We start from the raw sequence: 70,997 nt of genomic DNA, 5'->3' as shown, positions 1-70,997 counted from the left end.
AGAGACACTGATGTATAGAACAGTCTTATGGACTCTGTCAGAGAGGGAGAGGGTGGGAAGATTTGGGAGAATGGCATTGAAACCTGTATAATATCATATATGAAATGAGTCGCCAGTCCAGGTTAGATGCACGATACTGGATGCTTGGGGCTGGTGCACTGGGACGACCCAGAGGGGTGGTATGGGGAGGGAGGAGGGAGGAGGGTTCAGGATGGGGAACACATGTATACCTGTGGCAGATTCATTTTGATATTTGGCAAAACTAATACAATTATGTAAAGTTTAAAAATAAAATGTAAAAAAAAAAGATTAAAATAGAACAAATTTGGACAATACAAATATATATATATAATGTTAGATTACCAATGCCCCACTGTTTTTGTAAGTTCAGACATTTGGTCTTAATTTTCTGTGAATAAAAGTGTTTAGTTAAAAAAAATAAAAAAATTTAAAAAATAAAGGTAGGCATAGAAGTCTAAAAATCAAACACATAGAATAATGACTATAGTTAATAATACTGTGGATTAATAATATAATAATATGAAATGCTGGATATTTGCTAAGAGGGGAGATTTCAGGTGCTGTCATCAAGAAAATATATGGTAACTATGTGAGAGGAAGATATTTTAATTAGCTTCACTGCAGTAATCATTTCACTATATATCTCAAATCCTCATCTTGTACACCTTAAATATGTACAATTTTTATTTTTTTAAATATCCAAAAATAAATAAAAACAAAGCTGTCCTGAACATTTGCTAACACTTTTTTTCTTATATTTCGAATTGTACAGCCATGAATTCTAAAGCAATAAATAGTCATAGTTGTCATTGACAATTGCAAGGAAAAGTCTAAATATAGTCAGTGATAGAATAATACAAACACAACTCCAAGGCTTAGAAGAAATTTTGTTTCAATCCAAATAACATGACGGGAGACAGAAGACTGATTTGACCAAAGACAAAAAGATCAATGTAACAATTATTTTAGTATTTCTCTTCCCATTCCAATAAGAGATATACAGGGGATATGAAATTCATTCAGAAACGAATTAAGAATCGAGACAGTGTGAGATAAATTACTTTTTCCATCCTTCACAGTCTTTCCCAGCGTCTTTCCCAGAGTGTTACTTTAGGAACTAACAATGTCTGCAAAATGTGTTCCTGCCTGGTTAGTCTTAAAGGGCATTCCCCTCCTGTGCTTTCTGTCAAATTGCTCATGCCGCTTGCCTTTGAAATAGATGGCATTCACCAGGATGAGCTTAATCAGAGGACAGACTGTCTCAGCCCCAGTATCTCTGATATCTTACCTGTAAAGAGTATGAGAGAAAGTTACTGCTATTGGGGGAGAACAAACTTTTCCTTCACAAAACTTCTCTCAATATCAAGCAAAGGCTGGAATCCTGCCTTTCTGGCCACCTGAGCACTCAGGGGGATGATGTTTCACGCTAGGCACACACGCAGTGTGGTGCTTGTCCTCAAACAACAATCTTGAAGCAGAGACCAACACTGGGTTTAAGCATTTTTCAGAAATCACCATTTCATAAGTCCAAAAAAAATATCAGATTGGCACTGGGCTTCCCTGATGGCTCAGACAGTAAAGAGTCTGCCTGCAATGCAGGAGATCCAGGTTCGATCCCTGGGTTGGGAAGATGCCCTGGAGAAGGAAATGGCAACCCACCCCAGTGTTCTTGCCTAGAGAATCCCATGGACAGAGAACTGGCCTGAAAACCCAGCAAGCACATCCACACAGGCCACTGGAAGCACCGTGGGATCACATGCGGGCAGTCTCGGCTGTCTCCCTCACAATGGCACCGCCCCCGAAAAGACAAGCTCTCACCTTCCATCTTCTCCATCATCCAGTCGTCTACGTGTTTCCTGCATTCTTCGGTGCCTTCAGCAAAGGACCTCCAGGTCAGCCTAATGGAACCTCTGGCGGGATTCCTTAAAAGCAAACAAACGAATTCCAAGCGTAGCCATGTTCTACTTGGCATGGTTTCCTCAAAGTGTGAAAACATTCTTTTCTTAACATGTTTCTGGCATAAATGCTTGCACGGGCAATCTATACTTTAAGACTCATTTGTGCAATTCATAAAAATGTGTAGACCACTGGCACTGTGCCACATGCGGACACCAGGGTGAAGATACGACATTGGACCTGAGGTGACTCCCAGTCTGCTGAGAAACACACACACAGGGAGAAGCTGCAGGCTGTTCTGAGAACATGGGCAGCAGCAGCTATGCATGAAACAGCCCATAAACGTTCCTGCTAAACATGGAACTCCATGTTGACCTTCTGTTTGATTTTACCTCCTCCACTAGGTGGCCAAATCATGTTTTACTCATTTCTGTACCACCAACACCGACCAGAGGGTCTGAAACATCCTCATGGAATGACTGGGAGACTTGAACTAGGCTATCAAAGTCTTGTAGGTCTTCCAGGAGTAGAATCTGTGTGTGTGTGTGTGTGTGTGTGTGTCTGTGTGTGAGCGCGTGTACGTGTGTCCATGTGTGCGTGTGTGCATGCGTGCACACGCGCGGGGCGTGTGGGAGGCGTGTGTGCATGTGTGTGTGCATGTCTGTGTCTGTGTGCATGTGTGTGTGTGTAGGGAATTAGGGGGAAAAGTAACAAGGGATGAGTCATGAAATGTAAGTTGGAGTCAAATCAGGAAGGGCATTATATGTAACACATTAAAATTCACACATAACTCACCTCATGAAAACTTGTTTTCTGATATCATGTGCCTGGCAATTGGCTCCCATCCTTTGCCCATCTCCTGTCCTCAAACATTTTAGCTTCTACAGAGGAAAGAAGATGTAGAGAGAAGAACCCAAGCGACCGTGAAAAGTGGAGAATGATCCCCTGTGTCCTCAATATTCCCCAATTACAATATTCAAAGATATGGCTCATATTGAAAAATGAGCATCCATTAACCAGAAGATTCCTGGAATCACAAGTGCTTATCCTAGAAAACCTAAGTAGCTGAAGGACTCAGAATCATCTCCAAGGACACTGAAGCCCAGAGCAGGCAATCTGCAGTGGGCAGCACCCAACAGCAGCCAGGACAAGGTTATAGTTGCATCTTACAGAATAATCCTTGGAGCTGCCAACTGGTAAGATGGCCAGACTTAGCCTGATCATTTCATTCATCTTAAAACAGCATCCCGCTGCTTATCATTTGGCACAGTTGTTTGATTCTCACTTATTGAATAATGGCAGGCTTCTACTGGACTAGGGAACTTCGGAATCACACGCTGCAGTAAATAGGAAATACTCAGATACAAAATCTTATCTTTTAGGGACAGATTTTAGTTTTAGAAGGACTATCCTATCAGTAGTATAGAAGGACCAGGTTGGACTTGGAGAGATCAGTTAGAAAACAATTAAGATAACAGTGCAGAAGGTGTGAGAACCCAGACACCAGCAATGACAATGGTGATTCAGAAGAGGGGACAAATTTAAGAGATCTCGAAAAGTCAGCTCCACAGAAGTGCCCAGCAGAGATGAGACAGGGGTTAGGGGTTGTGGTCACTGAGATGGGGATGGGGGAAGGCAGATGTGGGTGTAGGAGGATGGAGAAGTTGAAACTGACATCTGGGAGCATGAGATATCAGAAACAATCATTTTTAAAGGACACAATTCAGAGGCAATCACAAAATTCTCAATTTACAGAAGTATAATTCTAAGCACATTTTTAAGGCAGTACAGCTATTCTTTATTTCTGCTCTTCCGTAATTTCTGTTTTATTTTCAGTTTCTTTTTCATCAATGTGGGAGCACTACTTACTGGCAGGAAATCACACGTCTTTTCCCAAACAGTCTGTTGGCAGTTGTGAGCAGGCTTTGTGGGCCGGGCGTGCTCACTTCCCTGAGGAGTGACTGCAAACCTCGGTGGACATCTCCACCTTCATTCAGACTAAGTGCCTGGTGATAGAAGACAAGAACACCGACTTATAACACGCCATCTTCTCCCTCAAAGAGCTCTTCCCAAACAAATGTCTGTGCTGAAAATCACAAAGGATCCTATTTTAAAAGAAGTTTGGTTTGACCATCTAGCACAGTTACTCAACCTGGAAATACAGACGTTTGGGGCCACAAAGCTGGTGTTTCAGCGGAAAAGAATCCGCCTGCCAATGCAGGAGACATAGGAGACGCAGGTTTGATCCCCAGGTCAGGAAGATCGCCTGGAGGAGGAAATGGCAACCCACTCCTGTATTCTTGCCTGGGAAATCCCATGGACAGAAATCCCAAGGTAGGGTACAGTCCATGGGATCTCAAGAGTTGGACACGACTCAGGGACTGTGCTCTGAGGCGGTCCTGCACGCAACAGAATATTAAGCTGCATTTCTGGCCTCTGTCCACTAGATGTCAGCAGCACCTCTCGGGTATGACAACCAACTGTCCGGAGCTTGTCAACTGTCCAAGGGGGTGCAAAATTGCCCCCAGGTGGACCGACATCCCTGTTCCAGCAGTTGTATCTATTCCAGGAAGGCAGCACGCAATCACTCAGGAGGGAGACTAAACAGAACAAACAGATATATGGAATAACCTCTACATACAGGAATGAGCAGAAATAGACATGGAAATGTTTCATTTCTGACTCATTAGAAAAGACCCTGATGCTGGGAAAGATTGAAGGCGGAAGGAGAAGGGGACGACAGAGGATGAGATGGCTGGATGGCATCACCAACGCGATGGACATGAGTTTGAGTAGGCTCCAGGAGTTGGTGATGGACAGGGAAGCCTGGTGTGCTGCAGTCCACGGGGTCGCAAAGAGTTGGACACGACTGAGCAACTGAATTGAACTGATATATGTGGCTGACCTATAGTGTGTATATATATCTATATAGAGAGATGTAGAGATTATATCTAAAAAATTCCAAAAGGCATACGTCCCCATTTGTGTTGCACTTTTCCCACTTACGCATAACCTTATACTAGAAAGAACACATTAAACAAAAAGTTCATTTACATGGCTGCATTTTCATTTGAAATATAACATTAGCAAAAGTTTAAAATAGAACAAAATTGAAATATCAAGAACCTCAGATATGCAGATGACAGCACCCTCATGGCAGAAATCGAAGAGGAACTAAACAGCCTCTTGATAAAAGTGAAAGACGAGAGTGAAAAAGTTGGCTTAAAGCTCAACATCCAGAAAACTAAGATCATGGCATCTGGTCCCATCACTTCACAGCAAATAGATGGGGAGACAGTGGAAATAGTGACAGACTTCATTTTGGGGGGCTCCAAAATCACTGCAGATGGTGAATGCAGCCATGAAATTGAAAGATGCTTACTCCTTGGAAGAAAAGTTATGACCAACCTAGACAGCATATTAAAAAGCAGAGACATTACTTTGCCAACAAAGGTCCATCTAGTCAAAGCTATGGTTTTTCCAGTAGTCACACGTGGATGTGAGAGTTGGACTATAAAGAAAGCTGAGTGCCGAAGAACTGATGCTTTTGAACTGTGGTGTTGGAGAAGACTCTTGAGAGTTCCTCGAACTGCAAGGAGATCCAATCAGTCCATCCTAAAGGAAATCAGTCCTGAATATTCATTGGAAGGACTGATGCTAAAGCTGAAACTCCAATCCTTTGGCCACCTGATGTGAAGAACTGCCTCATTTGAAAAGACCCTGATGCTGGGAAAGGTTGAGGGCAGGAGGAGAAGGGAATGACAGAGGATGAGATGGTTGGATGGCATCACCAATTCAATGGACATGAGTTTGAGTAAACTCCAACATTTGGTGATGGACAGGGAGGCCTGGAGTGCTGCAGTCCATGGGGTCACAAAGAGTCGGACGTGACTGAGTGACTGAACTGAACTGGCCAAGAAAATAAACATTTTGTCCAGGCCTGTTTGCCAGGTTCTTTTATGAATCAGAGATGGTGAGAAGGTGAGGAAACAAAGTAAAAAGACTATCCAATCCTTGCGAATGTCCCCTAGACGGGCAAGCCTCAGGCAGGGGAATGTGTTGGTTTCACTTCCTTATAGTCCTTTATGAGTGGGCAGCTCACGTTATCTCCCTGAAGTAGGCCATTTTGTATGTTCATTATAACAAAAAAAGGTTAAAGTCACAGAAGCAGATCCAGTGTAAGTTTAAAATTAACCCTTCCTGGTTACAATTCCCCCCTCTCAATGTCCATCCCATAATCTTGTGGGAGAAGAGGAGACGTTTTTCTTGTCAGACGGATCTTCCTGGGAGCGCCTGCCATCAGTGCCACTATTTTTAAATGCTGAGACTTGTCTTCCCTTATTCCCTTTGGAAAAGTACCTACTTCACACCTGAAGACTTAGAAATTCTTCAAATGTAAGAGGCAGCACCTCAATTTAAGAAATTTAGTGCTTTTCTATGCATGGGAAGATGCCAGAGTCAGGGTTCATTGAATCTATTTTATGTATCTTAGCTATCGGGGGCCTGTAATCCTGCATTCTCAGAGCTCCCTCAAGTTTCACCACAGGGAGTGGCTGGAGTGGCTGCAGTCTAACGACTGCCAGGTGGCAGGCATTCCCCTTTCTCAGGGCACACTGGCTCACACTGAGGAGCTGCAATGCTGATTCCATTTCTCAGGTCTTCCCCTCTCGGTCATGAATGACATTGTTGGGAAACATTTCAAGATCAATGTTTGTCCCATGCCAATGGGAGGTTCATCCCAGTTCAGTCAAAAAATTCTTGATATATCACTCCAGGTGTTAAGTTTTGGACCAGGCCCCATCAATAATTAAAATTCTCTGGATTCTAACTGTAATCCAGGAGACATTTTCCCTTGTTGTTTCTTCTCATATCTAGAATCACATTATTACAATTATTTCTTCAAATATTTTTAGTCATATTAACTTTGTGGGAGCTCTGATTAACACACTGGTTACTCTAAGAGACACCAATCTAACAAATTAGACAGGATATAAGTACTGCAGCATGGAGTGGCTGACATAATGCATCACAGAGGCACAAAGCACACTCTGAAAACAAAGAACAAATTTAACCAATGATTAGTATAACTAGTTATAGTCCAGTATAATAATACAGTGACCAAAGGAGCCATAACTGATTTGATGAGTGACCTGCGGTTTCATGGTACTGGCCGTGCACACTTATGCGTGGATTAATCTTTGAGAGAAGCACATGTTACTAGTAGAGACCAGGTAGAGAAAAAAAGATAAATGTTCCAAAAAGCATAGTCTACCAAACTATTTAATGCAAGTCATAATTAATTGAAGGCAAAGTTTTTTTCTTACACATAGAAAACACAGATTTAAACCAGTAATCCTTTGAGATAGAGACCATAAAAATTACAACCATATTTACCAGTTTAATCAGTTCTCTGTAACTAATCCCTTTTGTTAGCAGCTTTATGAAGACATCAGGTTTCTCAGTAGAATCCTTCAATTTTTTTTTACTCAATTCAGTATTATTTTCTGAAAATCAGAAACTTGTATTTATCTGAAAATCCTGTAATAAATTTTCTTAAAGAGGATTCATTATTCCATGTTTTTAAGGCTGAGTAGGCCTCCAGTGTAGAGGTGTACGATTCTATCTTTACTTTTCTGCTGCTGCAGGTTTTGGTCAATCCAGTGTCTTGGCTATTATACACTGTGCTGCCCTGCAAGCCGGGGTGCCTGTCGTCGGGCCCACAAGGGCCTCACAGCGGACAGTGTAAAGCGCCCACTGTGGTGACCTGACAAACAGGGCATGAAGTCACAGTGGCCACATCGCCCTGGTGAGCATCCTGTTCTTTCTTTAAGGCTGATATCCTGTTTTTCCCTGCTGGTACCAGACATGACCACCCGCCCGTGAGACCCATGATCACAATACCCCAGCTGAAGATAAACTAAGCAGGGCTGGCTGTAAAGGCTGAGCACTGGTTTCTCTCTAAAGCCAGTCACTTTCTTTCTTCCTATAATAAATCTTTCTCGGCCTGACTGCCTGGCTCGCTCTCTTCTTCTCCACGCTCACCTTACACACGTGTCATTTTGAATTCTGACATTCTCTGGATCTAAACCCAGCAGTGGGATTGCCAGATAATATGGTACCTCAGTTTTTAGTTTTTTAAGAAAACTCCATGCTATTTTCCAGAGTTCCTGCACCCATTCATACGCCTACCCAGAGAAAAGGAGGATTCCTCTTATCCTATGCCCTCTGTGAAGGAGTCTTTGGGCCTAAAAAAGAAAACAACAGTCTCAAAGGCCCTTGCTGAATCATCTAACTTCGGAGAAAACAAAACAGAACTTTAGGTCCCTCCCTGGTGCTCCAGGCCAGTTGTATCTATCTGGGACTTATCACTCCCTGTCCAGAAACCTTCCACCCCCTACACCTGCTCAGAAGACTTATCATCCCCTGCCCAACTACAAATGCCATCTCAACTAAAGAATACCCAAAACATGCTGCTTGATTAACATTTCCCTTACCGCTTCCACAAACCTCCCTATAAATATGAAGCCTCCCTGATCCCTCTCGGCACTCAGCCTGGTCATTAGGCCGACTGTCGCCCCTCCTTGCCTGAATAAAGGTAACCTACTTCCGTTGAGGCCGTCTGTCCTTTTCTGCCTTGGCCCGAACTATACCTTACACTCTGCAGGATTTATTCTTTGTAGATCTTTTTGGTGCTGGCCAATGTGATCAGTGTGAGCTGATTCTTCATGATGGTTTTGGTTTGCATTGATTTAATAGTGAATGAGGTAGAGTATTTTTCCAGATACTTTCGAAAATTACCCATCATGAATACCATTTACCTGTTGAAACTGGCCTCCTGGAAGTTGCCCTGTTTTGAATTATTTTCCAATGCTTTACCCTGGGACATTACTTGAGAGCAAGTGTCACTGACAGTCCTGGAGGGCTTCAGAGTAATAAGAGCCCATCGGCACTGATGTTTAAGTTTTTGTTATACGAAGTGGCCACAGGGCAGCAGCATTTCTTCACGCCCGATTCTGTTTCCTTGGGCAAGTAGAATTTAGGGAAAATCCTGTTCCTAGATTGCCAATTAGAGAGGAATAGTCCAGAAGAAACACTCAAGGCTTGTGTCACATTACTTCACCCCCCTTACCTTGATCCCTGAGACACATTCCAATTCCTGCAACACTATCCTATGGAGGATGCTAGCATCTGTAGGTTCGGTTAAGTTCAGTCACTCAGTTGTGGAGGACAATGTGACCCCATGGACTGCAGCATGCCAGGCTTCCCCATCCATCACCAACTCCCAGAGCTTGCTCAAACTCATGTCCATCAAGTCAGAGATACCATCCAATCATCTCATCCTCTGCCATCCCCTTCTCCTCCTGCCTTCAATCTTCCCCAGCATCAGAGTCTTTTCCAATAAGTCAGTTCTTCACATCAGGTGGCCAAAGGATTGGAACTTCAGCTTCAGCATCAGTCCTTCCAATGAATATTCAGGTCTGATTTCCTTTAGGATGGACTGGTTGGATCTCCTTGCAATCCAAAGTATTCTCAAGAGTCTTCTCCAACACCACAGTTCAAAAGCATCAGTTCTTCAGTGCTTTGCTTTCTTTATGGTCCAACTCTCACATCCATACATGACTACTGTAAAAACCATAGCTTTAACTAGACAGACTTTTGTCACCAAAGTAATGTCTCTGCTTTTTAATATGCTGCCTAGGTTGGTCACAGCTTTTCTTCCAAGGAAGGAAGTCACCATCTGCATTGATTTTGGAGCCCAAGAGAATAAAGTATGTCACTGTTTGCATTGTGTCCCCATTTATTTGCCATGAAGTGATGGGACTAGATGCCATGATTTTACTCTTCTGAATGTTGAGTTTTAAGCTAGCTTTTCACTCTCCTCTTTCACTTTCATCAAGAGGCTCCTCAGTTCTTCGCTTTCTGCCATAAGGGTGGTGTCATCTGCATATCTGAGGTTATTGATATTTCTCCCGGAAATCTTGATTCCAGCTTGTGCTTCATCCAGCCCAGCATTTCCCATGATGTACTCTGCATATAAGTTAAATAAGCAGGGTGACAATATACAGCCTTCATGTACTCCTTTTCCTCTTCGGAACCAGTCTGTTGTTCCATGTCCAGTTCTAACTGTTGCTTCCTGACCTGCATACAGATTTCTCAGGAGGCAGATCAGGTGGTCTGGTATTTCCATCTCTGAAGAATTTTTCAGTTTGTTGTGTTCCACACAGTCAAAGGCTTTGGCATAATCAATAAAGCAGAAGTCGATGTTTTTCTGGAACTCTCTTGCTTTTGCTAAGATCCAGCAGATGTTGACAATTTGATCTCTGGTTTCTCTGCCTTTTCTAAATCCAGCTTGAACATTTGGAAGTTCTCAGTTCACATACTGTTGAAGCCTCACTTGGAGAATTTTGAGCATTACTTTGCTAGCATGTGAGATGAGTGCAATTGTGTGATCGTTTGAACATTCTTTGGTATTGTCTTTCTTTTGGATTGGAATGAAAACTGACCTTTTCCAGTCCTGTGGCCACCGTTGAGTTTTCCAAATTTGCTGGCATATTGAATGCAGCACTTTAACAGCATCATCTTTTAGGATTAGAAATAGCTGAGCTGGAATTCCATCTCTTCCACTCACTGTGTTCCTAGCGATGCTTCCTAAGGCCCACTTGACTTCAGACTCCAGGATTTCTGGCTCTAGGTGAGTGACCACACCATCATGATTATCTAGGTCATGAAAATCTTTTTTGTATAGTTCTTCTGTGTATTCTTGTCACCTTCTTAATATCTTCTGCTTCTGTTAGGTCCCTACCATTTCCGTCCTTTATTGAGCCCATCTTTGCATGAAATGTCAGATGGCTGGATGGCATCACTGACTTGATGGATGTGAGTCTCAGTGAACTCCGGGAGTTGGTGATGGACAGGGAGGCCTGGCATGCTGCGATTCATGGGGTCACAAAGAGTCGGACATGACTGAGCGACTGATCTGATCTGATCTGATCCCCTTGGTATATCTAATTTTCTTAAAGAGATCTCTAGTCTTTCCCATTCTATTGTTTTCCTCTATTTCTTTGCATTGATCCCTGAGGAAGGCTTTCTTATCTCTCCTTGCTATTCTTTGGAACTCTGCATTCAGATGGGTATATCTTCTCTATTCTTTGCCTTTTGCTTCTCTTCTCAGCTATTTGTAAAGCCTCTCAGATGACCACTTTTTCCTTTTGCATTTCTTTTTCTTGGAGATGGTCTTGATCACTGCCTCCTGTACAATGTCAGGAACCTCTGTCCACAGTTATTCCGGCACTCTATCAGATCTAATCCTTTGAATCTATTTGTCACTTCCACTGTATAATCCTAAGGGATCTGATTGAGCTGATAACTGAATGGTCTAGTGGTTTTCCCTACTTTCTTCAATTTAAGTCTGAATTTTGCAATAAGGAGGGGGTGAGTTTTAGAAAAGGCAGAGGAACCAGAGATCAAATTGCCAACATCCGCTGGATCATGGAAAAAGCTAGAGATCCAGAAAAACATCTATTTCTGCTTTATTGACTATGCCAAAGCCTTTGACTGTGTGGATCACAATAAACTGTGAAAAATTCTTCAAGAGATGGGAATACCAGACCACCTGACCTGCCTCTTGAGAAATCTGGATGCAGGTCAGGAAGCAACAATTAGAACTGGACATGGAACAACAGACTGGTTCCAAATAGGAAGAGGAGTACGTCAATCCTGTATATTGTCACCCTGCTTATTTAACTTCTATGCAGAGTACATCATGAGAAACGCTGGACTGGAAGAAACACAAGCTGGAATCAAGATTGCCGGGAGAAAATCAATAACCTCAAATATGCAGATGACACCACTCTTATGGCAGAAAATGAAGAGGAACTAAAAAGCCTCTTGATGAAAGTCAAAGTGGAGAGTGAAAAAGTTGGCTTAAAGCTCAACATTCAGAAAACGAAGATCATGGCATCCGGTCCCATCACTTTATGGGAAATAGATGGGGAAACAGTGGAAACAGTGTCAGACTTTATTTTTTGGGCTCCAAAATCACTGTAGATGGTGACTGCAGCCATGAAATTAAAAGACGCTTACTCCTTGGAAGGGAAGTTATGACCAACCTAGATAGCATATTCAAAAGCAGAGACATTACTTTGCCAACAAAGGTCCGTCTAGTCAAGGCTATGGTTTTTCCTGTGGTCATGTATGGATGTGAGAGTTGGACTGTGAAGAAGGCTGAGTGCCGAATAATTGATGCTTTTGAACTGTGGTGTTGGAGAAGACTCTTGAGAGTCCCTTGGACTGCAAGGAGATCCAACCAGTCCATTCTGAAGGAGATCAGCCCTGGGATCTTTTTGAAGGAATGATGCTAAAGCTCAAACTCCAGTACTTTGGCCACCTCATGCAAAGAGTTGACTCATTGGAAAAGACTCTGATGCTGGGAGGGATTGGGGGCAGGAGGAGAAGGGGACGACAGAAAATGAGATGGCTGGATGGCATCACTGACTCGATGGACGTGAGTCTGAGTGAACTCCGGGAGTTGGTGATGGACAGGGAGGCCTGGCATGCTGCGATTCATGGGGTGGCAAAGAGTCGGACACGACTGAGCGACTGAACTGAACTGAACTGGGGGACAATTTACGGCCTCCCTCCAGAAAACCACGCAGAGTCCTTGGGTAAACCGCCAACCTCTCAACATGTGCAGAGACTCTGCTCCCCACCACCAGGTTCAGGTGCCCTCCTCGCAAGGTGGGTGACGCCACTTGGGACAGTCCCTCGTGAGACCTCTGTCATTAGCAGGTCGCCGGCTCCTCAACTAGCCAATCGCCAGCCTGGAAGACCCGTGCGCGCCCCACACCTGCTCTGCACGGAATCTGTTCCGGGTGGACTCAAGCGTGCGCACCGGAGCTTGCCCAACCGCCACCCTAGCTGCCGCCTGGAAGAAGGGTACGGCGCAGGGGTGCACTGCGCAGGCGTGCTGAGGACGCCCCGCCCCTGGCGCGGGTTCCGTCCAATCCCAGAGGAGGCGCTCAGCCGGTGAACTGAGAGGACATGGCTGGGCGGCCGGGATCGTCGAATGCTGAAGCGGCGGGAGCCGTGGGCCCGACTGACGAGGCCAGAGGTAGAGCTGGGCCTGGCGGCGGCCCCCAACCGCGGCTGTTGAAGGCTGGGCGGGCAGGGAGCGCACGCAGACGCCGCTTCCTCAGAGTCGGGGCGGGCGTGAGGAAAAAATGACCTTCAGCCCCATGGGAAGGATCTTGGCGGCTCTGCCTGGTGCCGCGAGGAATCACCCACAGGCCCGTGTCCCACGTTCACTCACTTCCTTTGGCCTCGTTTGGCGCCATCTGCTTTGCTTAAGTACGTTAAAGTAGGCAGAGGGCATCCTTTCAGTCTGATCCTGAGCGTCTCCACGGGCATCTCCTGCGACAGAAAGGGACTTGTTCTCGGGGCTGTGTCACCTGAGGGAAGGAGCCCGTCCCATATCTCATCTCAGCACCGAACACCTGAATTTCCCTGTTGTTCCGTAATGGTCCTCAACGATAGGTTCCCCCTCCCCAAACCAGGATCCGGACTGCCCCACACAGCATTACGTTTTTTTTCTTCCTGACACTGACCTATTGAGCAATGGCTCCCACCTCACCGGGAAAGGAGAGGCATGGCCGCTCATTACAGTTATAAAGTTTTCTGAAATTACAGCCTAGCATAGAAGAGAAAGATAAAAAATGTTCCCAGGCTTGTCCGCCCCTCGAAGGATATGCTCCTAGGTGTTAACACAAAAGGGGAGAGAATTGTACAAGGAACACGCATCCCTCAGCTTGTTGACGCTGCTCTTCTTGGCCTGCCTGTCTCCCCTTGTTAAGATTCTCTCATGAACCCGCCTTGGTCATATCCGTCACACCTGCAGGCAGTAGTTTTGTACGTGACAGGTGCTTTGTGGCCTTTTTTTTTTTTTTTAATAAATGAAGGTTTACATAATGAAATAAACTTAGCACAGAAAGCTTGCTTGGAGCAGGGAGTGGCATTCAGTAACAATCCTCAGCTAAGAACAAAAGGAAAAACAGAACAGATACATATAGATCTCGTTTCTTAAGCACCTACTGTGTTCACCACTGTGCTAAAGAAACCTCTTAGTATCTTTGTTTCAGGTTCATTAAGCTAGCTTATTTAGATGCAGTTGACTTCACTAGTGTCTTACAACTGGTGAAATACCATTTCTTGCGTGTGGTGAGGACCAATATCTTGAATCTTAGATGTCCATCTGTGTCTTCATAGCAGAATGGGCAAGGGAGCTCTCTGGGGTCTCTTATAAGGTGCTAATCTCATTCATGAGGGCTGCAGCCTCATGACCTAATCACCTCCCATAGGCCCCACCCTCTAATACCATCTCATCAGACTTTAGGATGTCAACAAATGAAATATGGAGGGACACAAACATTCATTCTATAGCAGTGAAAGAAAATAAGACATCAAGATTCCATTTTCAGTCTATTAGGTTGTTTAAAAAAGGGGGCAGTGGTATCTAGCGTTAACAATAGTGTAAACATACAGACCATATCATACTCTGATGAGAGGAAGAAAGGGTAAAGGGTTTGCAGTAGTCCTTCTGGCACAAATTTTAACATTTAAATTATCTTCTCCCCTTTTTGGTCACATTCCTAGAGAATCACACAAGACATATATAGATGCATGGATCGGATAGTTACTGGAGCCTAGATGGTGGTAGGAAAACTTGGGAAGGGAATAGCTAAATCCCATGCACACTGGGATATACCTGTGCAGTGGATTTCTAAAATGAAGAGGAAGTGGAATTAAAATCCACTTAACCAAGTCAACTTGTAAATTATTAGACATACAGATACAATATGATCTTCAAAACAGATATTTTTATGAGAGTAAAGCAAGATGGAAAAATTGCAATACTGTGTAGGTTGCACAGAAAGATGTCTGGAGGCTGCTTTCCTAATTGATGACTCTGATGGAGGGATCTAGTTTCTGCTGCTGCTAAGTCGCTTCAGTCATGTCCAGTTCTGTGTGACCCCATAGACGGCAGCCCACCAGGCTCCCCCGTCCCTGGAATTCTCCAAGCAAGAACACTGGAGTGGGTTGCCATTTCCTTCTCCAATGCATGAAAGTGAAAAGGGAAAGTGAAGTCGCTCAGTCATGTCCGACTCTTAGCGACCCCATGGACTGCAGCCCACCAGGCTCCTCCGTCCATGGGATTCTCCAGTACTGGAAGTCCTGGAGTGGGTGCCATTGCCTTCTCCAATCTAGTTTCTAAGGGCAATGCAAAGGTGAAGGAACGTTTTTAATCTTAATATTTGTTTTTTTCTACCAGGACTATGTAACTGATACTTGTGGAACTTTTAATTTATAAAAGTGAAAGTAGGAGACATTTTTAAAGTACCACTTGATGATCACATGTTAATATCTCTCACTGCTGTTCTCTGTTTTAATTGTTGTACTGTTGTTACTACACAGGAGCATGTCCTTGTACTTCAGAACTTCACACTAGGATATTTGGGGGTAATGAAGAATTGTATCTGCAACTTATTCTCAAAGTTCATGATTATTAGCAAATGTAAAATTGGGGTGAACGGCATATACAGCTATGTGTTCTACTTCTGCAACTTTTAAGTAAATTTGAAATTTTTTAAAATAAGAAGTAAAAAGTAGGGGCTCATATAATAACATAGGCAGTTGTACCCTTGAATTTTTTTTATTAACAATATATTAGTTGACTTGTTCAACAGATATATTCTGCTTTCCCACTCTGTGCCTTACCTTATAATATGCGATAAAGAAAAAAAAATAAAGGTGCAGCTCACTGCCTAGTCTATTAATAATACCTGGACAAATGGTTGCTCAAGAAAACTATAAATTCATTTTTGGGTCACCTAGGGAAGTCTATTAACATTTAAAAGTAAAAGTAAAACCATATGCAGAAGTATACAGTGAAAAGTAAACATTCTCTTACCTATCCTTCCACTTCTACTTTCCAAAAGAACTACTGTTGAAAATATTTTTGTGTGATTTGAGCCAGAAATTTTCTAGAAATAAGACACATATATTTTTAGACTGACAAAATATTTTTTTCACCTCTTTTTGTAGCCAGATGGGATTCTATATTATACTGTTTTGTACTTTCTTTCCTTTCAGTCTATCTTGAATCTCTTTCATTGTTAATACATATAACTCTGCCTCCTTTTCAATGGCTGCACAGTATTCTCTTGTGGGCATGAATCATAAGTTCTCTACTGATGGGCATTCAAGTTTCCCATTTTTGACACAGATATGTAACCAAGCATATCTGATGGATAAATTCATAGAAGTGAAATTTTGTCTTGAAAATGTTGATGCAGCCAACCTGTCCTCCAAAAGTTTGCATCGGTTTTCACAGTCTTTCAGTGTGCATTAGTGCCTGTTTCTCTACATTGTAATCAACACAAGGCATTATCAGACTTACTAATCTTTACCAAGCTGCTAGATACAACATGTCATTTTCATCTTTTTAATTATGACTAAGGTTATACATCTTTTCAGATATAATTAACGTTTAGTGTAGTTTTTGCTTACTTGTTTTCTCTATTTTTCCATTCTTCTGTATAAATGATTACTTACCTTCTCTATTTTGATTGGATGTTTGGGTGATTTTTTAAAACCTTTTTATTATGGAAAAGTTTAAGCATATACAAAAGAATATAGGCACATGAAGAGATACTCAACATTGCTAATTATTACAGAAATGCAGATCAAAACTACACTAAGGTATCACCTCACACTGATCAGAATGACAATCATGAAAAAAAATCTACAAATAATAAGTGCTGGAGAAGGTGTGGATACAAGAGAATCCTCCTATACAATGTTAATCAACCCTGAATACTCACTGGAAAGTCTGATGCTAAAGCTGAGGCTCTAGTACTTTGGCCACCTGATGCAAAGAACTGACTCATTGAAAAAGACCTTGATCCTGGGAAAGATAGAAGGCAAAAGGAAAAGGGGGCAGCAGAGGATGAGATGGTTGGATGGCATCACTGACTCAATGGACAAGAGTTTGAGCAAACTCCGGGTCATAGTGGAGGACAGGAGCCTGGTGTGCTGCAGTCTAAGAGGTCATAAAGAGTCAGATATGATTTAGTGAGTGGACAACAAACAAGATAAAAAGAATGAAATAATGCCATTTGCAGCAACATGGGTGAACCTAGAGGTTATCATACTAAATGAAGTAAATCAGAAAAAGACAAATATCACATGATATCATTTATGTGTGGAATCGAAATGCAAATATAGTCAACAGGACCCTACTTATAGTACAGGAACTATGTTCAATATATTCAGTATTTTATAATCTATAATAGGAAAGAATCTGAAAATGTTTATATATAGATTTATAACCAAATCTTGCTGTGCAAGGAGAAACTTACACAACATTGTAAACCAGCTGTAACTCAGTTAAAAAAAAATTAAGAACTAAGGATAATTACCCTGTGAACTCATCTTTCAGTTTTGGCAGTTATCAGCTCTTGACCAATCCTGTTTCTTCATTATCCTCAGCTCCTCCCTACCACCTACTCCACTGTTTTATTTTGAAGTACCCCAGGCATCATAACATATCCATAAATATTTGCATGTATATCTCTAAAAACTAAGTACTATTTTCAGAAAAGTAACCACTGTGGCATTACCACTTCTGAATGTGTGTGTTAGTCGCTTAGTTGTGTCCAACTCCTTGTGACCCCATGAACTGTAGCCCACCGGGCTCCTCTGTCCGTCAAATTCTCCAAGCAAGAATACTGAAATGGGTAGCCATTCCCTTCTCCAGGGAGTCTTCCTGACCCAGGGATTGAACCTGGGTCTCCTGCATTGCAGGCATATTCTTTACCATCAGAGCCACCAGGGAAGCCCCACATCTGAAGAACAGCTACAATAATTCCTTTGTTTCAAGTATCTGTAATCAGTTTTCAAATTTCCCTGATTGTGTCATCAATATTTTAAAAAGTGTATTGGATTGAATCAAAATCCAAACATTGTCCATTTATTGAGATTGGTTGATACATTTCTTTAATCTCTTTTTGTCTGTAAGGGTCTTCCTGTCTCCTTTTTCCCCTAAAATCTTTTTAAATTAAAGAAACTGAGTTCTTTTTCCTGTGAAGTTTCCCAGTGTGGATGTTGCTAATTGCATGCACATATGCCGCTTAAATGGTCCTCTGTCCCTGTATATCCTCTAAATTGGTTATTTAGATTGATAGGCGTAACAAGTGTTAGCATTATTTTCTGACAAGAATCCTCCATTGTATTTTTACATCGAATAGCTCATGATGTCCAGTTATTTTTATTGTCATGTTAATAGCACTAATAATAATTGTCTGGATCTACTAATTTATTAAGGATTAAAACTAAATGCCTGTATTGATTATAAGCAAGTTAATATGAAACACATCTATTTCTGCTTTATTGACTATGCCAAAGCCTTTGACTGTGTGGATTGCCAAAAACTGTGGAAAATTCTGAAATATCAGACCATCTGACCTGCCTCTTGAGAAACCTATATGCAGGTCAGGAAGCAACAGTTAGAACTGGACATGGAACCACAGACTGGTTCCAAATAGGAAAAGGAGTACATCAAGGATGTATATTGTCACCCTGCTTATTTAACTTATATGCAGAGTACATCATGAGAAATGCTGGGCTGGAGGAAGCACAAGCTGGAATCAAGATTCCAGGAGAAATATCAAGAACCTCAGATATGCAGATGACACCACCCTTAAGGCAGAAAGTGAAGAAGAACTAAAGAGCCTCTTGATGAAAGTGAAAGAGGAGAGTGAAAAAGTTGGCTTAAAGCTCAACATTCTGAAAACTAAGATCATAGCATCCAGTCCTGTCACTTCATGACAAATAGATGGGGAAACGGTGGAAATAGTGGCTGACTATTTTTCTGGGCTCCAAAATCACTGCAGATGGTGATTGCAGCCATGAAATTAAAAGATGCTTACTCATTGGAAGGAAAGTTATGGCCAACCTAGACAGCCTATTAAAAAGCAGAGACATTACTTTGTCAACAAAGCTCCGTCTAGTCAAGGCTATGGTTTTTCCAGTAGTCATGTATGAGTGTGAGAGTTGGACTATAAAGAAAGCTGAGTGCCAAAGAATTGATGCTTTTGAACTATGGTGTTGGAAAAGAGTCTTCAGAGTCCCTTGCAATGCAAGGAGATCCGACCAGTCCATCCTAAAGGAGATGAGTCCTGGGTGTTCATTGGAAGGACTGATGTTGAAGCTGAAACTCCAGTACTTTGGCCACCTGATGCAAAGAGCTGACGCATTTGAAAAGATCCTGATGCTGGGAAAGATTGAGGGCAGGAGGAGAAGGGGATGACAGAGGATGAGATGGTTGGATGGCATCACCGACTCAACAGACATGGGTTTGGGTGGACTCCAGGAGTTGGTGATGGACAGGGAGGCCTGGTGTGCTGTGGTTCATGGGGTCACAAAGAGTCAGACACGACTGAGTGACTGAACTGAACTGAATATGAAACATATATATAGGAAAGCTATTTGTGTTTATATGTTTAAAGATACATCATTAAAATTTCTCACTATTCCTTCTGAGATTTCTTTGGGTAATATTCTCTATAAATCTATAGTTTATTATGTCACCTACCAGTTACAGTGACTTCTAACTCCTTGTTTCCAATTTTTAATACTACTTCTTCTTTTCTGTTTTTACATCCTGAGCTTTGACCAAGCCTTGAACAGTATCAACAGTAAGAGTGTACCCTTTCTCTTGCTCTGAGTCTTATGAAGGGGAAATCTATGGTGTCAATCACCCTTTAGGAAAAGATGACTATGAAGGAGTCTCTCTGATTCATCTCTTTTGCAGTGTCTCCCTCAGGTCAAGGAGCAGAGGCACCACTCTGGCTGGAGACCTGCCCTCAGCCCACCTCAGTCCCAGCCCAATTTATCAGGCCCTTCCTTAGGCTTCTCATTATTACATACTAAAATGTTTGGTTTTGTCTCCACAGGGCAGGCCAAGTCTTCACAGAAAATTGAAGACTTGATGGAAATGGTGAAGAAGTTGCAGAAAGGTCACGTGTCTCCTCTATAACTGAGGCTCAGCCCGAGGTTTGGAGTCAGGCAGAAGTGGAATCAATTCTAAGCCACCTGATTCACCACCTTAGGAAATTAACTCATTTGTTCTCTTAGTTTCAAAAGTTAATTTTTTGAAGTAAAAATATGACTCCATGATTCAAAATTTAAGTATAAGGGGATAAAATGCAAAACATTTTCCCACAACACAGTTTCAATCCCCTTACTGGCCATCCATTTGGCTCCCCCTATACTCTACTGAATTTCCAGGATTTTGTCTTTACCTTCCTTCCATCCACCTCAACTCTGCTCTCTTCTTGCTACCAGGCACCGTCCGCCCATGTTCCTATCTCGAGTAGGCCTTTGCACTGACTGTCTCCCACCCCCACCCAGGGAACTGCAAGGCTTGCCCTCCTCACTTGATTTGGGGCCCTCAAGAGGTCTTGCCATATCTGAAGGAGCACTTCCCACTCCTTCACTTTTTAATCTGTGGTTCCTCTATTTCTCTTGAAGTTACCACAACCTGACTCGGTATCTCTATGTGCTGCTGCCTCCCCTCCCCGGAATGTGAGCCTTGGAGGGCATCCACCTTCCTCTGCCTGCCCTGTCATTTTCACTCAACCTCCTTTTCTCCCTGCAGTGGGAAGCCTAGAGCCCAGGGTTGAGGTCCTGATTAACCGGATTAATGAGGTTCAGCAAGGTGAGCTCAGGACCTTGGCTTGTCTGCCAGGAGTGGTTACATGATTTGCAGAGCCCCTTATTCAGAATTACTTAGTGTTTTGAAACAAGGGAGCATTAAACCAAACATGGATTGGTCCATCCAAAGACAGGAGCTGCAGTCACATGTTTAGTAACCTGGCCCTGCTGTCAGCTGAGCCCAAGAAGGGCTTTGGCTCCGGGAGACTTGTTTCCTGCTCTGTAAAATCCTCTAGGGGCCCCTCTAGGTTTACTTGAAGACAAGTGTGAAATGTTTGCAAGGACAGACACTTACATGATGTCCTATGGTTTGGCACAGCAAAAAAGAAAGCTAGTGAGGAGCTGGGAGACGCCCGGACTGTCTGGGAGACCCTGCAGAAAGAACTGGACTCATGTAAGCCTGGGGGGGATCACCCAGAGGTCCCCAAAATGTCACACATCCTTGAACCCAATATTACAGACAGCATCATTTCTGTGGCCAAGCACTCCTGCACCCTCCCCAACTTCAGGGCCTACCAATCTCCCCCATCCCACTCTATTTTGGGGAGCGTTCCTGAAACACCGCCAAGCATACTCCCACATCAGGACCTTTGCTAGGCAGATCCCCCATATAATACAGATTCCTATTGCCTGAAGACATCATTCAGCTCTCAGCTCAAATGCCCCTTTCTCAGAGAGGCTTTCCCCAATCTCCCCACTCAGAGTCAGCACACGGCCCCCACCTAGTCACATGCCCCTTACTGCTTGATGTGTTTCTTCACAGCCTTTACCCAACTTGTTGTGAAGTGTTTTTCTCTTCCCTCCATGTAGCTGCACTGGCATTCCACAGGGTCCTCTTAGCCACCCTTTATCAAGCACCCTTTGGTGCCCACAGGGAGCATGCACACAGGAGGGGAAGGGGACTTACCTCGAAGGGGGTCTACATTTGGGGTTGGGGCAGGGCTTGCCAAGCCCAGCCTCTCGGGTACAGTGGGTGGTTGGTGATGCCCAAACATGTTCCTCTGTTTTCCAGTGAGTGGAGAGAAAGTACGCCTGAAAGAGATCTTGAGCAAAAAACAAGGTAATTGCACCTACTTTATCTCCAGGTGTTTGCCTTTTCCACCCTTCAGAAACCCACTCTATAGCAGTGAAAGCCTTCTGAAGCCTGAATCACCTTGCCTCCCTCCTGTGGCTTCCAACAGAGTCCCATCAGCTCTTCAGGAGACCTCACATAATCTGGTGTTTTTACCCATGCCCAAACCTCAGCCATGATGGGCTCTCACAGGGTCCTAACTTCCTCTCCCTGCAGAGACCCTGAGGCTCCTCCGGCTCCACTGCCAGGATAAGGAGAATGAGGCACAGAGGTAAGAGCTTCCACCTAGCCCCTGTTGAGCGCTACCCCTTCATTCTGGGAAAAACAAACAAACAAAAAAAACTAAGGGAAATTGGCCTTAGACCCACAGCTCTCATCTTCTTCCTCTATAAAATAGGGAGACCGTGACTCCCAACAGTAGGTCGTAGTATTGATTACCATCTTATTCACTGAGATAATCATTCATTTGCTAGAATGTCAATTACATTCCTTCAGCTGGTTTTTATTCTGTGCTTTTTATAGTTTCATCTGTCCCTTCATTTAGGTATCATGCCAACCATCTGTCCACCAGCCTCTCTCCATTCACCCATTATCCTTCTATTCACCCATCTCTCTAGCTCCTGAATGCTTATATTGCTCATTTCATGACCAGAGACCTCCAAGCCCCTAGCATACCAACACTGAATATGTTTGAGGAATTCACATGAGATCAATATGTGTGTGCTTGTGTGTGTGACCACACCCACATTGATCTCCCTAATCTTCACAATGACATTCCAGAGGACATGTGTTCATACCACCCCAAAAGTTACAGAAAGAAACTCAATCTGGAAGGCTACAACAGATGTCAAGAGAAGGAAATGGGAGCTCCACCCCAGGCCCCTCCTAGGGAGAGATTATTCAGAAAGCATGGTGACTGCCTTGCTTCTTGCCAGGAAGCAAACCATGCTGCAGGAGTGCAAAGAGCGGATTTCTGCCCTGAACTCCCAAATTGAGCAAGAAAAGAACAAACAGAGGCAGCTGAGGTAAGGTCCGCCTCCCAAGGCACGGGGGGCTGGGTGGGTTGTAAGCGGGGAGGGGGTAATACTAGGAATGGGAATTAGAAGACCTGGCTGAGCTGAAGCTTGGAGGGTCAAGGAGGCAAAGGCGCTTGCAGCAGAGTGAAGAGCACAAGCAAGCTCCCTCACGTCTGTGCATAAAGACACCGGGGTGAACCAGGTTGGGACGGGTGTCCCAGGCCACAGCCCCTCATCCTGTGTGTTTGATTCCCAGGTTGGATTTCGAGGAGCAACTGGAGGACCTGATGGGCCAGTATAAGGACCTGTGGGAATTCCACGTGAGTCACTCAGAGCTACTCTCTCCACCCTGCACAGCTTCCCTGGCAGCACTAGGCCCAGAGCTGTGTCACCCCCAGGCCTCCCTCCTGTCGATGGCCACACCCAGCTCCTGAGCAAGCCCAGCAGCCATGTGTCAGAGCCGCACTGAGCCTAGCCCCTCAGCACCCTCACCGCCCCCAGGTGTTGCCGTCTGCACCGGCCCTGCCCACCCGCCTCTGGTGCCTCCCAGGGGCCTTAAGAGCTCAAGAGGAGCTCTGAAGAACTGAGGAGGGGCTATCCATTAAGGAGATTCATGGGTGTCTCTGGGGCCATCACAGTCACAGGGAAGACAGTGGGGAAATTAGCAGGCCACTATTTGCCACCTAGGGATCCCAAACAAGAAAATAGGCAGAGAGAGTGCAAGTCAGGATGGACAGACTCAGTGAGGTCACTGGAGGGAAGAGTAGGAGCTGCAGTGCTGAACTGATAACTGAGTCTCCAGAGAACAGGCTTGAGTTTTGGTGTTTGCAGGATGCCCTTGCAGAATTCCTGAACACTAGCTACTTTATGAGCTTCTCCTGCATAGCACCACAGGTATCTGGGGTAGAACAATTCCAGACAGAGGGAATGGCCAATGCAGAGGCCCTGAAGCTGGACTGTGCCTGGCATGCAGGAAGTGAGGCATATGAGTAAAGACCAGATCCAGATTGGCTTCTCTGAGGCACGTGGGAGAAAGCCAGGAGTTGCGGACAGGTCTCCTTTATTATCCATCAGAAACCAGAGCGGCTGGCCCTGGAGATCAGCACCCTGGACAGCGGCAAGGAGCAGTTGCTTAAGGAAGGTGAGGCCTGGAAGATGGGAATGCCCTGATCTGCCCTGCCCTGCCCTGCCCTGCCCATCCGTTCCTTTCTGCTGCAGAGAAGCTGGTGGAGGCAAAGCTGGAGGATGTGAAGCATCGTCTGTGCTCGCAGTTTGGAGCCAAGGGCCACACAATCAATGAAGGGCTCTTCCTCCGCAGCCCGGAGGCAGCAGCTGTGGTGTAAGACATGGATCGGGAGGGGGGAGTGAGTGGAGGGGAAGAGCTGCCAGCACCCATGGCCCCACCCTCAGTCATCTGTTTGAGGAGGAGAACAGGAAAGCCCAGGAGCTGCTGGAGGCTGCTGCCCAGCGCCAGGAGCAGCTGCAACAGAAGTGTCAGCAGCTGCAGCAGAAGAGGCAGAGGTGGGCATGGAGCCCTTCCCCCGAGTCCCAAAGGAGAAGGTGGCTGAGGGAGTGTCTGCTCCCTTCTAGACTCTGTCTCTTGGTCCCTTTACAGTCCTACCCTTCTCCCTCCACATCCTCCTGCCCCACTCCCGACCTCTTTCTATCCAGGCTGAAGGAGGAGCTGGAAAAACTTGGGGTACAGGTCCTTGCCCAAGCCCAGAGCAAGCAAGAGGAGGAGGCTGGCCTAGGAGAAGCTGTGAGTCCTGGAATCCAGTGCAGGGAGCAGAGAGCTTGTGAGAGGAGCTGTGGGTGGGAATGGTCCTCAGGGAAGGGCATTTCCAATGGGACACATCCCAGGCAAAAGTGCAGAGGCTGGCAGTGGTAGGGTGAGGAGGGGTAGGACCCATGGAGGGTGTGGGCACAGGGATCTGATGAGACTCCTGCCTCAAACCCTGACCTCTCACAGGCCAATCCCAAGCCCCTTGGAGTCAGTGAGGAGAAAGACCAAGGGCCATCCACCAAGTAGCACATGATGCCCCGAGGCAAGGAGAACCCACCCTGCACTGGAGCTTATGACTTGGACTTCAGTAAATAAAGGCACTACTTCAATACAACTGCCTCATCTGACTCTGCGCTAGGCTCGGGGAGGAGGGGTATCCATCCCGGGACACCTGGCACCTGAGTCTGAATGAAAGCCTGGCCACACTCTGCTTCTTGTCTTCAGCCAGAAACCCACAGCAGACACTCAGTAAATGTTTCCCTAACCTCACAGTCCCCTGACTGCTCATCTCTAGCACTTGACATGTTGTTCTGGGTCCCCACGCAGAGGGATACAAGACTGAGACCATCTTACAATAGGCCCACAGGTTCTGCACACCCACCCTGTGATTGTCTTCCATTCCTTATTCAGGCCTGGACCACACAGAATCCCAGAAATATCAACAATGAGGGCCAAAGTGCTGGGGTCCTCAGCCAGTCAGTTCTGTGCCCACAGTACCCACTGATTAGCTGAGAAAACGAATTGTAATTGGACCTAAATGTAATTTGAGACATTACTTTGTCAACAAAGGTCCATCTAGTCAAGGCTATGGTTTTTCCAGTGGTCATGTATGGATGTGAGAGTTGGACTATAAAGAAAGCTGAGTGCCAAGGAATTGATGCTTTTGAACTGTGGTGTTGGAGAAAACTCTTCAGAGTCCCTTGGAATGCAAGGAGATCAAAGCAGTCCAGCCTAAAGGAGATGAGTCCTGGGTGTTCATTGGAAGGACTGATGCTGAAGCTGAAACTCCAGTACTTTGGCCACCTGATGCAAAGAGCTGACTCGTTTGAGAAGACCCTGATGCTGGGAAAGATTGAGGGAAGGAGGAGAAGGGGACAACAGAGGATGAGATGGTTGGATGGCCTCACCGACTCAACAGACATGGGTTTGGGTAGACTCCGGGAGTTGGTGATGGACAGGGAGGCCTGGCATGCTGCAGTTCATGGGGTCGCAAAGAGTCGGACACGAGTGAGCAACTGAACTGAACTGGGAACAAAATCTATACCTGAGACACTTGTTACAAGAACATAGTATGTTATCCTCAGTGTTCTTGGACTCAATCATTCTAGGAGTGTTGTGTGCTTATGGCATGTTTCAAATCCACAGGAATGCATCAACTCAAGGGCAATGATGGGAGTCAAAGTCTGTGCTCTTGAGTCAAAAGACAGTGAATTCATAGGTACAAGGAGATTCCATCTCTTGAAAGGCTTCCCCATCCAGGTAGGACATAAGGAGGTAGATGACCTCAACAATTCTCATTTCTGTATACATGACCAGTTACAGAAATGGATTTATATCTGTCTCTGTAACTTTCTACTGGAAGAAAGTGAAGAACTAAAGAGCCTCTTGATGAGAGTGAAAGAGGAGAGTGAAAAAGTTGGCTTAAAACATTAAAAAAAAAAAAAAACACTAAGATCATGGCATTTGGTCCCATAACTTCGTGGCAAATAGAAGGGGGCAAAGTCAAAGCAGTGAGAGGTTTTATTTTCCAAGGCTCCAAAATCACTTCGGATGGTAACTGCAGCCATGATATTAAAAGATGTTTGCTCCTTGGAAGGAAGTTATGACAAACCTATACAGAGAATTAAAAAGCAGACATCACTGCTGACACAGGTCCGTATGGTCAAAGCTATGTTTTTCCTGTAGTTATGTATGGATGTGAGAGTTGGACCTAAAGAAGGCTGTTGTTCATTCACTTCCGATTCTGCGACACGATGGACTGCAGCACCACAGGCTTCTCTGTCCTTCACTATCTCCCACAGTTTGCTCAAACTCATGTCCACTGAGTTCATGATGACACCCAACTGTCTCGTCCTCTGTCACCCCCTTCTCCTCCTCCTTCTTCCAGCACCAGGTGGCCAAAGTATTGGAGCTTCAGGTTCAGCATCAGTCCTTCCAATGAATATTCAGGGTTGATTTCCTTTCAGATTGACTGGTTTGATCTCCTTTGCTGTCCAGGGGACTCTCAAGAGTCTTCTCCAGCACCACAATTTGAAAGCATCAATTCTTTGCAACTCAAAGGTCCATATAGTCAAAGCTATGGTTTTTCCAGTAGTCACGTATGGATGTGAGGGTTGGACCATAAAGAAGGCTGAGTGCCAAAAACTTGATGCTCCTGATGCAAAGAGCTGACTCATTGGAAAAGACTCTGATGCTGGGCAGTGAAAGTGAAAGTCAGTCAGTCATGTCTCTCTGTGACCCCATGGACTATACAGTCTATGGAATTCTCTAGGTCAGAATACTAGAGTGGATAGCCTTTCCCTTCTCCAGGAGATCTTCCCAACACAGGGATCGAACCCAGGTCTCCCACACTGCAAGTGGATTCTTTACCAGCTGAGCCACAAAGGAAGCCCAAGAATACTGGAGTGGGTAGTGTATCCCTTCTCCAGTGGATCTTCCTGGCCCAGGAATTGAACCAGAGTCTCCTGCATTGGAGGCGGCTTTGTTACCAACTGAACTCTCAGGGAAAGATTAAGGCAAAAGGAGAAGGGGGCTACAGAGGATGACATGTTTAGATAGCATCACTGACTCAAGGGACATGAATTTGAGCAAACTCCAGAAGATAATGAAGGACAAGGGGGCCTGGCATGCTGCAGTTCATGGGGTCACAAAGAGTTGAATACAACATAGTGACTGAACAACAAAAACAAACTGGTCATGGAATCATAGCTGGTATTTATAACTTCCCTCACCTTCCACCACACATTCTGTATCCCTTTGCCTTCATTAAGCAACTCAGTTGTTTGTGCACTTTTACCTGGTGGAGTGACCCAAACCTTTATTCCTGAAAGATGTGGGGTGTTAGTACTCTTGCTGGGTTGAGTTGTTATAGTTTTTCACTGGCATTAATCACAGGACATGGTAGTACTGAAAGAAGCTCTAAGGTGTATCCTGCATGATAGCCTTGCTTTCTTTACTTCCAGTGTAGGGAAGTAGTCCAGTTTCCTCAAAGTAGTCAGGATCGATCACACCAGCCAGCACAGTAACTTCCTCCTTTGCCTGTTGATTCACAGGCATAAGAAGCCCAAAGTGGCTGAGCAGCAGTCTTTAACTTCCAGTTCAATGGAATCATCATTATATCTTCCAATAGAAGCATTCCTCCCTCTGGCACTAAGACCTCCGGGCCAGTGGAATATTTGGTTGTGGGAACAGGAAGCACAAGTCTCCAGCAGATCACTAGGGATAACAGTGAGTGTTACCGCTCCCATTTCACCCTGTGAGTTTTGGACCTTTGAATGCTGGCCACAGGAGACAACACCATAAATTAGACACTCATTCAGAACATACACAACCTTCTGGAGAACCCTGTCCCTGCCCTGCAGATCAGATCAGATCAGATCAGTCGCTCAGTCGTGTCCAACTCTTTGAGACCCCATGAATCGCAGCACGCCAGGCCTCCCTGTCCAACACCAACTCCCGGAGTTCACTCAGACTCATGTCCATTGAGTCAGTGATGCCATCCAGCCATCTCCTCCTCTGTCGCCCCCTTCTCCTCCTGCCCCCAATCCCTCCCAGCATCAGAGTCTTTTCCAATGAGTCAACTCTTCGCATGAGGTGGCCAAAGTACTGGAGTTTCAGCTTTAGCATCATTCCTTCCAAAAAAATCCCAGGGCTGATCTCCTTTAGAATGGACTGGTTGGATCTCCTTGCAGTCCAAGGGACTCTCAAGAGTCTTCTCCAACACCACAGTTCAAAAGCATCAATTCTTCACAGTCTAACTCTCACATCCATACATGACCACAGGAAAAACCATAGCCTTGACTAGATGAACCTTTGTTGGCAAAGTAATGTCTCTGCTTTTGAATATGCTATCTAGGTTGGTCATAACTTTCCTTCCAAGGAGTAAGCATCTTTTAATTTCATGGCTGCAGACACCATCTGCAGTGATTTTGGAGCCCAGAAAAATAAAGTCTGACACTGTTTCCACTGTTTCCCCATCTATTTCCCATAAAGTGATGGGACCGGATGCCATGATCTTCGTTTTCTGAATGTTGAGCTTTAAGCCAACTTTTTCACTCTCCACTTTGACTTTCATCAAGAGACTTTTTAGTTCCTCTTCACTTTCTGCCATAAGGGTGGTGTCATCTGCATATCTGAGGTTACTGATATTTCTCCCGGCAATCTTGATTCCAGCTTGTGTTTCTTCCAGTCCAATGTTTCTCATGATGTACTCTACATATCAGTTAAATAAACAGGGAGACAATATACAGCCTTGACGTACTCCTTTTCCTATTTGGGACCAGTCTGTGGTTCCATGTCCAGTTCTAACTGTTGCTTCCTGACCTGCATACACATTTCTCAAGAGGCAGGTCAGGTGGTCTAGTAGTACCATCTCTTTCAGAATTTCCCACAGTTTATTGTGATCCACACAGTCAAAGGCTTTGGCATAGTCAATAAAGCAGAAATAGATGTTTTTCTGGAACTCTCTTGCTTTTTCCATGATCCAGTGGATGTTGGCAATTTGATCTCTGGTTCCTCTGCCTTTTCTAAAACCAGCTTGAACATTAGGAAGTTCACGGTTCACATATTGCTGAAGCCTGGCTTGGAGAATTTTGAGCATTACTTTACTAGCGTGTGAGATGACTGCAATTGTGCGGTCGTTTGAGCATTCTTTGGCATTGCCTTTCTTTGGGATTGGAATGAAAAGTGACCTTTTCCAGTCCTGTGGCCACTGCTGAGTTTTCCAAATTTGCTGGCATATTGAGTGCAGCACTTTCACAGCATCATCTTTCAGGATTTGGAATAGCTCAACTGGAATTCTATCACCTCCACTAGCTTTGCAAGGTACTACCAACTATCTGGCATTGTAACTGAGTCTCCAAAAGACCATTCCACCATTCGGTCAAGCCAGCTGCTTTGGGATGTTGGGGGCATGGTAAGACCAGTGAATTCCATCAGAGCTTGGCCTGCTGCAGAACTTTTTTGTTAAGGGAGCTTTTTGATCAGAATTAATGCTATGTGAAAGACCATGGTGCTGGATAGGAATTCTTAAGTTTGCAGAAGGCAGTTCTGGCCAAAGCACTGTGTGCAGGGAAGGTGAATCCATATCCAGATTTATCACTACTCTCATCCCATCTGGAGTTGCAGTCATTACTGACATTAACCAAGTCACGAAGTTCACTTCTCAGAATACACTGTGCTGGACTTTTTAAAAAGGCCTTCAATGGCACTTTTAGCTTCCTAATAGGTTTTTGATTGCTAGTTTAACTGAGAGACATAATGGCCTCCTCAGACAATTTTTCAAATTCCACTCCAGCAAATGGACCCCCTGTATGGGTCTCTATCTTGTCCCAGGTCTTAATCTCTTCATTTAAGTCCCCTTGTGAAACTGTACCCGTAACTTACAAGGTCCATATAGGAGAAACAAACTGACACACTCAGAACACCAGAGAGGGGCTTCCCTGGTGGTCCAGTGGCTAAAACTCCACATTCCCGAGGCAAGGGGCCAGCTTTGATCCCTGGTCGGGTAACTAGATGCCACGTACCACAACTAAGAGCACACATTCCACAACTAAAGAATCTGCATGCTACAATGAAGACCCAGTGCAGCCAAATAAATATTGAGAAAAAAAAAAAAACAACCCAGGGAAACTGCAGATAGGAAACAACTCGCTGAGGCACAGACGCATCGAGGGACTAGGGTGCATGACAGTGAACGTTAGATTGCACAGGCCAAAACCCCTCCAGTTATATACAAAATACCACAGATCTGTACATATGACACATGAAGAGGCAGAAGAGCAGGACAGCAGAGAACTCAATACGTCCACTGAAAGTTAAACTTACTTTCCACCAATCATTTCTGAGCTCCCTGCCCCTCTTTCTCCCTCCTTCCAAGATAAAAACACCAGTTTGCCTCCTATCTCCTTACTTGGGCACCCTATAATAAAGCTTTTTTCTTTCTGCAAAAGAATGTTGTCTCAGTATTTGGTCTTTTCTATTGTGTAGCAGGAAATGAGCCCACACGCTCAACTAAAAATTGACTCACATCTCCACGTACTCCAGGACCATTCTCATAGGCAGTGTGGACTACTAAATAGATAAATAGAAAACTCCACTTAGTAAGTGAAATTCACATTTGGAGATAATAAAATCAAAACCATATCACATAAGGATAAAACCAGAAAACTTCTACTTGTTAGTGATACATGCTTAAGGATAATCAATGTCAAATAACAGAAGTCAGTCAAGTGAGTTGTACACCACTCTGTTGAATGTTGGTCTCCTTAATATTAGTCTGGGTTTTTTTTTTACTGGTTTGCAAACCAGAGTCCCAAACCTTCCAAGGAAGCCACTATTTAAACCAACATGGTGAATGCAGGCCCACCTTTTAAAAATAATTGCATTTATCTGGCTGCGCTGGGTCTTCATTGCTGCATGATTTTTTCTCTAGTAGCAGTGAGTGGGAACTACTTCCTGCTGTGCTGCATGAGCTTCTCATCGCAGTGGCGTCTCTTGCTGTGGAGCACGGGCTCTAGGGCACAAGGGCTTCAGCAGCTGCAGCTCCGAGGCTCCAGAGCACAGGCTCAGTACTTGTGGTGCACAGGCTTAGTTGCTCCATGACACGTGGATGACGGATCAAACCCGTGTTCCCTGCACTGGGGGGCAGATTCTTTACCTCTGAGCAACCAGAGAATTCACTACTGTCTGTACCATTCTAGGAATTAATGGAGACTATTGCCTTTCCCAGGAGACAACTGCCATCTGTCAGTCAGTCCCTCAACCTGCTGTGGAAAGGACAGCACACTCCTCAGTGCCTCTCCTACTCCCTGCTCCAGCTTTCCACCACAAACTCCCACCTGGAGTCTCCTACCATAAGCACCATGACCACCGCTTTCAACTAGTTACACACAAATATGACAAGTCTTTACACTGACTTCACTATCAATCTATACTGTCCAGCAACATAGTGGCCAGACCTGCCACACTGAACCAAGAAATTGAGCCTTTTGCTGTTTAGTGCAATGTATGTTCTATACTCCAAAAGGCTCATCATTTATTTAGGCCCCTCAAATACCCCAAATAATTGAGCTCAGTCTTGACTCAATTTTGTGGCCCTAGCTAGATGTTACTCTCTGAAAACAGTCAGTTAAGGCCATACTCCCAGGCACCTTCTGAGTTGTACCCTCACACTTCACTACCATACACCTGCCCTAATCATCCCAGGGCCAGGTAACAGAACAGTCAGGGACAGCCTCAGTGCCTCAAAGTGTACTGAAAATATTCACATTAGCCAATCCCAAGCCTGTTTGCCACGCCTGTCCCTTCCCTTCTTGTTGAATCCATAGCAGAGGCACTGGTACACGCTTCAGTCTCTGCTCTGTCTATCTCTGAGTGACCCTGCATGGTGTGCCATTTCTTCCCAGGAAATTGTAACTAAACTGTAAAACTCTTTCTGGATCTCTCTCTTGATCTATGTCCGGTGTCAACAACCTCATGCAAAATAACAGAATCAAAGCAGGGTCAGAGAGGTGATGGCCAGTTGTTAAGTCACAATGAGGTGTCAGCTTCCATGCCTGGAGAGTCCGTTGAGATGCACATGCCCAGTGTACCCAACAGGGTGGATCTCAGCTTGTTCACAGTGGTCAGCAGCTCAGTAGCTCACACTTTACGGGCTTTTCACCCGCTCCTGTGTCATCTTCCCCACTCCCTCATCCTTGCTTTTGTAATCACTTCCCAAATAAACTCTTTACACAGCTTGTGTCTCACCTGTGTTTCAGAATGCAAGATGAAAGACAACAGGAAAACCAAGCAAGACAACACAGCTCCTACTCAGATCTAGTCAAAGGTAAATAAAGGGACCACAGCCAGAAATAAATTGATACCTACTTAACCCCCACCCAAAATTAAGGAGTGGACAGCTCCCAAAGCTAGCAATCCCAACACAATCACCAGCAGAATCAATATCAGCACCAGGAGAGTCAGAAGTACTCCTGTCCTGTTTTTCAGAAGAGCTGTAACTTAATGTTGGATACATCTGCTTGAAGGAACCTGAATCAGATATAGGATTTTAACTGCAAGGGATTTTGGTCTCCTATTGCTGTTGTAAGAAATTACTGCAAACATAAGAGTTTTAGCAAAAGAAATGTATTCCCTTACATCTGGAAGACAAAAGTTTAAGATCAGTGTCACAGGGCTGAAACCAAAGTGCCAGCGGGGCCCATCTCAGAGACTTCAGGGGAGAATGTGCATCTTCCAGCCTCTGCTGGCTGCTGGCATTCTTGTGCCACATCAGTCTATAATCCACCCCTTGGTGGTCTAGGAATCTCTTCTCTAAGTGTCAAATCTTCCTCTCTTTTACAAGAACACTTGTGATTGCATTTAAAGCTCCTCCTGGACCATCCAAGATAATTTCATTGAAAAATCCTTAATTTAATCTGGGTAACTCTTTCCATATAAGGTAACATACACAGGTACCAGGAATTGAGATCTGATATCTCGGTGGTGCTGAATTCTCTCAGCTTTTGCTTGTCTGTAAAGCTTTTGATTTCTCCTCCATATTTGAATGAGATCCTTGCTGGGTACAGTAATCTGGGCTGTAGGTTATTTTCTTTCATCACTTTAAATATGTCCTGCCATTCCCTCCTGACCTGAAGAGTTCCTATTGAAAGATCAGCTGTTATCCTTATGGGAATCCCCTTGTGTGTTATTTGTTGTTTTTCCCTTGCTGCTTTTAATATTTGTTCTTTGTGTTTGATCTTTGTTAATTTGATTAATATGTGTCTTGGGGTGTTTCACCTTGGGTTTATCCTGTTTGGGACTCTCTGTGTTTCTTGGACTTGGGTGACTATTTCCTTCCCCATTTTAGGGAAGTTTTCAACTATTATCTCCTCAAGTATTTTCTCATGGTCTTTCTTTTTGTCTTCTTCTTCAGGGACTCCTATGATTCGAATGTTGGGGTGTTTAACATGGTCCTGGAGGTCTCTGAGATTGTCCTCATTTCTTTTAATTCGTTTTTCTTTTTTCCTCTCTGATTCATTTATTTCTACCATTCTATCTTCTACTTCACTAATCCTATCTTCTGCTTCTGTTATTCTACTATTTGTTGCCTCCAGAGTGTTTTTTATCTCATTTATTGCATTATTCATTATATATTGACTCTCTTTTATTTCTTCTAGGTCCTTGTTAAACCTTTTTTGCATCTTCTCAGTCCTTGTCTCCAAGCTGTTTATCTGTGATTCCATTTTTATTTCAAGATTTTGGATCATTTTCACTATCATTATTTGGAATTCTTTATCAGGTAGATTCCCTATCACTTCCTCTTTTGTTTGGCTTGGTGGGCATTTATCCTGTTCCTTTACCTGCTGGGTATTCCTTTGTCTCTTCATCTTGTTTATATTGCTGTGTTTGGGGTGGCCTTTCTGTATTCTGGAAGTTTGTGGAGTTCTCTTTATTGTGGAGTTTCCTCACTGTGGGTGGGGTTGTACGGGTGGCTTGTCAAGGTTTCCTGGTTAGGGAAGCTTGTGTCGGTGTTCTGGTGGGTGGAGCTGGATTTCTTCTCTCTGGAGTGCAATGAAGTGTCCAGTAATGAGGTATGAGATGTCTATGGTTTTGGGGTGACTTTGGGCAGCCTGTATATTGAAGCTCAGGGCTGTGTTCCTGTGTTGCTGGAGAATTTGCATGGTATATTTGCTCTGGAACTTGTTGGCCCTTGGGTGGTGCTTGGTTTCAGTGTAGGTATGGAGGCGTTTGATGAGCCCCTGTCAATTAATGTTCCCTGGAGTTAGGAGTTCTCTGTTGTTCTCATGATTTGGAATTAAGCCTCCTGCTTCTGGTTTTCAGTCTTATTTTTACAGTAGTCTCAAGACTTCTCCATCTATACAGTACCGTTGATAAAACATCTAGGTTAAAAATGAAAAGTTTCTCCACAGCAAGGGACACCCAGAGAGGTTCACAGAGTTATATGGAGAAGAGAAGAGGGAGGAGGGAGTTAGAGGTGACTTGAATGAGATGAGGTGGAATCAAAAGATGAGAGAGCAAGCTAGCCAGTAATCACTTCCTTATGTGCACTCCACAGTCTGGACCACTCAGAGATGTTCATGGAGTTATACAGAAAAGAGAAGAGGGAGGAAGGAGACAGAGGTGGCCAGGAGGGTAAAGGAGGGAATCAAAAGGAGTGAGACAGATCCAGCCAGTAATCAGTTCCCTAAGTGTTCTCCACCGTCTGGAACACACAAAGAGATTTGCAGAGTTGGGTAGAGAAGAGCAGGGAGAGGGGGGAGATAGAGGCGACCTGGTGGAGAAAAAAGGAGAGTCCAAAGGGGGAGAGAGCAGTCAAGCCAGTAATCTCACTCCCAATTAAAAATGGATACTGAAGATGGGGTTCTTAAAGGTACAAAATTGATAACAAATACCAAAAAGCAAAGATTAAAAATCTAGAGTAGAGGTTGGATTTTCAAAAATACAATATTAAAGAAAAGAAAAAAAGAGTCACAAAAATTATGTGTGTGTATATATATACATGACATTTGCTTTTAAAAATAGGGTCTCTCTTTTTCTTTTCTTTTCTTTTTTTTTTTTGCAAAGTAATAGTAGGTTATAAAAATGGAAATTAAAGGAGTAATAGAGGACTTAAAATTTCAAAAAAAAAAAAAAAAGAGTGATTGTAAAAATAGTAAAAATATATCTAGGACTTTGTCTGGTGGTGTTGTGGGCAGTGTGGGGTCAGTTCATTTTCGGATAGTTCCTTGGTCCAGCTTATATTTCTCAAGATCTATAGGCCCCTTCCTATGTAGTCGATACTAACTACAGGGTTTTAATCTATTGCACCTGTCACTTCCAAGGCAGTTCCCTCTGTTTAAGCTTCTTCCGTTTGCTGGTCTCTTCAGTGTCTGATTTCCGCCCTGACACAAGGGGGTGGTGGTGGACACTTTTTTAGGCTCACTTGTTCAGTCGCGCTGTAGGGAGGGAGGAACACTGCAAAGAAATAATACTGGCGTGCGCTCCTAGTGTACCAGCCACACTGGGCCTGCCCCCGCTCACGGTGCGTGTGCCCTCCCTGCCCACACTGCTCAGGCTCTAGGTTGCTCCGCCGGGAACCGTCCAAGGCCGGCCCTGGGCTGCATGCACCTCCCAGGTCTAGGCTGCTCAGGTTCAGGCACTCAGGTAGTCCTCAGAGGTGCAGACTCCATCGGGCCTGCGTTTGTGCCCTTCCCAGGTCCGAGCAGCTCGGGTGATGAGGTGTTTGGCGAGCGCAGTCGCTGTGACTCTTCACGTCCCCCATCTCTGCTGCTCGGTTTTCTGGGTGTACAACCAGCACACCTTCTCAGGTGGATGTTGACCGTCCAGAACCCCAAGAAGTCTTAGTTAGCAAAGAAGCCTGCTTGCAGTTTGATAGATAATGCCTCTCTGGGGCCGCGATTGCCCCCTTCTGGCTCTGGCCGCCTGTCACGGGAGGGGGATGGTCTGCAGCCAACTAGCTCTGTTCAGTCCTTTGTTCTGTGAGCGGGCCTGACGGTGTCTTAGGTTAGGACTTTTTGCGTGGTAGCTATCCCACAGTCTGGTTTGCTAGCCCAAGTTAGTTCCCTCAGATTGCCCTCAGGGCATTCATGCCCGGTCCTTACTCTAAGCAATGCAGCCCGTGCCTCACTGCCCAGCCCCCGCTTGCTAGTGGCGTGTGCAGGCGTATGCGCTGCTTCTCCACTGGGGGAGTTACCATTGGGCACGTAATCTGTGGGGTTTAATTATTTATTTATTTTTCCTCCCAGTTATGTTGCCCTCTGTGGTTCCAAGGCTCGCCACAGACTCAGCAGTGAGAGTGTTTCCTGGTGTTTGGAAACCTCTCTCTTTTTAAGACTCCCATCCCAGGCGGAGCTCCGTCCCTATCTCTTTTGTCTCTCTCTCTTTTTTTTTCTTTTATATTTTTTCCTACCTCCTTTTGAATACAATGGGCTGCTTTTCTGGGTGCCTGATGTCCTCTGCTGGCATTCAGAAGTTGTTTTGTGGAATTTACTCAGCGTTTAAATGTTCTTTGGATGAATTTGTGGGGGAGAAAGGGGTCTCCCCGTCCTATTCCTCTGCCATCTTAGGACCACCTCCTATTTCTTGCATTCTTGTCTCTTCATATGATTTGGTTTTCCATCAATTAACTGGGGATGAAAGATGACAACACAGGTTCTATCCTGTGTGAATCAGCTCCGCAAAGACTGGTAACTTCTCACAGAAGTCTGTCTCTAATTCATAAAATGAACTGGCTACAGTGACTGGTAGTGTTGTAAATAGATTACACGTGGGATATTTATAACAGTGGGTATTCCTCACTCAGGTAAAGTACAGATGAACTTTGCATGTGTGTGTGTGGAGTTAGGAAAATCTCTGCTCTCCACAATTAATCCTTCCTGTCTTAAGCCATGGTTGCCATCTCCACCCAATGGCCACCAAGGCAAACTGGGGGTAAGGGAAAGGGTAGGGGTGGAATCTGTACTTCAGAACTACAGGGCATAAAAAGTTAACAGGAATGCATGAAATCTGGGTGGCGGCACAGGGGAGCTGGCCTGGAATTACAGTTTATCATTTGTGTTCAAATTCTCCTTGCCAGAGTTAAGTTATATGGTCCTACTCACAGAAAAGGAAGGCAGGGAAATGCAGGTTAACTGTGCTCTCAAAAGAAAACAAAAGTGAGTTTTTGTGTACACACAGCCAGTCTCTGATATACACGATTTCTCCCCTGTGTGAGTTATCTGATGTTTGCTGAGGTCTGATTTCTGGCAAAAGGTTTTTCCACATTCATTACATTCATAGGGCTTCTCTCCTGTGTGAGTTCTCTGATACGCAGTAATGGCTAACTTCTAGAAGAAAGTTTTCCAACATTCTTTATATCCATAGGGCTTCATTCCTGTGTGTGTTCTCTGATGTCTACTGAGGGTTGACTTTCCACAAAAGGTTTTCTGACATTCATTACATTTATAAGGTTTCTCACCTGTGTGAGCTCTCTGGTATACAATGAGTTTTGACTTCTGGTAGAAAGCTTTACCACATTCTTTACATTCACATGGTTCCTCACTTGTGGGAAGTCTCAGAGGTACAGTGAGTTTTGGCTTCACATAGAAGGATTTCCCACATTTATTACATTTATAAGATCTGTCTCTTGTTTGGGTTTTCTGATGTACTGGGAGGGCAGGCCAGAGACCAAAGCATTTCCCATATTCTTTGCAGGCATAAGGTCTCTCTCCTGTGTGAGTTCTCTGATGTGCAGTGAATACTGATTCCTCATGCAAGGTTACCACAATCATTGCACTCATGAGGTGTCTCCCTATTGTGAATCCTTTGATGAACAGTGAAGGTTGACTTCTGGCAGAAGGATTCCTCACATTCACTACATTCATAGGGCTTTTCCCCCGTATGGATTCTCTGATGAATAGTAAGGGCTGATTTATGGCAGAAGAACTGCCCACATAGATCACATGCATATGGTTTCTCTCCTGTATGAGTTCTCTGATGTTTAGAGAGATTAAACTTTTTATAGAAAGTTTTACCACATACATCACATTCAAAAGTTCTGTCTACTAGCTGAACTCTCTGAAGCTGAGTGAAATGTAATTTCTTTCAGAAATTATTCCCACTTCGATTACATTCATGCTGCTGCTCCTGGAAGTCAGTTCTGTGAAGATTCAACGGTGTTGGTTTCTCACAAAAGGAGGCATCACTTTGCTGACAAAGGTCCGTCCAGTCAAAGCTATGGTTTATCCAGCAGTCATGTATGGATGTGAGAGTTGGACCATTAAAAAGCTGAGTGTCAAAATATTGCTGCTTTTGAACTGTGGTGTTGGAGAAGACTCTTGAGAATATGGGAATACAGAGAAGAAATCAAGAGAAGAAATCATCAGAGAGGCTGTGACAGAAGCTAATGGGCAAGAATTTCCAGGAGATCAGGGACAGTAACTTCAGGATGGCCAAAGGTTCAAGTAAGGGAAAGATTATAGCATAGTCATCAAAACTTACTATAATTTAGGATATTGGTGACCTTGAGAAGAAATTAATTAAGAACCATTCAGAGTAGGTTAAGGTGCAAAAGAGCAGTGGGAACATTTGCCAGAAAATACAACGTTGAACAGTATGCTATACAACCTTCATATATCAACTAGCTGAGAGAAATGTATGGAGAATTAGTCAAAGAACCTGAGTCAGCTCAATCCTCCAGACATTCAACAGTTTGTCTGTGTACCAAGTAGGGCCTTCCAAAAGCTGTCTGGGGCCACACTATTTTAGCAAGTCCAGAAAAATCTTTTCAGCAAGTTCTCCTTCAACACTAGGTAACTAACTGTCACCACTGCAGAATGCATGCTAAGTGTTTATTTCCAGACTGACTGACAGTGAGACACTGTCCACTCCACTTCAGATTTCTGTGCCTGCAATTATCATGTCTCAGGAGAATGCAGCACTCTCTCTCCTAAGGGTCCCTTCTGACCAGGCAACAGCCGTATCTGTGCTTTTGCCATCGCACTCATCTTGGATGACTCGAAGCTCATATTACCTGCCTATATTCACAAGCCACCTCTATCTTATTTATGTATATTGCCCTGAAGCTAAATTTTACTTATCTTCACTTCCCTATTTCATTTAAGGACCGTCAAAAAGCTCATGTAGCAAAATATAAAACAAGTTAAGGAAAAAACCAACTCACCAGAGGTGTATTCATTTTCTGCTGTTCTTAAAAACACATAGAGAACTCTGGAAATAGAGTTGACAGAGAAGGTTAATGGAGGCATGTCAACTGAAATTTTAAAAGATGCTTATTTAAATAGTGGTTGTTGTTTTATTTAAACAATGGCTGCCTCTCTGTATTGATTTCCCTGTGAAGTTCCCTACAAATGACATGGGCTTTGCCATCTGACTTATGTTGGCTATAAGAACATATGATGCAAACACAGATGAAAAACACTTTTTCACTAGAGCCTGCTTTCTGTGAACACTGTCATCGCATGAAGAAACCTGGGGCTAGACTGCTAGGGACATGTGGTTTAGCCAACAGCCAGCACAAACTACCAAAGTAAATGAAGTCATTTTGAACCAAACAGCTTCCTCAGTCAGGGAACCAGATGACTACAGCTTCACTTGTGAACCAGACATAGCAACTGACCAGACTAGCATAGGAACTGACCAATTAATTGAGCCCAAGATGCTAAACCACACACCTAGGATTGTATATGGAATCAGAAAAAAAAAATGGTACAAATGAAACTATTTATAAAACAGAACTAGAGTCACAGATGTAGAAAACAAACTTAAGTTACCAAGGGGAAAGAAGCAGAGGAGGGATAAATAGGGAGATTGGAGCAGACATTGCCTTTCTTTGGTATTGGAATGAAAACTGATCTTTTCCAGTCCTGTGGCCACTGCTGAGTTTTCCAAATTTGCTGGCATATTGAGTACAGCACTTTCACAGCATCATCTTTCAGGAATTGAAATAGCTCAACTGGGAATTCCATCACCTCCACTAGCTTTGTTCGTAGTGATGCTTCCTAAGGCCCACTTGACTTCACATTCCAGGATGTCTGGCTCTAGGTGAGTGATCACACCATCATGATTATCTTGGTCGTGAAGATTTTTTTTGTACAGTTCCTCTGTGTGTTCTTGCCACCTCTTCTTAATATCTTCTGCTTCTGTTAGGTCCATACCATTTCTGTCCTTTATCGAGCCCGTCTTTGCATGAAATGTTCCCTTGGTATCTCTAATTTTCTTGAAGAGATCTTTAGTCGTTCCCATTCTGTTGTTTTCCTCTCTTTCTTTGCATTGATCGCTGAGGAACGTTTTCTTATCTCTCCTTGCTATTCTTTGGAACTCTGCATTCAGATGCTTATATCTTTCCTTTTCTCCTTTGCTTTTCGCTTCTCTTCTGTTCACAGCTATTTGTAAGGCCTCCCCAGACAGCCATTTTGCTTTTTTGCATTTCTTTTCCATGGGGATGGTCTTGATCCCTGCCTCCTTATTTAACTTATATGCAGAGTACATCATGAGAAACGCTGGGCTGGAAGAAGCACAAGCTGGAATCAAGACTGCCGGGGGAAATATCAAGAACCTCAGATATGCAGATGACACCATCCTTATAGCAGAAAGTGAAGAGGAACTAAAAAGCCTCTTGATGAAAGTGAAAGAGGAGAGTGAAAAAGTTGGCTTAAAGCTCAACATTCAGAAAACTAAGATCATGGCATCTGGTCCCATCACTTCATGGAAAATAGATGGGGAAACAGTGGAAATAGTGGCAGACCCCATTTTTTGGGCTCCTAAATGATTGAAGCCATGAAATTAAAAGATGCTTACTCCTTGGAAGGAAAGCTATGACCAACCTAAATAGCATGTTAAAAAGCAGAGACATTACTTTGCCAACAAAGGTCCATCTAGTCAAGGCTATGTTTTTTCCAGTGGTCATGTATGGTTATGAAAGTTGGACTGTGAAGAAAGCTGAGTGCAAAAGAGTTGATGCTTTTGAACTGTGGTGTTGGAGAAGACTCTTGAGAGTCCCTTGGACTGCAAGGAGATCCAACCAGTCCATTCTAAAGGAGATCAGTCCTGGGTGTCCTTTGGAAGGACTGATGCTAAAGCTGAAACTCCAGTACTTTGTCCACCTCATGCGAAGAGTTGACTCATTGGAAAAGACTCTGATGCTGGGAGGGATTGGGGGTAGGAGGAGAAGGGGACGACAGAGGATGGGGTGGCTGGATGGCATCACCAACTCGATGGACATGAGTTTGAGTGAACTCCGGGAGTTGGTGTTGGACAGGGAGGCCTGGCGTGCTGCAATTCGTGGGGTCTCAAAGAGTAGGACATAACTGAGCGACTGAACTGAACTGAACCCCTACCCCTAACCCCATCCACTCCCCAATCTTTTTTATAAGGCATAAATACCCTGACAAACCATTCCTGAACAGAAAGAACTACCAGGAAGAGAGGGCATCATCGTATCCCTGGATATCAAATTTGAGGGTAAAACAGGTGTGAGAGTGTTCAGATCACAGAAATGATGAGTACAGAATGATGGAATGGGAATATTTAGGGAGCACTGTAGACAGATTCTTTCAGCTGTGACAGGTAATCCCTCCATTCCAGACCACACTCTAAAGATCTCTCCAATAAGTAACATTTCCGTAGCCTTTGCCAAGCCCAGTGGTAAAGAATCTGCTGCCAATGCAGGAGACACAAAAGATGCAGGTTTGTTCCCTGGGTTGGGAAGAGCCCTTGGAGAAAGAAATGGCAGTCACTTCAGTATTCTGGCCTGGAAATTCCATGGACAGAGGAGGCTGGTGGGTTACAGTCCATGGGGTCTCAAAGAGTTGGACACGACTTAGCAACTGAACAACAACAACCCCTCTCAGCCCAGTTCAGGCCTTCTGTGCTCAGCAGGCTACACAGCGCATTAGGGGACCTGACACTTCACCTGCTGAAAAGCCCCCACAAACAGCTGCCACATAGGAGGATTCTGCCTGCACTTCACCTTGACTTCTCTGGGAAGCCGGTGCAGCTCACTAGTCCTTAAAGGTGTTCCCACTACAGATGAGCAAACCGAATGTTACAGAATGTGAAGTGAAGTGTTAGTCACTCAGTTGTGTCTGACTCTGTGACCCTACGGACTGGGGCTTGCCAGGCTCTTCTGTTCATGACATTCTCCAGGCGAGAATACTAGAGTGGGTAGCCATTTCCTTCTCCAGGGGATCTTCCTGACCCAGGGATCGAACCCTGGCCTCCTGCATTGCAGGCAGACTCTTTACCATCTGAGTCACCAGAGAAGCTCTTTCAATGTCATAGAGGTTCACGACATTGCCAGGCTGAGTTGGACAGTGAACGTGGCCTGCAGGCTTCCCATGCTCGCTCGCTCGGTCCTCAGGCCAGCCCCAGCCTAGTCAACACCTTGAACCCCACTCCCAGGTCACAAAGCCTCCAGATGCGGGCACCCGGCAGTGCACAGCAAACCTTTTTCTGACCCTGCAACACTCCAAGCGAAGTGCAAGCTGGCCCTTCCCAGGTTGGGAACATCAACAATAGACACCTGTTTCTCACAGTTCTGGAGCTTGCGTAGTCCAAGAGTGAGATGCCAGCAGGTTCAGTGTCTGGAGAGAGCCTGCTTCCTCATTGAAGGCAGCTTCAGTGTGACCTCCCATGGCAGGGGAAAGGCAGCTATGTGGGGTCTCTTACATAAGGGCACTAATCCCAGTCAGGAGAACTCTGACCTAATCGGCTCCCAAAGGTTGAAGCTCCTGATACTGTCACACTGGGGGCTAGGGCTTCCACATATGAATTTGGGGGAGGTACACATGGTCCGTCTATATAGAACTTGTGATGGGGCTTTTAAAAGTAATTCTGATAACAGCTTAGAATGGAGGGGAGAGTTGTAGAGAAAACTTTCACTTCTTAGAGCATTTTTCACATTCATGTACAAAATATTGCCAGATGTATGGGTGATAAAGACCATATTGAAAAGGTCTTGGAAGGAAATAAGGAAAAGTTTATTGGACAATGGAGAAAAGGTGATACTTGTAATAAAGTGGTAAAGAACTTGGCCTAACTGTGTTCAAGACACAGTGTTTTGTGGAAGGCAGAACTGTTTAAATGGTTTAAAAATGAAATTGGATATATAGCATAGAGTGAACAAGACCTGGTGACTGAAAAACAACCACATATTTGTTGATCACATTTTCATAGTGCCAGTGGAGCAAACCGGTTCCTTCTAATTGCTTATAACAAAGCGCAAGGAGAGAGGAGTGACTCAGAGATGGCATTACCGAACAAGAAGGAGCAAGAACTTAAATGTTTGGGAGGCTCTTAGCCTAGAGGGCAGAGAGAATGAAAACCACAGTCACAGAAAACTAACCAAATTGACCAAATGGACCACAGTCTTGTCTAACTCAATGAACTATGAGCCATGCCATGTAGGGCCACCCAAGACAGACGGGTCATGGTAGAGAGTTCTGACAAAACGTGACCCACCGGAAAAGGGAATGGCAAATCATTTCAGTATTCTTGCCTTGAGAACCCCATGAACAGTACGAAAAGGCAAAAAGATATGACACTGAACGATAAACTCCCCAGTCAGTAGTATGCTACTGGAGAAGAATAGAGAAATAACTTCAGAAAGAACAAAGCCACAGTGAAAACAATGCCCAGTTGTGGATGTGACTGGTGATGGAATTAAAGTCCAATGCTGTAAAGAACAATATTGCATAGGAACCTGGAATGTTAGGCCCACGAATCAAGGTAAGTTGGGAATGGTCAAACAGGAAATGGCAAGAGTGAACATCAACATTTTAGGAATCAGTGAACTAAAATGGACTGAAATGGGTGACTTTAACTCAGATGACCATTATATCTACTACTGTGGGCGAGAATCCCTTACAAGAAATGGAGTAGGCCTCAGAGTCAACAAAAGAGTTGGAAATGCAGCTCTTGGGTGCAATGTCAAAAATGACAGAATGATCTCTGTTCATTTCCAAGGCAAACCGTCCAATATCACAGTCATCCAAGTCTATGCCCCAACCAGTAATGTTGAAGAAGCTGAAGTTGAATGGCTACATGAGGACCTACAAGACCTTCTAGAAATAACATTTTTTTTTAAGTCCTTTTCCTCATAGGGGATTGGAATGCAAAAGTAGGAAGTCAAGACATACCTGGAGTAATAGGCAAGTTTGGCCTTGGAGTACAAAATGAAGCAGGGCAAAGGCCAACAGAGTTTTGCCAAGAGAATGCACTAGTATAGCAAACACCCTGCTCCAACAACACAAGAGAAGACTCTCCATATGGACATCACCAGATGGTCAACACCGCAATCAGATTGATTATATTCTTTGCAGCTGAAGATGAAGAAGCTCTACATAGTCAGCAAAAACAAGACCAGGAGCTGACTGTGGCTCAGATCATGAACTCTTTATTGCAAAATTCAGACTTAAATTGAAGAAAGTAAGGAAAACCACTAAACCATTCAGGTATGACCTAAATCAAATCTCTTATGATTACACAGTGGAAGTGACAAATAGATTCAAGGGATTAGATCTGATAGACAGAGCGCCTGAAGAACTATGGACCGCAGTTCCTGACATTGTACAGGAGGAAGTCATCAAGACCAACCCCACCCAAGAAAAAGAAATTCAAAAAGGCAAAATGGCTGTCTGAGGAGGCCTTACAAATAGCTGTGAAAAGAAAGGAAGAGAAAAGCAAAGGAGAAAAGGAAAGATATACCCATCTGAATGCAGAGTTCCAAACAACAGCAAGGAAAGATAAGAACCTTCCTCAGTGATCAGTGCAAAGGTATAGAGGAAAACAATAGAATGGGAAAGAGTAGAGATCTCTTCAAGAAAATTAGAGATACCAAGGGGACAGTTCATGCAAAGATGGGCACAATAAAGGACAGAAATGGTATGGACCTAACAGAAGCAGAAGATATTAAGAAAAGGTGGCAAGAATACACAGAAAAACTATACAAAAATGCTCTTAATAACCCAGATAACCACAATGGTGTGATCACTCACCTAGAGCCAGACATCCTGTAATGCGAAGTCAAGTGGGTCTTAGGAAGCATCACTACTAACAAAGCTAGTGGAGGTGATGGAATTCAAGCTAAGCTATTTCAAATCCTAAAAGATGCTGCTGCTAAAGTGCTGCACTCAATATTCCAGCAAATTCAGAAAACTCAACAGTGGCCACAGGGCTGGAAAAGATCAGTTGTCATTCCAATCCCCAAGAAAAGGCATTCCCAAAGAATGTTCAACTACCACACAACTGCACTCATCTCACAAGCTTGCAATGGGCTTCCCTGGTGGCTCAGCTGGTAAAGAACCTGCCTGCAGTGCAGGAGATCTGAGTTCGATCCCTGGGTTGGAAAGATCCGTTGGAGAAAGGAAAGACTACCCACTCCAGTATTCTGGCCTGGAGAATTCCATGGACTGTACAGTCCATGGGGTCGCAAAGAGGTAGACACAAGTGAGCAACTTTCCCTTTCACACGTCAGCAAAGTAATGTTCAAAATTCTCCAAGCGAGGCGTCAACAGTATGTGAACTGAGAAAAGGCAGAGGAAACAGAGATCAAATTGCCAACATCTGGGGGAAGGCGCCAAGATGGCGGAGGAGTAGGACGGGGAAAACACTTTCTCCCCCACAACTTCATCAAAAGAGCATTTAAACGTCGTGTAAATTCCACAAAACAACTTCTGAATGTCGGCAGAGGACATCAGGCACCCAGAAAAGCAACCCAACTCCTCGAAAGGAGGTAGGAAAAAATATTAAAGACAATAAAAGAGACAAAAGAGGGAGGGACGGAGTTCCGTCCCGGGAAGGGAGTCTTAAAAAGAGAGAAGTTTCCAAACACCAGGAAACCTTCTCACTGCCGAATCCGTGCCGAGCTTTGGAAGCACAGAGGACAACATAACAGGGAGAAAAAATAAATAAACAATTAAAACTCACAGAATGCGAGCCCTACGGTAACTCCTCCAGCGGAGAAGCAGCGCAGACGCCTGCATCCGCCATTAGCAAGCGGGGGCTGGGCAGGGAGGCGCGGCGCGGGCTGCATCGCTGAGAGTAAGAATCTGGCCTGAATACCCTGAGCACTATCTGAGCGAAATAATTTGGGCTAGCAAACCAGACTGAGGGATATCTACCATGCGAAAAGCCAGCCCTAACCTAAGACACCGCCAGCCGGCGCACGGAACAAAGGACTAAACAGAGATAGCCGGCTGCAGACCTTCCCCCTCCGGTGACAGGCAGCCAGAGCCGGAAGGGGGCAATCGCAGCCCCAGAGAGACATTATCTATAAAACTGGCTTCTTTGCTAACTAAAACTTATTGGGGGTCTGGACGGTCAACATCTGCCTGAGAAGGTGCGCCGGTTTTACACCCAGATAACCAAGTGGCGGGGAGGCGATAAGTCGCAGCATTGGCGCTCGCCAAACACCTCATTACCTGAGCTGCTCGGACCTGGGAAGAGCACAAAACGCAGCCCCAACTGAGTCTGCACCTCTGAGGACTACCTGAGTGCCTGAACCTGAGCGGCTTGGACCTGGGAGGTGCATGCAACCCAGGGCCAGCCTCGGATTGTTCCCGGCGGAACAACCTAGAGCCTGAGCAGTGTGAGCAGGGAGGCTACGCGCACCGTGAGCGGGGGCAGACCCAGTGTGGCTGAGGCACTGCGAGCACACGCCAGTGTCATTTGTTTGCAGCATCCCTCCCTCCCTCCCCATAGCGCGACTGAACAAAGAGAAGAAATACAGCTCCACCCACCAGAACACCGACACAAGCTTCCCTAACCAGGAAACCTTGACAAGCCACCTCTACATACCCACACACAGCGAGGAAACGCCACAATAAAGAGAACTCCACAAACTGCCAGAATACAGAAAGGACTCCCAAACTCAGCAATTTAAACAAGATGAAGAGACAGAGGAATACCCAGCAGATAAAGGAACAGGATAAATGCCCACCAAACCAAACAAAAGAGGAAGAGATAGGGAATCTACCTGATAAAGAATTCCAAATAGTGATAGTGAAATTGATCCAAAATCTTGAAATTAAAATGGAATCACAGATAAATAGCCTGGAGACAAGGATTGAGAAGATGCAAGAAAAGTTTAACAAGGACCTAGAAGAAATAAAAAAGAGTCAATATATAATGAATAATGCAATAAATGAAATTAAAAACACTCTGGAGGCAACAAATAGTAGAATAACAGAGGCAGAAGATAGGATTAGTGAATTAGAAGATAGAATGGTAGAAATAAATGAATCAGAGAGGATAAAAGAAAAACGAATTAAAAGAAATGAGGACAATCTCAGAGACCTCCAGGACAATATTAAACGCTACAACATTCGAATCATAGGGGTTCCAGAAGAAGAAGACAAAAAGAAAGACCATGAGAAAATACTTGAGGAGATAATAGTTGAAAACTTCCCTAAAATGGGGAAGGAAATAATCACCCAAGTCCAAGAAACCCAGAGAGTCCCAAACAGGATAAACCCAAGGAGAAACACCCCAAGACACATATTAATCAAATTAACAAAGATCAAACACAAAGAACAAATATTAAAAGCAGCAAGGGAAAAACAACAAATAACACACAAGGGAATTCCCATAAGGATAACAGCTGATCTTTCAATAGAAACTCTTCAAGCCAGGAGGGAATGGCAAGACATACTTAAAATGATGAAAGAAAATAACCTACAGCCCAGATTATTGTATCCAGCAAGGATCTCATTCAAGTATGAAGGAGAAATCAAAAGCTTTTCAGACAAGCAAAAGCTGAGAGAATTCTGCACCACCAAACCAGCTCTCCAACAAATACTAAAGGATATTCTCTAGACAGGAAACACAAAAATGGTGTATAAACTCGAACCCAAAACAATAAAGTAAATGGCAACGGGATCATACTTATTAGTAATTACCTTAAACGTAAATGGGTTGAATGCCCCAACCAAAAGACAAAGACTGGCTGAATGGATACAAAAACAAGACCCCTACGTATGTTGTCTACAAGAGACCCACCTCAAAACAGGGGACACATACAGACTGAAAGTGAAGGGCTGGAAAAAGATTTTCCATGCAAATTGGGACCAAAAGAAAGCAGGAGTCTCAATACTCGTATCAGATAAATTAGACTTTAAAACAAAGGCTGTGAAAAGAGACAAAGAAGGTCACTACATAATGATCAAAGGATCAATCCAAGAAGAAGATATAACAATTATAAATATATATCCACCCAACATGGGAGCACCACAGTATGTAAGACAAATCCTAACAAGTATGAAAGGAGAAATTAACAATAACACAATAATAGTGGGAGACTTTAATACCCCACTCACACTTATGGATAGATCAACTAAACACAAAATTAACAAGGAAAAAAAAAAAAACATGTATCTATAAAGTTCACTAAAGCAAAGCACAGTAAAATGAGGTATGGCAATAAAAGGCGTTAAATTTATCAAATAAAAAAAAATTAAAAAAAAAAAAAAACTGACCAACAAGAGAAGGGATTAAGTGTGGAGCAGGGGTTATGCTGAGCCATCTTCTGGACCAGGACAGGCAGATACCCTCATGTTCCTCATTTCCTTTGCCACCATATCCATCATGTAGTCTTCAAAGTGTAGTTTTGTTTAGATTTTGTTAATTTTAATGGCTACCTGTGGCTCGGGGCTGCCAAGAACAGGATAATAGCCAAGCACAATGCCTGGAATAGGAAGCTATTGCACTAATGCTCATTGACTGACACTTGTTTTGTGGTTAAGAATCTGCCTTCTAATGCAGGGGATGTGGGTTCAACCGCTGGTCAGGGAACTAAGATCTGATGTGACGAGGAGCAACTCAGCTCATGCACAACAGCTCAAGAAGCCTGCATGCTGCAGTGAAGATCCAGTACAATGGAAAACACACACACACACATACACAAATGAAAAAAATGAACAAACAATGACAAAATAAATGAACACCTATCTACTTGCCTCACAGGGTTACTATGAGGATTGAAGGGTTTGATAAACATCTAAGAACTTTAACAAACTTTACAAACCATCATTCTACAGTAAGGTACTATTTGGAAATACATTACTTGAAAATGCATGCAAATATGAATTTTATTTAAAAGTCTTTGTGAATGGAAATCTGTAGAAAATGTAGCATATATTTTGTCTTCTTAAAACTTGAAAAAAAAAAAATTGCCAACATCTGTTGGATCATCGAAAAAGCAAGAGAGTTCCAGACAAATATCGACTTCTGCTTTATTGAATACACCAAAGCCTTTGACTGTGTGGGTCACAAAAAACTGTGGAAGATTCTTCAAGAGATGGGAATACCAGACCACCTTACCTGCCTCCTGAGAAATCTGTATGCAGGTCAAGAAGCAACAGTTAGAACTGGACATGGAACAGCAGACTGGTTCCAAATAGGAAAAGGAGTACATCAAGGCCATGTATTGTCACCTTGCTTATTTAACTTATATGCAGCGTAGATCATGTGAAATGCAGGACTGGATGAAGCACAAGCTGGAATCAAGATTGTCGGTAGAAATATCAATAACCTCAGATATGGAGATGACACCACCCTTATGGCAGAAAGTGAAGAGGAAATGAAGAGCCTCTTGATGAAAATGAAAGAAGAGAGTGAAAAATCTGACTTCAAACTCAGCATTCAAAAAACTAAGATCATGGCATCCCATCACTTCATGGCAAATAGATGGGGAAACAATGGCAACTGTGACAGCCTTTATTTTCTGGGCTCCAAAAATCACTGCAGATGGTGATGGCAGCCATGAAATTAAAAGATGCTTGCTCCTTGGAAGAAAAGCTATGACAAACCTAGACAGCATATTAAAAAGCAGAGACATTACTTTTCTGAGAAATGTCCATCTAGTCAAAGCTATGGTTTTTCCAGTAGTCATGTACAGATGTGAGAGTTGGACCATAAAGAAAGCTGAGCACCAGAGAACTGATGCTTTTGAACTCTGGTGTTGGAGAAGACTCTTGAGAGTCCCTTGGACTGCAAGGAGATCCAACCAGTCCATCCTAAAGGAAAGCAGTCCTGAATATTCATTGGAAGGACTGATGTTGAAGCTGAAACTCCAATACTTTGGCCACCTGATGCGAAGAACTGACTCATTTGTTAAGACCGTGATGCTGGGAAAGATTCAAGGCAGGAGGAGAAGGGGACAACAGAGGATGAGATGGTTGGATGGCATCACCGGCTTTTGGACATGAGTTTGAACAAGCTCCAAGAGTTGGCGATGGACAGGGAGATCTGATGTGCTGCAGTCCAGGTGTGCTGGGGTCATAGAGTCAAACATGACTGATTGACTGAACTGAACCGAACTGATTGAAAAAATATATATCCATGTTTGGAAGAGAAGATCAAGGGTGTGACTCAGTGTCCCTTGGATAAGGAAATTAGTATTGGGTGTGAACTGGGAATTAATCAGCTACCTCAGCAGGAAAACTGCCAATTTGGAGTGAAGATGGGAAGCAACCAATAAATGCTGTTGGGCTTCGTGGATTTTACAGGATGAGATGATAGAGCCATTCAGCTGTGAAGTGTGTTATACTTTTAGACAAGTGACACATGACCCCAAAGGTGACTCAGATCATCAGGGTCGATTCCTTGGTTTCAAAAATGAGAATCTTGGACTTGCTTCCAACAAGATAGACTGTTCCTGTCTGAAGTACTGGAGGCAGGGCTGTCTGACAAAGATCTAGGGGCATGATACCTGCCCAGCAGAGAATCAAGGGTAGGACCTCTGCCCCACTGGCTTCAGCAGGCAGAGCTTCAAGCCAAAAGGGATCCTCAGGCTTTTAGATCTTGTAATTTGCTCTGCTAGGTTTGGGGTTTCCTTGGGACATGACACCACTTTCTTCTTTCTAAGCTATAAGTAAGCTACCTCACATGGAAGGTGGAACTCTGAATATGAAATGGATTAGTGTAAGGACCCTGAGAACAGGAGATGGTCCTGGGTTACCTGGGTGGGCACAATGCTATCACATGATCCTCCTACGTGAGAAGCAGGAGGGTCAATGAGAGACGGGACGAGGCTGCACTGCTGGGGTGTCTCACTTTACTAAGGAGCCTGGGACACACGTGGGACTCGGGTACTGCACCGCGCTCTGAAGCTCTGCATCACACCCGCTCGGCCCTCACACCCCTGGAGGCTGCTCTCACACCCCTTTTACTGACAGGGAAGTCAAGGCAGGAGGTTCCTGGTGTGTGCCCCGTGGATGGGGATAGTGTTCTTGTCCAGAATTATTCTTCTGTCTCACAGATTCTTCTGAGATTCAGGTTATGGAGCTGGTTAATGATTTCCAAGTTTCTGGCTCATTCCACACCAGTCTCCACATGCTTAGAACTTCCCCTTGCAGGCACAAAGTCAGACTTTAATCTTAAGAGATAATAACAGATGTCTATGATGACTCTTCAGATATATTTCAGTCTTAAAATATAGCACAGGATGATACTACTAGAGAGCCTGAAGGAAGAACTTCATATCCTAAGGAAGATAGCCAAAGCTATATTATTTTATTTTTTCTGAACAACAAAATAGCATCTGTTTTCCTCTTTGTGACTCCTTTATAAGACATACTGACTCTGATGACTGGGTAGCTCTATTTTTCTCAGAAGTTTAGTTTAAACTATACTGATATGTTCTTACTTACCATGATTTCTAGGAACTCCAACACAAGCTAAGTCATAGTTTGTGCTAATTAGTTTAATTAGTTTGACACAATCCTTTTGCACTTTGCTTTCAAGTTCTGTCTGAGGAACGTGGCCTGGAAAGCAGTGTCTCTGGCACAGGTGGTTCCCTCTGGAGCCTGGGCTTGTAGAGTCCTCACAGAGGGGATGCAGGGGAGCTCGGGGTTTCAGGGCGTTTGCACCTCACACTTTTGAGCGGGGAATGAGACAGAGTTTGTAACGGGGCGGGATCTTGCCAAACCCAATTGCAATGGGGCTGAGGTCGATATCCTTGGGGTCAACAAGTGACTTCAAGTTAAAGTGCTGCAGGATGGCGGCCAAGAGCAGGAACAGTTCCATGCGAGCCAGGCCTTCTCCAACACACACCCGCTTTCCTGGAGGTGACAAGGACACTAAGACTCTGCTCCAGGCCAGGTAGCAGGGGGAGAGGGGGTGGGAGGAGGCCATGTGTCATGGCACCGAAGCAGAACTGGGCCCCATCTACCCACTGAACGGGGGCCCAGAGTGGATTTCAGTGTAGGAGGATCAGGGCCCCAACCACCAGCTCTCAACTGCATAAACCTGTGGTAGGTTGGGAGAATCGACTCTGCCAGTGCTCAGCCTGACGTCCTAGGGGAAGAAGGGGGGCCCACAGGGAAGCCAGTGCTCTCACACTGAGGGTTACAGTTACAAAGTTGGTCACAGACCTTCCCTCACAGCACACCAAGGGGAGGGCTTCCCGGGGAGGGAAGGCAGCCCTATGACGGGTCCAGGTGACCGAGTACTAGGTTTTTCTCAGTGATCCTTGTTTAAAATTATTGAGAAGCAGGCAATATAGCTGTGAAAGAGTTCACCAAGTTCTATTAAATGAAGTATCTAAGGAGAAAAATGACTCATCCTCAACTCAATCTCAGGACTTCAGTGACAAGATGTCATCTAACCTCTCTGCACAGGGAAGAACACGCTTGGGTCAGGCTGGGGTAAGGGGCACGATGCAGATCACATGTGGAGCAGAGAGTAGGAATCAGGGACAATCCCACGGGAGGTGCTGCCTCTGAATGCTTCTTACCTGCAGAAAACGCCTTAAAATGGTCACTGTACTTGAACTTTCCATTTTCATTCAGAAAGTGCTCTGGTTTAAACTTCTCTGGTTCAGGAAACTCTTGCCTATCGTATAAGACAGAGTCCAGCGTCGGAATTATGACTGTGCCCTGGAGGGAACACAGGCCACCTTGGTCAGTCAGGTTAACATATCACAGGCTTTCATCTGGGGCCCCCAGTTGAATTTTACATTAGACAAATGGTACATTTCCAATTGGAGAAGTTTTTTGCCTAAGGGCAGATAGCAGGTGGAGTCATGACTAAATGGTGATGAGAGTTCTCATCTTCTTGGGCCAGTAGCTTCTCTGAGTGACACATGCAGGGCTGGATGGTACTGTTGTCTGTTCCTGGTTCTGGGACACACCACAGCCCTAGGCACCACCTGAGGAACCCCCTTCCCAGAAGCCCTCATTTCTGGGGTCACCAGGTCCACGCCAGGCCTGCTGGGGGAGGGGCACTCTGCAGGTAGGGATGCTGGCCCAGCCCTTAGTGTTCAGCAACACCTGCCAAGGCAGGGTGTCCTTGGCCCCATCCTGTTCCCTGGAAGGCAGCTGATCTGCTGGGTGTGCACTGCAGGCTCACATCTGACCTTGGGGATGACATATCCTCTGAACACTGTGTCCTGGGTTGCTTTGTGGAGCAGATTGGAGGGAATGAGGTCGATGAATCGCTGAATCTCATGTACCACAGCATCCAGGTAGGGCATGTCCAGCCTGTCCTTGATGGCAGGGATTCGGCTTGGCCCAATCACCCTGTCAATTTCTTCATGAAGTTTCTCTGCCAAGATATGCATGGAATAAATGCATCACTCCAAGCTGGCTCAACACCCATCCATAGACCCAGTAGATGTTTATGGAGCTTCAGATTATTGGGTAATTCATCCGCACATGTCAGCAAGAGCTAAGGTCAGTGAAGTTACGTGCCGTCTACAGCATTTACATGTCTATTTATGGACTCCATTCTCTTAGCTGGTCATGGCTAGTCCAGTGCTTGCCTCCATGCCAGGAGGAGAGGATTAAAAAGGGTCTTGGGGATTTCTAGCAGGAGGAAACTTGTATTAATTGTTACCCCAGGCTGGCTTGTTGCATGCTTCTTCGGAGTATGGAGGCGAATGGAGAGTGGAAACAGACAAGCATGTCGCACTCCTGAAGGGCCTTGGAGGAAGGATTCTGGAAGCCCCTCTCCTGGCAAAAGCAACAGCAGCCTTTGGCAGTTGCTTGGCCTTGCTAGGTTTGAGGTTAACTGTGGGCCTTTGTAATATGTTGAGAGGACTACACAGCGCCCTGCAGTATTGTAACCAAGTGAAAAAATTTCAACACATATAACAATACAGATGGTATTACTTAGCAAATGGTAAATACTTAGTAATTGGTAAATGTAAGAAGCCCTACATGGGATGCTGCACAGCACTCCAGGAAGACTGCAGTCTGGGGCGGGCGGGGAAGCCAGGGAGGTGAGGAGCATCCTCGGCTGGCTCTGCAATCTTTCTTTTCAAGAGCTCCGAGTCAGTACTCCAAAACATTAACATGTTAAATTTGGCAATGGATGTATAGATGACTGTCATATTTATTTTCTGTCTTTTCCTCTATACTGGAAATTTGTCATAATTAATAAAATAAAACAATTTTGGAGGCTGTGGATCTCCTCGTACAGAGTGGTCAGAGCTCCTTCAAAACTGCCCCAGATGCATAGGGGCTTTGCTCTGTGGACTCTGGGCTCCTTTCCCTTACTTTTCTGTCCAATGGAAAGATGAAGGCCTTGGAGTCAGATGGAGCAGGTCTGACCCTGGATGGGTCACATACCCATGTTCCCGAGGTAATAATTTCATGCCCTTTCACATCAGCCTTCAAGACCACAGTGTATTAAAGGGCTAATGCCCACACCTGGCACACAGCAGGAACCAAATTATTATCATCAGCAAGAGGCATGGCTGAGGTGGTGAGGAGCTCCTTGCAGTGGGGACCCCCACCGCAGCTCTGGGCAGCCCAGTGAAAGGTGGGGGGCTCCAGGCCCGAGCACTGGTGATGGCCCCTCTGCCTCCTCTCCCTTAGTACTGGTGCTGACCAGCCTGCCAACATACAGTGCTGCTCACCTATAGGCTGCGGTGGGGGTGTTTCTAATGCCTGACGCTCTGCGCATGCAGCCCCCAAAGTCACGCCTGATCTACCCCAAGTTCACCTGGTCCAGGTGCTGGGGAGGAGCCCTGGAAAGGAGGGCTGGACCCAGGGCAGCAGGCAGACTTGCAATGCTTTACCAGAGGTTCCTTCTGTGATCCCTCTTCCAATCTGGTGAGATAAGCCAGGAGGTCTTGCTCCTCCCTCCCAGCTCTTCCTGAAAGGCTGGGTCTTAGGGTGATGAGCACATGTTCACTCTCTCATAAAGAGATCATGTCCTGGAGTGGATTCTGGAAGTATGGCGTTTCTTCACTGGACTTTCTTTCGCAATCTGGGTGTGTCCGTGGGTGTGGGAGGGCTGAGTGCCAGGTGCCTGTCATGTACAAGAACACTTCCCCCAGAGCGTTCCTCCAGTGACCCCAGTGTCACTCCCTGTTTTGCAGACAGGGAGCTGAAGCCTGAATGTTCCAGGCTGAGGGACACAGGGTCTCCGTCCACGTGTGACAGCCACAATGTCCAGAGTCCTGGCCTATTACTTGTCCTACCTTCAACCTCCGGGTATTTCATGAGAATCAGGAGCCCGTATCGCAGGGTGGTGCTGGTGGTCTCTGTCCCCGCAAAGAGCAGGTCGGCCACAGTCACAGCGATGTTTTCCAAGGTGTACATAGGGTCCACACTGTGTCTTTCCTGTGGATGGGAGACAGGAACTCAATGAGGAAACATCTTCAGGTGGATGAAAAAGAGACCCTGTGTCCCTGAGCAGAGGCGCACCTGCCCGCCCTGCCCGCTCCTCGGGCCCATCCTGCACAGAACCATCAGCTCCATCGCACAGTGAGGGAACCAAGGCTCCCAGCAAAGGACTGTGGGGGCGCTGAGAGACTGGCGATCCTTCTATGCCACCAAGGGCCCTCCTGGGAGCTGAGGCCCTTCCTGGCCCTGTGCCATGACCTCCAGCAGCCCAGGGCTGACTATGGGGCTCCTGCAGGGCTGCCCTCGGCTCCTACTGCCCCCACAGCTGGGCCTTTCAGTCCCAGGAAGCAGGTTATAATGGGAAGAGGGGTGGGAGGGGGCCCAGCAGATGGAGGAGGCTCTCAGACAACTGGAGCAAGTCATACAGGGAAGCCAGGTGTGGCGCTCCAGAGCGTCCTGTGGTGCCAAGGAGAGAGAAGTGTGGCCAGTCTGGGAGGGGACCCAAGAGGATGTCAGGGAGGTTGTTTTAGGAAGAGCTGCACCCCCTGAGGTCGTGCACAATTTGGGAGTTAAGTGCTGAGGAGGAATGCTGAGGGCCTTTCCCCAGATGAGACGCAGTCATTAATTGATCAGAAGTGGTTAAAAAGCATGGGCTGGAGGAAGCCAGTGTGAAAGTCCCACTCACCCAAATCCACACCCCCTAGACAGCTTCCCCAAGAGAAGCCATCTTGTTGGTGAGCTCAACAGACAGCAGAGTGCAGCGTGGCCCAGCAGGCTGGCCGAGTGTCGATGTGTGTGGAGGTCATGCTGAAGCCAGTGCATATGTGTAAAACTGAGAGCATCAGGATGTACCCAGTGTGGGCGGCATGGACACCACAGTGCAAGTCATCATATAAATCTGAAAAAAGCACCCCCTGCCCTGCAAACCCATCTCGTAACAGCCGAGGACTCAGCTCCACCTGGTCCGGAAGCCGCGAACTGTGAGTGTACCTTGGCCATTTCTATCAGCATGGTGTCCAAGAAGCCTCGGGGGCAGCTGGGTTCCAGGGACTTCTGGTGATCCTTCACTCTTTCTAAAGCATAACTTTTTACTTCAGACACATTTTTCAGTAGCTTTCTATGGCTTCCAGGCAGGTACTGTAGGTAGTCTGAGAAATTATTATAAAGCTAGAAAGAGAGGGATGAAGGGAGAGAATTTTCTTACTATACACATTTTTTCTGGATGCAATAGCATTTTGTGTGCCAGGATAATAACCTTCTCCAAACCCAAATTTATGGCTGTCAATATTGTATTATTTGGAACATTTTGGCTAAAAGTATCTTTTTGGGCACTACTCTATGAGTGCCGTGTGAGTTCTGTGGTGGGAACACGAGCACATAGGCAGAGGTACTGCCTGTCTAGTGAGGATCAATTTAAAGAGGAAAACAGTAAGTGTCCCAAGGCTAGCTAGGTGGAACCACGGACTCCATGGAAGTCTCCAGAAGGAGCGTTCATGGTATCTAGTCTTGTGTGCCCATCTGTCCACACACACACAAGTGACCCTTCTTATCCTTTTCCTGCTGTAAACCATCAAATTGAAGCAAGGTGCAAAACAGGCAGAAGCGAGGAGAGTGCTTCACCTGGATCCAGGGGCTGCTGAGCAGGTAGAAGTTCTCGTTGAACAGACTCATCAGCCTCAGGCTCGTCTGATCTTTATAGTCAAAGCGTTTGTGGAACAGGATGTCAGAGATGACATTGTAAGGTGCAAAGCCGACGACAAACGTGGGGTCAAAGGGCTGGCCTGGAAAACAGGGGCGTTGAGAGGGCGCGTGCTGTGGGCCCGGCAGGAGGGGCATTTCCAGTCTTGTGAGGAGACACTCTAGAACCGTGAGAATTCTTGGGACGTGGTGGAAGTGTGAGCCGCTTGGGTTTTCCTTACTTGTCAGTGATTCAGGACACACCAGCTACACGCTCGGTGATCACCTTACCCCCAGGATCAGAGGGGAAACCGCCGTGTGAAGTGGTGTCTGTGGGCTGACGTTGGAGGAGGGTGGGTGTGAGCCCCAGGCTGTACGCACCCTGGGTCTTCCTGAGCACCTCCAGCAGGAAGTGGGCCTCCCTCTGGATCCGCTGCTCATTGCCCTGTTTTCCCATCCCTAAGTCACGGAGGGTGGTCAACGAGAACCGTCGGGTGTCCCGCCAGGTTGATCCATTGTTGAAAATGATCCCTAAGGAGAGGGAGCAGGAGAACCATTACCACAAACGTTTTTCTCAGGAGAAGGAGGGCAGGAGTAATGGGCTCGGCTCTGCAGGGAACACTGAGGGGCCCACTGACCACACAGGGACCAACGCTCTGCTTTGCAGGGAGGCCTTTGGTGTGGAGCCTGGTTTCCTCTGTTGCTCATGTAAGCTCCTCAATCACAGCCTCCTTGCTTCCCTCACTATGTCTTGCGTCCCGCCACGATAGGGGGACCATGCCTGACTACCAAGAAGTGCCTCCCGCCTCTTTCCTGCCTCCTGACTAATTCCTTTGAGGCTATTTTGCTTTTGGTGATTTTTTCTTTTTTTTTAACCACCAAAACATTTCGTATTAGGGTGTGTGGCTCAGCTGGTAAAGAATCCACCTGCACTATGGAAAACCTGGGTTCGATTCTTGTATTGGGAAGGTCCCCTGGAGAAGAGAAAGGCTACCCACTCCAGTATTCTGGCCTGGAGAATTCCATGGACTGTATAGTTCCCGGGGTCACAAAGAGTCGGCCAGAACTGAGCAACCTTCGCGTGAGAGTAGCAGCACAGCCAATTAACACCACTGTGATGGTTGCAGATGAACAGCGAAGGGACACAGCCACACATATGTTTCCATTCTCTGAAAATCCCCTTCCATCCAGGCTGGCACGTAACATTGCTTTCAGTCATTTTTGACCCTCATGTTACAGATGCCTCGACTTGCACTTTGTGGCTTCACAGCAAGTCCTTACTAACATCCAAGGCTACAGCCAGCAGACCTCGAGATGTGGGAAGCCCTCAAGCTGCTTCCCGCCTGCATGTCCAGGTCTGAGGAAGGCCGTGGCCCCAGTCTTTCCTGAAGGAAGTCTGGCCAGGCCCAAGAGGATACCTGGATGGCCTGCAGAGGAAGCACCAGAGGGGCTGGGAGAAGAGGTGTGTGATCCAAGGAGGCAGCCACGCAGACAAGCCCACGGATGGAGAGCATGACCACTGACGGGTGTGTGGGCATTGAGGAGGCCCATTTACAGATACTCTTCACCAAGTTAAAAGTACAGGTAGGACTGAGCTCAGGGTCATGCATTCAGGTGTCCTGGCACTGATTCCTGTGGGGCATTGTATAATGGACCAAGTGGAAGCTGGGTATGCAGCAGAGCAGCCCAAGAGGGCACCTAGGGAAGGGACATTCCAAACTCATGGGTGTCTACTCCCTCAGCCTGGCTGGGCCCCGGGCAGCTCTGCCCTCCACGTTGCTGGCCCAGGACACAGGGCAGACAAGCAAGGATGCCAGGGATCAGGGAGCGTGTGCTGAGGAGGCTGGAGAATGGGGCAGAGGCTGTGCCCCAAGGCCTAAGGGCCTGAGGCGCTAGAGGAAAGGCAGGAAGGAGAGGTGCTGGGGGCCGCTCTGAAGAGCACGTGGTGAGGAGAGGAGGTGGCTGAGGAGGGAGGGGCAGGGAAGAAGGGAGTTTAAAAATGTTTTGGGGAGAATTGTGTAGAAAGAAAAGAAGATACAGAAAAATGTAAGAAGAGACAAAGAGAAAGAGAGATACAGAGGCAGAGATGGTGAGCCACAGAGACATGCAGGTAAAGAGACAGATCCCAGAGGAGCGCCATTGTTTGGGACCAAACAGGCAGAAACGGAGGCAAGGAAGCTCCCCTTCCAGAGCCTCGCAGACTGACTGAAATGATGGGCGGCCCTCTCAGCACATTGACACGCAGCTGCTGCTCCATACTATGGTAACCGAGACCATTCACGTCATTGTTCCTGGGGACCACAGACCTGCTCCAATGGCTGGCTGATGTGCAGGGTCAGCCCCAGGCCGTGTGGACATGCAGTGCGTGTCCCACAGTGTGGCACAGGCAGGACGCAGTCAGGCGCCTTGTGTCCCAGCCGCAGGACGGGGAAGCCGGCTCTGCCTGACCACTTCCAGGGGCACGTGACTTGCACCAGGCCTCCCTGACCCCCCCTGACCATGGTAAAGCTCTTTGACTCCAGAACTCCTGCCCTCCCAGGGCTCTCCTCCAGTAAACCTCCTCTGTGTAAATGACAAAGCTTAGGTGCTCAATTTGGTTTCAGGAGCTCCTAAGAAGAAAAACAAAAGCACAGTATCTAAGACAGACAATCAAATGCCTCAGAAATGCAGACTGGAAAAATAAGGCAAGAAGTCCATATACAACTGTAAGCACATCAGTTTGGAAATTCTCCATAAAATGAGTTTTCCAGAAGCTCATCACCAAAATTGACTCAGGAAGAAGTGAGGGTTCCAAGTTTTGTGGTAGAAGGGATGCTGTTTCACACTAATCTGCTTTAGAATCTCACTTAAACACCAGAGAGCAAGCAGCCAAGGACAAGCGGCTGAGGTCGGAGGACAGCAGGGGCCAGGAGCCCTCAGAGCTGGGAGGGCAGGAGGGGCACCCCCACCAGCCAGTGTCCCCAGCCCTCCCAGGACCTCCCAGGAGATGCAGATGGTAGAGTCTGAAGTCAGGACTCAGGAAAATACTCCAATAAAGACCAGTTAGGTCCCCAGGCCTTCTCCCCTGCATAGGGAACTCTTGAGTCTGGAGCCTGGGGACTGGGAGAGGCAGAGGAAAGAGGGGTCACAGGGACATCTCAGCGCCCTCTTCCTGATCTAAGAACAGCCCCGGGTGGGACATCAGAGGCCCCCTCAATAGACAGGTGGCTGCCATTCGTGGGTGAGGGACCTCAGTAGATGGAGCCCCAACACCCTGGAGCAGTTGAAGCTGTGAGTGGAAACAGCTCCCGGGAGAGACTGGGGACCCAGGGAGGCGGAAAGGTCTGTGGAGGCAGGCACTGCTGGGCCAGACAGCAGAAGCAGCTTCCTCTGGCCTGTTTCTCTATGAATATGTCTGTCTTGCTGGTCAGTGGGTGGATGTTCCAGGTCTTGTCCACTCTGGTGTGCAAGATTCATGCAGTAGCTTTCATCAAAACACGCAGAGCAATGACTGAATGAACCAATCATCCCCTGACTTGTCTGTGGGTCACATCACCTTTCTGTCTTCAGCAAGTTGTTACTGTCACTTCAGTGCCTCCCCCAACACCCCCCCAGCACCCCAACCCCGAGTGGGACACACCATTGTTCTTGTGCTCCTGGAACCCAGGGTTTTCTCCTCTGCCAGAAAACTCGTTCTTGTAGTCAAGCAGGACCTCCTTCACGGGCTTGTAGCCATGCACGACCACGGCACGCTGAGAGCCCAGGTACAGGGTGAACACCGGCCCGTACCTCTCTGCCAGCTGCGGAGACCAACAGGCCGTGGGGTGAGCCGCGCTGCCTCCAAGGGGAGGCCCATGCTTTAACGTGATCCCCAAGGCCACTGTTGTTGACCAGGAGAACCCAGAGCAACCTGGGGAAGGCCCTCCCCACTGCGGCTTCTTCCACAGGCAGCGCATCCCGGTGCAGGCACGCTTGGCCATGCACCGGGCTGCACCTCGTTCCCCTCCCTCCCAGACACAGTTAAGTCGGAAGGCCTGGCTGATTCCTCGCGTCCTCCTGAGGTCTCTCCGCATGACTGCCCCCACCACCTCCAGTCTGCTGTTCCTAGTCAAGGTCCTGGACCCTACAATGCTGTTGGACACCCTGGATCTGAACTGTCCAGAGTCCCCAAGCCCGTCTTCCCCCCGGAGCGTGACGCTCATCAGTGCCTTGTAAAGCGGCTCTGTGCCCTAGGACACTCTTGTTAACTCTTTTAATAGATTCATCAACGCATTTAGCTTCTAGAGTTATGAGCTCATTCACTGGTCACAACAAATGCAGTAAGAGGTGTGTGTAGGGGTCAAACACCTCACTTTTCCTCCTGTTCTTTGGCACCTAAGGAGAGCTGCAGACTGATGCCCAGCCGGTGTGCGTCAGGTGTCAGCGCAGGTCCCTCCTTGCACAGCAGCGGCAGCCACAGCCACACCGGGCTGCCAAGCCACCCAGCGACAAGGCAGTTAGCACTGCTCAAGCAGGGCCTCTGGTTAACCATGACCAGTGCCCACTGAGCAGCATGCCCAAGCTGCATCGGTAGCATAACATTTGGATTATCACTCTTGGGTGGTATTGGTAATTCAGTTGATTCACAACAAGCTGGTATTGAATAATTATTTGTCTGAGAGTGAGTTGGATGCACACATATTACATCTAATTTCTGAATTCTCCCCCCTCAAATCAACAATATTTCTCTTACCCTGGTGAAGGATTTGGGAATGTTCTTAATATCCAGTTGTAAAAGATTCCCGATGATGGGCAGTGGGAAAGGGCCAGGGGGCAGTTTCCAGCTGCTGTAGATGTGCTTCCAGATGGAGATGAACAGCAGGGTGGCCATCCACACCAGCAGGGCGACCGTGATGCCCAGGGCGGCCATGGTGCCCTTGGGGGATCTGCCGACTTTTGAGGATGCTCCCATGGAGAGGCAAAGCTTTTATAATGCATTCTTGAGAAGGAGGGTGAGCAGCTGACCAATGCCACCTTCCTTATCCTCCAGCCCAAGACATTAGTTTATTATTAGCTGCTGTTGGCCATCATTTCAAAGGCTGATCCCTTCAGTGGCAACTCATTAGAACTTTATCCAGGAACCCACATGGCCATGCCTGGGCTCTGCCAACACTGGCTGCTGACACCTGCACCAATGTCAGTAAACACAGCATCCAGGGGAGCTCCACCAGCCCATAGGTCAGAGTGTGGGGTGGGGGCCTGTCCTCCCTTTGGCATTGGGTGGACAAGGAGGAGTAAGGTCCTATTTACATGGGTTTGTTTCTGATAGGATTTACGTAAGGCAACATCAATTCTGTGCCGATCATTTCCATGGCAAAATGCCTGACCTCCTGGTGCAATTCTCAACTCCTGAGCAAGAGTTTTGTCTGAGCAGCCCCAATGGTACTGAATCACCAGCAGCCAAACTCCTGGCCAGAGAAGAAAAATTCAGCACCCGAATGTTAGTCCACTTTGTCAAATCAACTGGCAGATTCAGTAGAGGGGAAAAAAGAAGAGTTGACCAATTGTGAAAAAGTTAATCTCTGACTATTAAAAAAGGTACATATTCATTATAGAAAATTGGGGGATAATTACTGTTTAGAAGCATTTTGTCAAATTCTAAAATCAAAAATATTAGAATTTTTATTGTGTATGTTAAAATCAATGAGCTGAGTAGACTTTGTGTTTTAAAATGTCCTATATTTATTTGTGCAGGATACCACAGAGCTCCAAATTGCTTCTTTTTTTTTTTTTTTTAGATAAATTTTTATTGTATATATTACATAGGAAATTACATATTTATAAGTATTGGGGAAGTAGTAGATACCTTTTTTAAAACCTATCTATATGCCTCACAGTGTTTTAGGCACTTAACATGTTCTCACTAATCTAAATGGCATAACTAATTAAATAGACACTTATTTTTTTCCCATCTTCTAGGTAAGAAAACAAATTAAGAGAGGCTATTACTCTTCTGAGGTCATACAGCTAAAAATATTGTGATACTGACTCTAAAACATATACATTGGGTTGACCAAAAACAAAAATTTCATTTAGGTTTTTTCATAAGTTCTTAATCCAAATGAACTTTTGGCCAACCCCATACTTGCCTTGATTGGGCATTCTGCCTTTTTCTAAGTACAGAGGATATTATATTATAATAATGTCACTTTAAAAACATTTATATGACATATAAATTACCTTATTCATGTGCACATTCTAATATATTTAATGAATAAATGAACTTGTAAGTTTAGAAATGGTGCATGGTATAATAGTAAATACCATGTTATTGCACAAACTATTTAGAAATTGTTGTGATCACAGTTGTTGATCAAGAATTGATTGCACTGAATAGATGTGTTACTGAGTCCAAGCTCATATTGCTCACTGCATGATAGGCAAATAATTTGATAGACAAGGTATGGAGGCAAGGAATAGTGATTTTATTTGAAAAGCCAGCACACTAAGAAAATAGCAGACTAGTGTCCTAAAGAATCATCTTCCTCGGATCAGAATTCAAGCTTACTTTATACTAAAAGGGGAGCAGCTGTGACTGATTGCTGCAAACTTTTCAGTGTTGGCCAGATTCTGGAGAGGATGAATCCTTTGCTCTTGCAGATGCCCATGTAGATATGGTCATAATGCTTCTGTAAACCTCCAGCAAGAGAAATGCTATTTTCATTTTATAGCCTTTTATCTCTATATAAAAGAAAAGTGTTATATCCTTAAAGGTAAAGCCTGAGAGGCAGAACCTTGAGAATGAGCTATCATGTACTTTTCAGGCTATCGGTGACATTTTTTACAAAGCTGAAAAGCAGAGCCAGCATGACTAAGTACAGACAACAGAGAAAAAGGTTTTAAAAAAATAGGGTCAAAATGGAGTCAGTTTTATTCTTCCCTGTTACAGATGTACTGCTGCTGCTGTTGCTGCTGCCAAGTCGCTTCAGTCGTGTTAACTCTGTGCGACCCCATAGACGGCAGCCCATCAGGCTTCCCCGTCCCTGAGATTCTCCAGGCAAGAACACTGGAGTGGGTTGCCATTTCCTTCTCCCAAATTGCTTCTTTTATAATGTTCTGGGTATTTTACAGAGGTTTTCTGTGTGATTTAATTCTGTCCTCTATCTGGTGACATAGGAAGATCTTAATTAACAGCTTCTAATTTTATGCTTTTGAATAAGTGACCCATCTCTACGTACAATACGAAATATGAAGGAAAGCAAAAGGAACAAAAATCACCTCTGTAGGGGTGTAGCTCAGTGGTAGAACGTGTGCTTTGCATATACTTAAAACTGAGGCTGCATCCCACACACTGACTTCTAAACCACTCTCCCTCCCAGTCTATTAGCAGTGTCCCTCGATCTGTACTCAGAACTACAGCCATGTTACTGGTGTCTGACTTGTATCTCCCTGTGCTGTGCAGGGGCGTTGACGTTGGCGGGAGTCTAGGGCCTGTTTTGTGCCCGTGGGCTGGTGGGCTGAGGGCCCTGTCGAGGTGCGTGTGCTCGGTCATCCCCCCCCAGGGGCTGATGTGGGATGGCAGGGCCCCGTCCCCAGCATGGAGACAGAGCCACCTTGACCCCTCTGTCCTCTTCTTCCACCCTGCCAGGCAGATGTGTCCACACAGCATTTTTTTTTTTTTGGTTTGTCCTTCCTGTTGGTGCTGGAGGGTCAGGAAGGGTCAGCCTTCCTTGGGGCTCCAGTTCAAGCCCTGACAGGCGGGCATGAGGACAGGACGTGTGTGAGGCAAACCAGGCCCCATGGCTCCCACAGGCCAAAATAACTGCACGTGGCAGCTCATCTGAGTGTGTGCATCCTGGAAGGGGCCTAAGGGCGGTGCAGGGGAGCCTAGGCCTCCTGGGGTGCAGCACGTGCTCTGGGGCCAGGCCCCGCTATTCCAGGTCCTCTGTGGAAATGCTCTGGGACGGCCAAGCAACAAATTCTAAATGCAGGCACAGATGTCTGTATAAAGTAATGAAATTTTCGAGTATATCTTTTCAGAAGAAAGTCTTTTTTATTTGTCTTATATCTCATTCAGGTGCCTGCATCATCTCAAACAATGTTGACTAATCGGGATGACAGAGGTGGCCTCGCCCTTGCCTGGCAGGAATGGGTACTTCTCCATCAAGTGTGTGGTTGCTGGTTGTGGCAAAAAGGCAACCATATTGGGACAATGTTCTTCTTTCTCTAGTTAACAAGGAGTATTTAGCAGGGATGGGTATTGAGATAGTAAAATACCTTTTTAACCGAGACAGTCCTAGGACTTTTCTTTTTAAATCTGCTGGTACGATGCTGGATGAACACACTGTTTCATGTACGCGCAGTCTTACAGCTCTGCTTCCCAACCAGGAGTGTCGTGGAGCCACACTTCTTTACGTGCTGATGCTTCAACTTGCTGAACAGTAGCTTTAGTAGTTTTGCATCTACATCCATAGGTAAAATTGGGCTTCAGATTCTCACGTCTTATCATGTTCTTCTATTAGAGTTGTGCTAACTTTGGAAACAATTGAAATTATCTTCATCTTTTTCTATTGTCCGGGATACTTTAGAAATTATTTTAAAAGTTTTTGTTTGTTTATTTATTTTTGGTTTCGCTGGGTCTTCGTTGTTACACGCAGGTTTCTCTGGTTGCGGTACACAGGCTTCGCACCGTGGCAGCTTGTCTTCTTACGAAGCACAAGCTTTAGGCTCGCGGGCTTCGGCAGCTGCAGCACAGGGGCTCATTAGCTGCGCCTGTGGGCCCTGGAGCATGGACTCGGAAGTTGTGACCCATGGGCTTAATTGCACCACAGCAGGCGAAATCTTCACAGACAGGGATTGAACCCATGCCCTCTGCACTAGAGGTAGATTCTTATCCACTGCACCACCAGGGGAGTCCCCGGGATACTTTAAATTGTTAGGGAATTAACTGGACTTTGAAACTTTGAGAGAAATCACGAGTAAAACAATATGTAAAGGACTTACTGAAATTGTTATTCAGTCACTAAGTCCTGTCCAACTCTTTGTGACCCCATGAACTGCAGCACACCAGGCTTCCCTGTCCTCAAGCATCTTCCAGAGTTTGCTCAAACTTATCTCCATGAGTCAGTGATGCCACCCAACCACCTCATCCTCTGTTGTCCCCTTCTCCTTGTGCCTTCAGTCTGTCCCAGCATCAGGGTCTTTTCCAATGAGTCAGCTCCTCCTATCGAGTGGCCAAAGTATTGCAGCTTCAGCTTCAGCATCTCAGTCCTTCTAGTGAATATTTAGGGCTGATTTCCTTTAGGATTGACTAGTTTGATCTCCTTGCTGTCCAAGGGACCCTCAACAGTCTTCTACAGCACCAATTAGAAAGCATCCATTTTTCAGCACTCAGCCTTCTTTATGGTCCAACTCTCACATCTGTACATGACTACTGGAAAAAACATAGGTTTGACTATGGACCCTTGCCAGCAAAGTAATGTCTCTACTTTTTAATAAGATTTTGGAGCCCAAGAAAAGAAAATCTCTCACTGTTTCCATTTTTTCCTCATCTATTTGCCATGAAGTGATGGGACCAGATGCCGTGTTCTTCGTTTTTTAATACTGTTTCAAGCCAGCTTTTCCACTCTTCTTTTTCACCCTCATCAATAGTCTTTACTCCTCTTCACTTCCTGCTATATGAGTGATATCATCTGCATATCTGAGGTTGTTGATCATTCTCCCAGCAATCTTGATTCCAGATTGTGGTTCATCCAGTCCAGCATTTTGCATGAGGTTATTGAAGTTAAACAATTATTTATAAAGATTACAATTATCATCTCAATTAAGAAAGTAAGACAAAACTTTTCCTTTACGGTTTTTGGAATTTAGATCATGCTTGAAAAGAACTCCATTTTGAGATTACCAAATGTTTACGTTATACTGTTGTCTCTGTTAATTGCTTTTTAATCATGTCTTAGAGTACATCAAGGCTGTATATTGTCACCCTGCTTATTTGACTTATATGCAGAGTACATCATGAGAAACACTGGGCTGGAAGAAGCACAAGCTGGAATCAAGATTGCTGGGAGAAATATCAATAACCTCAGATATGCAGATGACACCACCCTTATGGCAGAAAGTGAAGAAGAACTAAAGAGCCTCTTGATGAAAGTGAAAGAGGAGAGTGAAAAAGTTGGCTTAAAGCTCAACATTCAGAAAACTAAGATCATGGCATCTGGTCCCATCACTTCATGGCAAATAGATAGGGAAACAGTGGAAACAGTGACAGACTTTATTTTGGGGGGATCAGAAATCACTGCAGATGGTGACTGCAGCCATGAAATTAAAAGACGCTTACTGCTTGGAAGGAAAGTTATGACCAACGTAGATAGCATATTAAAAAGCAGACATCACTTTGTCAACAAAGGTCCGTCTAGTCAAGGCTGTGGTTTTTCCAGTAGTCATGTATGGATGTGAGAGTCGGACTATAAAGAAAGCTGAGTGCCAAAGAATTGATGCTTTTGAACTGTGGTGTTGGAGAAGACTCTTCAGAGTCCCTTGGAATGCAAGGAGATCCAACCAGTCCATCCGAAAGGAGATCAGTCCTGGGTGTTCATTGGAAGGACTGATGTTGAAGCTGAAACTCCAATACTTTGGCCACCTGATGCAAAGAGCTGACTCATTGGAAAAGACCCTGATGCTGGGAAAGATTGAGGGTAGGAGGAGAAGGGGATGACAGAGGATGAGATGGTTGGATGGCATCACCGACTCAATGGACATGAGTTTGGGTAAATTCTGGGAATTGGTGACGGACAGGGAGGCCTGGCATGCTGCAGTTCATGGAGTCGCAAAGAGTCGGACATGACTGAGCGACTGAACTGATGATGAACTGAATCATGTCTTGTCATTTCTAAGTTAGGGTTAGTGTGCTGATTTTTCACATTATAATCATATTTTATTAAAAGATGCTTTATTTGAAAAGTTACTTTGATACATTCAATCCACATTAAAACTGGTGATTTGTCTTTTACTGAATTGTACTTTTTAGCAGCATAAACATATTTTTGTCCCTTTTGATAATTATCACCAAGTATTTTCTTTTGTTTGTCCCAGCATTTTAAGTATCTCTATGTCATGTTGTCCTTGAGAAATGCATCTACCATCCTATAGCTTTGACATAACTAAAAATTTTTCTTTTTAACAGGAGAATCACGTTTCTTGTGACTGCTGGTGAATATGGCTTAATGGTATATATCCTTCCCTATCACTTGCTGAGTTTGTCATATTTTGTTTGTTCCTTTTCTTCCTTGATGCTTTGATGTATTTCTGTCCTGTTGATATTCTACTAATGATTACCCTTAAGTCTAAAACTACATAGACTTATTAACCTGAGGAGTTAATCAATATCGTTTAATCTGAGCAAAAAGAGACCTTTAGCATACTTTTCTTATCTATTTTCCAAGCAATGGATCTTCCCTGGTGGCTCAGAAGGTAAAGCGTCTGCCTGTAATGCAGGAGACGCAAGTTCGATCTCCGAGTTGGGAAGATCCCCTGGAGAAGGAAATGGTAACCCACTCTAGTACTCTTGCCTGGAAAATTCCATGGACTGAGGAGCCTGGTAGGCTATAGTCCATGGGGTTGCAAAGAGTCGGACATGACTGAGCGACTTCTCTTTCTTTCTTTATTCCTTTCTTTCTTTTCCAAGCAATACACCACTCCTTCCCAAATGTTAGGAAGTTTAGTTTCATAACACTAGCTTTAGATTTGTCCAAATGTATTTTCTTCTGTTTTTGTAAGTCAACTTTTACAATTGCATGAATATTTATAGCCATCTTATCAAGTCAGTATTTGCATTTAAATATCCACTTTACTGGTCTCTTTGCCTGCTAATTCTACATCATATCCTGTATTTCTTGGATTCCTGCTCCTTGAAGTGTAAATTTACACTCAGCCAGGGCTTCTGGGGAGAAGATGGAGGACACGTTTGGAATATCCAGTGAGCCTTTTCCCCACAAGACAGCTGCTGGGCTGTGGCCTCTCCCCACAGGCTCCTTGACCTTCCTCCATGGGCCAAGTTCCTCTGAGCAGTAGATTCAGTGGCAACAGTACTTTCTATCAGGTTGATGTAATGCACTGGTTCTCCCTTCCCTCCTACTCACAGGAAGGACATATAGCTATCCCCAAATTTCCTTAAGAGGCAACCCAGCAGTCATGAATCCTTAGACCAAAGAGGTGAAAAGTACAATATTACTTCTCTGGGTGCCCAAAAGGCAATGGATAAGCAAGATGGGACTGAAATAGAGACTGAGTTGAAAATATGCTCAAAGAGTTGCTTTAGGGAAGCTCTCCTGAAAATTCCCTCTTACTTTGTATGTAAAAGGATCAAGAACAGACAAATAAAAATGTGGGCAGCCAAGTATGTAATATTTAATGCACTCTGGGCTAAAAAGAATGACCTTGACAAAAGCCAAAATCTCTTCCAAGTTAAACAAAAGCAGAGAATACACAATTTCCCAGGTACAAAGGGCCAGCTGGCTTGGACCAGGAACAAAACTCTTCACATCAAAGGGCTGGGGAGCTTAAGCAATGTGCTCTCTTATCTGCCCCTGGTTCTACCTTCATCTCACAGCTGCTGTTTAAGATCATGGATCAAGCAAAACTGTTTGCTTGTGTGCAGAAGTTTTAACCCACCAGGTGGAGGAAGGGGCCCTCCCGGATTCCAGGGGTGTGGCTGCAGCTTTCTAAGACTCCAAAGGAGATGCCAGCACAGAGCAGTGGGGAATGGCCAGGGCGCCGGCGGGGGAGCGGGCAGTGGGAGGTTGATATGACAAGAGAAGAATCTGCTGAGGACAGTGGTGGCTGCGGAAGGAGGATGGACTCAGAGCGGGGACCAGCCGTTGTAAGACCCACCAGAGGGCACCAGAGAGAGGAAAAAGGGAAAACACCGCCTGAAGCGACTGTCCTTGGTTACACACAGACGTCACCAGATAGATGGTCGATACCAAAATCCAACTGATATATTCTTTGCAGTTGAAGATGGAGAAGCTCTATACAGTCAGCAAAAACAAGACCAGGAACTGACTGTGGCTCAGATCATGAACACCTTATTGCAAAATTCAGGTTTAAATTGAAGAAAGTAGGGAAAACCACTAGACCATTAGGGTATGACCTAAATCAAATCCCTTAAAACTACACACTGAAAGTGACAATTAGATTCAAGGGATTAGATCTGATAGACAGAGCGCCTGAAGAACTATGGATAGAGGTTCGTGACATTGTACAGGAGGCGGTGATCAAGACCATCCCCAAGAAAAAGAAATGCAAAAAGGCAAAATGGTTGTCTGAGGAGGCCTTACAAATAGCTGAGAAAAAAAGGGATGCTAAAGGCAAAGGAGAAAAGGAAAGATATACCCATCTGAATGCAGAGTTCCAAAGAATAGCAAGGAGAGATAAGAAAGCCTTCCTCTGTGACCAATACAAAGAAATAGAGGTAAACAATAGAATGGGAAAGATTAGAGATCTCTTCAAGAAAATTAGAG

The 70,997-nt window shown here is 45.2% G+C and overlaps 2 protein-coding genes and 2 pseudogenes across 4 annotated transcripts; 1 reads left to right on the top strand and 3 right to left on the bottom strand.

Annotated features, from left to right (window-relative positions):
- Positions 1–4,927, bottom strand: part of LOC147344612 (serpin B8-like) — a 6,218-nt pseudogene extending 1,291 nt beyond the window's left edge.
- Positions 4,928–12,918: 7,991 nt separating this feature from the next.
- SYCE1 (synaptonemal complex central element protein 1) lies at positions 12,919–24,887 on the top strand. Of its 2 annotated transcripts, XM_086378284.1 has the most exons (13): positions 12,919–13,027; positions 19,926–19,988; positions 20,630–20,689; positions 21,005–21,079; positions 21,698–21,745; positions 21,974–22,028; positions 22,693–22,782; positions 23,030–23,093; positions 23,848–23,914; positions 23,992–24,112; positions 24,184–24,294; positions 24,445–24,532; positions 24,743–24,887. In XM_086378284.1, the coding sequence occupies exons 1-13, from the start codon at positions 12,958–12,960 to the stop codon at positions 24,800–24,802; spliced, it is 972 nt and encodes a 323-aa protein (XP_086234410.1). In that variant the 5' UTR covers positions 12,919–12,957; the 3' UTR covers positions 24,803–24,887. The 2 variants fall into 2 exon arrangements, with proteins under 2 accessions (XP_086234410.1, XP_086234408.1); XM_086378282.1 differs by having other exon boundaries at positions 24,445–24,887.
- A 12,351-nt stretch (positions 24,888–37,238) lies between these two features.
- On the bottom strand, positions 37,239–39,282 carry LOC147344610 (uncharacterized; annotated as a pseudogene).
- CYP2E1 (cytochrome P450 family 2 subfamily E member 1) lies at positions 38,255–62,441 on the bottom strand. Of its 2 annotated transcripts, XM_086378281.1 has the most exons (10): positions 62,231–62,441; positions 61,139–61,298; positions 57,901–58,050; positions 57,463–57,623; positions 56,833–57,009; positions 55,698–55,839; positions 53,628–53,815; positions 53,007–53,148; positions 39,438–39,484; positions 38,255–38,591 (listed from the first exon to the last, which is right to left on the bottom strand). In XM_086378281.1, the coding sequence occupies exons 1-9, from the start codon at positions 62,405–62,407 to the stop codon at positions 39,465–39,467; spliced, it is 1,317 nt and encodes a 438-aa protein (XP_086234407.1). In that variant the 5' UTR covers positions 62,408–62,441; the 3' UTR covers positions 38,255–38,591; positions 39,438–39,464. The 2 variants fall into 2 exon arrangements, with proteins under 2 accessions (XP_086234407.1, XP_086234406.1); XM_086378280.1 differs by lacking the exons at positions 38,255–38,591; positions 39,438–39,484 and adding an exon at positions 51,959–52,332.
- Positions 62,442–70,997: the final 8,556 nt, after the last annotated feature.

The sequence above is a fragment of the Bos grunniens genome, chromosome 26, assembly GCF_055505025.1.
Source record: "Bos grunniens cultivar Pamir isolate PY7600 chromosome 26, Bosgru_T2T1.0, whole genome shotgun sequence".
Taxonomy (NCBI): Eukaryota; Metazoa; Chordata; class Mammalia; order Artiodactyla; family Bovidae; genus Bos; species Bos grunniens.
This window is presented reverse-complemented; position numbering and strand designations above follow the sequence as displayed.

Excerpts from the sequence above, each read along its gene's own strand:
- SYCE1 (XM_086378282.1), top strand. The coding sequence starts at position 12,958 with ATGGCTGGGCGGCCGGGATCGTCGAATGCTGAAGCGGCGGGAGCCGTG. Across the intron at positions 19,989-20,629 it reads GGTGAAGAAGTTGCAGAAAG|TGGGAAGCCTAGAGCCCAGG; the intron begins GTCACGTGTCTC and ends TTCTCCCTGCAG. Across the intron at positions 23,094-23,847 it reads AGGACCTGTGGGAATTCCAC|AAACCAGAGCGGCTGGCCCT; the intron begins GTGAGTCACTCA and ends ATTATCCATCAG.
- CYP2E1 (XM_086378280.1), bottom strand. The coding sequence starts at position 62,407 with ATGGCCGCCCTGGGCATCACGGTCGCCCTGCTGGTGTGGATGGCCACC. Across the intron at positions 53,816-55,697 it reads GAAATACCCGGAGGTTGAAG|AGAAACTTCATGAAGAAATT; the intron begins GTAGGACAAGTA and ends ATATCTTGGCAG. Across the intron at positions 52,333-53,006 it reads TTTTAAGGCGTTTTCTGCAG|GAAAGCGGGTGTGTGTTGGA; the intron begins GTAAGAAGCATT and ends TGTCACCTCCAG.